General features: G+C 40.7%; 3 protein-coding genes across 7 annotated transcripts; all 3 read left to right on the top strand.

Moving 5' to 3' along the window:
• The first annotated feature begins 98 nt into the window (after nucleotides 1-98).
• ercc3 (excision repair cross-complementation group 3) lies at nucleotides 99-9,439 on the top strand. The gene is made up of 15 exons (XM_079667158.1): nucleotides 99-292; nucleotides 602-801; nucleotides 924-1,160; nucleotides 1,276-1,325; nucleotides 1,413-1,548; nucleotides 1,747-1,917; nucleotides 2,053-2,257; nucleotides 2,534-2,848; nucleotides 4,647-4,831; nucleotides 5,343-5,545; nucleotides 5,642-5,738; nucleotides 6,647-6,764; nucleotides 6,882-7,000; nucleotides 8,180-8,329; nucleotides 8,443-9,439. Exons 1-15 carry the CDS (start codon nucleotides 265-267, stop codon nucleotides 8,575-8,577), a joined length of 2,349 nt encoding a protein of 782 aa, XP_079523284.1. The 5' UTR covers nucleotides 99-264; the 3' UTR covers nucleotides 8,578-9,439.
• A 31,329-nt stretch (nucleotides 9,440-40,768) lies between these two features.
• cyp27c1 (cytochrome P450, family 27, subfamily C, polypeptide 1) lies at nucleotides 40,769-51,638 on the top strand. Its single transcript, XM_079667161.1, has 9 exons — nucleotides 40,769-41,362; nucleotides 43,811-44,001; nucleotides 44,531-44,730; nucleotides 44,913-45,122; nucleotides 45,712-45,875; nucleotides 49,730-49,896; nucleotides 50,097-50,175; nucleotides 50,404-50,607; nucleotides 51,016-51,638. The coding sequence occupies exons 1-9, from the start codon at nucleotides 41,072-41,074 to the stop codon at nucleotides 51,133-51,135; spliced, it is 1,626 nt and encodes a 541-aa protein (XP_079523287.1). The 5' UTR covers nucleotides 40,769-41,071; the 3' UTR covers nucleotides 51,136-51,638.
• A 4,302-nt stretch (nucleotides 51,639-55,940) lies between these two features.
• Nucleotides 55,941-68,865, top strand: rbm26 (RNA binding motif protein 26). Of its 5 annotated transcripts, none has more exons than XM_079667148.1 (22): nucleotides 55,942-56,410; nucleotides 56,552-56,670; nucleotides 56,804-56,922; nucleotides 57,079-57,170; nucleotides 57,259-57,494; nucleotides 57,983-58,258; nucleotides 58,369-58,611; nucleotides 59,436-59,576; nucleotides 59,692-59,853; nucleotides 60,338-60,443; nucleotides 60,557-60,713; nucleotides 61,287-61,472; nucleotides 62,068-62,160; nucleotides 62,265-62,333; nucleotides 62,422-62,520; nucleotides 62,635-62,709; nucleotides 64,820-64,987; nucleotides 65,180-65,284; nucleotides 65,375-65,572; nucleotides 66,259-66,345; nucleotides 66,523-66,636; nucleotides 67,776-68,865. In XM_079667148.1, the coding sequence occupies exons 1-22, from the start codon at nucleotides 56,352-56,354 to the stop codon at nucleotides 67,863-67,865; spliced, it is 2,994 nt and encodes a 997-aa protein (XP_079523274.1). In that variant the 5' UTR covers nucleotides 55,942-56,351; the 3' UTR covers nucleotides 67,866-68,865. The 5 variants fall into 5 exon arrangements, with proteins under 5 accessions (XP_079523275.1, XP_079523274.1, XP_079523272.1 ...); XM_079667146.1 differs by having other exon boundaries at nucleotides 62,262-62,333; XM_079667147.1 differs by having other exon boundaries at nucleotides 62,065-62,160.
• The last annotated feature ends 3,224 nt before the right edge of the window (nucleotides 68,866-72,089 follow it).

The following is a 72,089-nucleotide window of genomic DNA, read 5'->3' as shown; positions in this document are numbered from 1 at the left end:
TCCTAAAACTGCTGCTTGTTCATTTTTATGAGTTAATTTCACCAATTAAGTTAATTTAAACAAATCAGGCACATGCTTTTCAAATGAAAGTTTTATTTTGAAGTCTCAAACCGGAAGTTATGTATCTACATTATTGAGTGTACTAACTCAACACCGTCGTATACATCGTGGTCAGACTACAGTCACTGGACTTCGTGTTCAAAAAGATTATGAGGATAAACTTACAATGTTTTGATAGAAACCACCAATTTGAAAATTAAAAAAATGGGAAGAAAGGATAAAGGAGATCGGGGTAAGTTGCTAATGCTGCAGTTTAACCTAGCTAACTATAGCTGTTAGCTCTGTTAGTACTTTTTGTTGTCGACCTGGATGTATATTTTTGTAAATTGTAGTATTCTTACTTCTATTTTTATCTTTAATATTTTATGCATGCCTCTTAATTAATATGTTGCTGTTTTAGCTCTCTAGTTTTGCTGTAACTCTTTACATTTCCTGATTATTTTTAAAACAATACAATTCAATTGACACTGATGTATTATTGATTTCAGTTAATTATCTACCTCTATTCATTTCTATAATGTTTTTTAACTCATACTGACAGACAAGAAGTCCAAAAAGCGTCTCTATGAGGAGGAAGACGATGAAGAAGAGGCAGGAGGCAGTGAGTCTCAGGAGGCCATTCCTGCTGCTGCAGGGAAACAAGTGGATGTGTCCAGTACAAAACTTGATGAATATGGAGCCAAAGATTACCGTGTTCAGATGATGCTGAAGAATGATAACACTTCGCGCCCCCTCTGGGTGGTAAGATGTGTTTCGATTGTTGAGTTTACTTATTAAAGGATTTCAAATTTTACACTGTATTTCAGAAGATATCTCTCTGCATTCCTTTATAATATATTTGTAATCTTCCTCCTCTTCTCCAGGCTCCAGATGGACACATCTTTCTTGAAGCCTTCTCACCAGTGTACAAGTACGCACAGGATTTTATGGTGGCAATTGCAGAGCCAGTCTGCAGGCCTAATCATATCCATGAGTACAAGCTGACGGCCTATTCCCTGTATGCAGCGGTCAGTGTGGGGCTGCAGACCTCTGATATTGTGGAGTACATGCAGAAACTCAGCAAGACCTCTGTACCTGATGGCATCATTCAGTTCATTAAGGTCTGAATTGAGTGTCTGCTGATTTCAAGGAAGATTACACTTTCCAAATGTATCATATTTAATGTCATGTATGCAAACTTTGGGTATTTAATTATTGTTTTTTCTCTCTCTTCAGCTCTGCACTGTGAGCTATGGAAAAGTGAAGCTGGTACTCAAGCACAACAGGTAAAGTCATTTCAACAACCATTCCTTCTTTCTTTACATTAATCCTCCCCTTTGGGCTTTCTTAAAAATGTGCGGCTTTTTATTCAGGTATTTTGTTGAGAGTGCCTTCCCTGATGTGATCCAGCGCCTTCTGCAGGACACTGTGATCCGTGAATGTCGTCTCCGCACTGCAGACGGAGCGGACACCGAGCTTATAACTGAAGTTATTCGCAGCAAGTCAGCAGTATGCAATGCAACTTTTTTTTACTTGCACACAAAAGTAGAAAGTTCTATTTCTTTATTTCAAGTAAACTTTGAATCTAATTGAAAAGCTGTAGCAAGTCATGTTTTAAAGATGTAAGAATATATATGTAACAGGAATTTGAGTTGTTGTCCTGTTCATTCACTTACCAATGCCCCTCTATGTCTTTATTTCTGACAGATTTCCAAGTCTATTGAGGAAAAGGGGGATCCGTCGACCTCACAGCAACCCAGCGACGGACAAACTTCAACCCAGCAGGTACCTGAAGACATCTTTAGCTACTATGAGCAAATGGATAAAGAAGAAGAAGAGGAGGAAGAGACTCAGACTGTGTCTTTTGAGCTTCGCCAGGTACAAATCAGATTTTTCCTTTTTTACAAACGTACATTGCTGCTGACATTTATTGGTTGCCTTGTTTCCAAAAAATGGATGCGTAATCCTATTTTAATGCATTTCTCTGAACTGTTCTACTGTGATCCTGTGTAGGAGATGATTGAAGAGCTGCAGAAGCGTTGCATTCAGCTAGAGTACCCCCTCCTAGCAGAGTACGACTTTCGCAATGATACATTCAACCCCGACATCAATATAGACCTGAAGCCCACCGCTGTGTTGAGGCCCTACCAGGAGAAGAGTCTGCGCAAGATGTTTGGGAATGGACGGGCTCGCTCTGGGGTCATCGTGCTGCCCTGCGGTGAGACGGCTGGTTCACAGGAGGAGAAGGGAACATTGAGTTACAAAACAGAAAGGAGACCCCCAAAGCATTTCCTGGTGGTAGAGCTTGTGTATGAAATTATATTGTACAAGATCTTTCTAAATATTTGCTTGAAAAAAGGGATATACTTTTGTACTTAGTAGATTTTTCAATTCCCTAAATGTTAGAGTACTTCCTCAAGCACAGCTTACTATTATATTTTTTTGTTACATCAAACCTGTGTGTAAAATGTAGGCCTCAATGTTTTATTCCCAGGTGCGGGTAAATCTCTGGTGGGCGTGACCGCAGCGTGCACGGTGCGTAAACGCTGCCTGGTGTTGGGGAACTCCTCCGTGTCAGTGGAACAGTGGAAAGCTCAGTTCAAGATGTGGTCCACCATCGATGACTCTCAGATCTGCCGCTTCACTTCCGACGCCAAGGACAAACCCATTGGCTGCTCAGTGGCCATCAGCACCTACTCCATGCTGGGTCACACCACCAAGCGCTCCTGGGAGGCGGAGAGGGTCATGGAGTGGATGCGGAGCCAGGAGTGGGGACTCATTATTCTCGATGAGGTGCACACCATCCCTGGTAAGCTGTAACTTTGTTAAAGTTCTCCAGACAACTTGATATTTGCTTTTATTGTAAGAATATATTGAAGTTATGTTTTCAGAATCAGGATACCTTTATTAGTCCCACAGAGGGGACATTTACATTGTTAAAGCAGAAGAGAGCCAAAGACAGCTTAATGTTACCTAAGCATGCATACAAAAAAGTACTAAAGAAAAAAAAAGAAATTATAATAAAGAAGTTACACATTTTACAAAAATACCTACCCTGTAACACTTCTGAGGATTTAGCAGCCAGGTATATACTGCAGTTTTTAACGGCATATATATATATATATGCACATAGTTGGTATTTAACAACAAGAGGTGTTATAGTCTGTGTTGTTGTGTGTATGGGGGTCTACTAGGGACCGTGCTGGTTATATAGTTTTGGGATGCAATGAGATATAGACCAGTGTTTCCCCTAGGTTTACTGCTTTGGTGGGGTGCTGCTTGAGCGGGGAGGGGGGGGTTTAAATCCTCTGGAGCAGAGAGAGGAGCTGTGGATTATTGTTATTGATTAATGCATCAGTGTTTCTTAGGATCAAAAACACTAAACTCACAACTTAAAATGAAAGTGTTTAGTTTATTTAATCAAAGAGCACATGTTCAATGTGAAAAGTGACAGTAGATATAGATTAGTTGCAATTTGGTGCTATATACAGTGGGGCAAAAAACTATTTATTCAGCCACCAATTGTGCAAGTTCTCCCAATTAAAAAGATGAGAGAGGCCTGTAATTTTCATCCTAGCTACACTTCAACTATGAGAGACAAAATGGGGGGAAAGAAGTCTGGAAATCACATTGTAGGATTTTTAATGAATTAATTGGTAAATTCCTCGGTAAAATAAGTATTTGGTCACCTACAAACAAACAAGATTTCTGGCTCTCACAGACCTGTAACTTCTTCTTTAAGAGCCTCCTCTGTCCTCCACTTGTTAACTGTATTAATGGCACCTGTTTGAAATCGTTATCAGTATAAAAGACACCTGTCCACAACCTCAAACAGTCACACTCCAAACTCCACTATGGCCAAGACCAAAGAGCTGTCAAAGGACACCAGAAACAAAATTGTAGACCTGCACCAGGCTGGGAAGACTGAATCTGCAATAGGTAAGCAGCTTGGTGTGAAGAAATCAACTGTGGGAGCAATTATTAGAAAATGGAAGACATACAAGACCACTGATAATCTGGGGGGATATATCCAGTCTCTGATTGTGTTAACGTTATTATGAGAGTGCTCTCATACTTGTTTGATTCTGAAATTGTATATATTTATATAAATATATGTGTGTGTGTATATGTCCGCATCTGTAGCCTGTTATTGTATCATTATACCGCACTGTCAATGAATTAAAAGTAAATATATATATATAAGTTGTCATGAACACATCTGTCCATTAGAGTGCTGCTGTGCCTCCTGTCATCATTAATGGACGTCTCTTTAAAATGACCGCTCAGATGAGAGGAGTTTTCATTTCTCTAACCGCCTGCTGCTTCCACTCCTCTCTCCTCGGTTCCCCTCCTCAGTCCTCCGCTCGCATCTCCTGTGGGCGGCACCAAGTCTCGAGGAGAGGAGTCAAGGATAGGAGCCGAGGAGGGGAAATTTGAGTATTGAGTAACCTCTCTTGAATATCATGAGGGGCGCGGGGCTCCGTTGGCGGGGCGCAGCGTCCGTCTAAGACAATAGTAGGGGAAACACTGTAGACACATGAAGAACACGTATAACTCTGTGAGATTTATTGACATGTAAACATGGTTATTCTGTGTTTCCTCTGTAGCCAGGATGTTCCGTCGTGTTCTGACCATCGTCCAGGCACATTGCAAAATGGGGCTCACTGCCACACTGGTCAGGGAAGACGACAAGATTGTGGATCTGAACTTCCTTATTGGGCCTAAACTGTTCGAGGCCAACTGGATGGAGTTACAGAACAATGGCTACATTGCCAAAGTCCAGTGTGCAGAGGTGAGTCTTGCATTCTTTTGACAAGGTTTTATACCATGACAAGAAATTAAGAATATGTCGTTCACTAAAAACTGGATAAAATATGGAACATCTGTTTCTGGTTTGTTTTGATAATGTGAATCCTAAACCTAGTGGTCAAGGGCTGTTGATTGGAAAACATATATGTAACAAGATCATTAAATATAACTCAATTGATGTGGTGTGTTGTAATGACTAGCCTGTCCAGGATAAAACCAAGTGACAGCCGTTTAGCTATGTCCAGTTTTAAACTTGCTGTATTCTGAAGTTAGGGTAAAGCTGCTTTTGTGTTTTTCTACCAACACACCATTACTATTGTGTTTTTTTTTGTTTTTATCCTAAGATAACTGTCTGCCTCGAGTAAAGTTATAGACATTTTCTTATAGAATTCAGAATATTAAGCTCAAAGATGTAGCTTTAATGTAACAAATACAAAGAGCATGTTCCACATTAGTGACACTATCTGAACAATGTACCCATGGTTGTGCTTTAGGTGTGGTGCCCAATGTCTCCAGAGTTCTACAGAGAGTATGTGGCCATCAAGACAAAGAAGCGCATCCTGTTTTATACGATGAACCCCAATAAGTTCCGCGCTTGCCAGTTTCTCATTCAATTCCATGAGCGGCGAAACGATAAGATCATGGTCTTTGCTGACAACGTGTTTGCCTTGAAGGAGTACGCTATCCGCCTCAACAAGTAGGTTATTCACAAACTGAGAAGCATTTTGAGAAAATAGCCTGTTTGGGTAACCTTTCTTCATGTTTGAACTCCACTTTTTCATTTTCTCTCAAGGCCCTACATCTACGGTCCAACCTCTCAGGGGGAACGAATGCAGATTTTACAGAACTTCAAACACAACCCCAAGATAAACACCATATTCATCTCGAAGGTACCAATCCATGTGCACCCTTGTGACCAGCAGGGGGCAGACTAGCACTTCTAGAGAATGTACAGTACTACTGCTGCCCTGTTTTAATTAACCCAAAAAATGTAATCGGATAAAAACATTACTCCAGTAATGACACCTCACACCTTTTTTAATCCTGCCGATATCACACATTATTCTTAAGAAATTCCCTCTTTTGAAAACCAATGATATAAATCAGAAACATGTTTCCCTTTTTAAAAGAACCACAGTTGCATGTTTGCATATTGATCAGAGATGGCAAAAGTAAACACACCCTTTACTCAAGTAGAAGTACAGATACTCATGTTTAAAAATACTCTGGTAAAAGTAGAAGTATTGACTAAACTTCTTTACTCAAGTAAAAGTAAAGAAGTATGGGCTTCGAAATGTACTTAAGTAAAAAGTACCCATAACTACCAACTGTTTGAAAGAGTAACTGACCTCCCTTTATATTAATAGAACATTAATGTAATTGTTGCTAATGAATGTTTCGAAGCTGAGCAACGGCAAAATTACAAAGTTTTCATTGGTCCCTCTTCTTTAGAGAAGACCAAGAAATGATGGATACACGGATCGTGTTCAAATCAATAGGCACGCAATGACTCTAAATAATAATGATCACGCCACTAAACACACATTAAAACTAAAGTAACGAGCCTGTTTTGAAAATGTAGAAAGTAGAAAGTACAGGTATTTGTGTTAAAAATGTAAGAAGTAAAAGTAAAAAGTTGTCAGAAAAATAAGTAGTGGAGTAAAGTACTGATCCCAGAAAAATGTACTTAAGTACAGTAACAGATTATTTGTACTGTACTACTACACCTCTGATATTGATACAATGGTAAAATCAAATGACATGACTTGAAATATACTGCATACCTTCTACCACTCAGGTTGGAGACACTTCCTTTGACTTGCCCGAAGCCAATGTTCTGATCCAGATCTCCTCCCATGGTGGATCCCGCAGACAGGAGGCCCAGAGGCTGGGCAGAGTCTTACGAGCTAAGAAAGGTCAGTCTGTCTGCATCACTTGGATTGGTTGCCTTTGCATGACACACTCTGATGTAACATATAGTCTTCCTCCATTCATCACCTAAAGATTCTCTCTCCCCCTGTCTGCTGGTGTAGGAATGGTAGCAGAGGAGTACAATGCATACTTCTACTCACTAGTGTCCCAGGACACCCAGGAGATGGCTTACTCCACCAAGAGGCAGAGGTTCCTGGTGGACCAAGGGTACAGCTTTAAGGTGTGTTTACATGTTTGTGTTTCCCCTTTTGAACAACACATTTTAACCTGTAAAACACACAATTGTACATTTCTCTAATGGGCCAAGTTTGCTCTCTCAGTGGAACAAGGTTAACACAAATGTGTTGGGTATCTGGTAGTTAATATAAGAGTTTTATTTAGAGGGTTAAAACAAAGAATGAACCAGAAAATAAACTAGTTTGAGGAAAAGCTTCCGCTCACAGAGATAGTTAACATAGATTTAAGATTCAAGGCTTTATTGTCATGTGCACATTAGCAGTGTAGATATGGCAATGAAAAACATAGGGCACAGGCTCCTCCAACAGCGCAACATGAATATATATATATATATATATATATATATATATATATATATATATAAATAAAACAGATAAAATAGTGCAAGAGAATGTTTTGAGATGTGCAAGTTAATACAAATAAAATAGAAATAGTGCAAGAAGAGTCTATGTACAAGTAAATGGAATATGATATGTAGATACATATTTGCATATGAAGCTATGACACTTTATTTGGATGAAAAGAGTTCAAATGACAAAATGCCTGAAATAGCTTCAATGCATTTGGGACAAATTATTCAGGACAAATTTAAACAAGTTTATTAATAAGACATATATAGTTTTATCCTTAGTATTATTTATTCTTTTACATCAGGGGTATCCAAACTACGGCCCGGGGGCCAAATGCGACCCGTGGCCCATTTTGAAACGTGTGCTTGTTGTAATTCTTAAATATATTTGTACAACTATATTACACAGTATTAATGCGTTAAAAGGCCCACTTTTCAAATAAATTCAGTCAATTAAAGTTGGAAACATTTTCAAACAAATCTTAGTTGATTAAAAAAAAGACCAATAAGTTAATTACATAAATAGCTTCATATTTCCTCTTTTTATGAGCAATCTGAGGCTTCTGTTTTAAGGAATGAGCTGCAAACAAAATAAATGAAACCCTATGGAGAGCTGTGGTGTAAGAATTTTCAAGTACATAATTTGCCTACATTTGATTGATTTAGCTAACTTATAACTTAACTGATACGGCAATAAACCTCACCTCTAGTGAGCGGCCCGGACCTTCGTATATTTTTCTGTATGTGGCCCTCAGTGAAAAAAGTTTTTTACATATACCGTTGGTGTGTTCTCATGTGTCTCTTCTTTCATAGGTGATCACAAAGCTAGCAGGTATGGAGGAGGAGGACCTGATGTTCTCCTCCAAAGAGGAGCAGCAGCAACTTCTCCAGAAGGTCCTGGCTGCTTCAGACCTGGATGCTGAGGAGGAGTTGGTGGCAGGGGAGCTGGGCGGACGACCACAGGTGAACACTTTGGATAACTGACTCAGAAAGCAGATAAACGTAATTGTATTTGCAGGCTTACCATTGCATTGTAGAATATTAACACTATTTATTTCTTCCTGCTTCTTTATCAGTTCTCAAGACGAACCGGCACCATGAGCTCCATGTCGGGTGCAGATGACACCGTCTACATGGAATATCAGGGTCGAGGCAGCAAATCCTTTTTAGGAAAGAACATTCATCCACTGTTCAAGCGCTTCAGAAAGTAGATGCACTGACTTTAACCCTGATGCCCAAAGACTGACTCAGTGTCAACAAAGCAATAGGATAAAGTTGGGTTGTAATCATGTTAACTGAGTCTCAGCACCAGGCTGTAAGCAGCAGGTTCAGATAATTGTTGCATAGTCCAGCCTTTTTGGAGAACAGAATAAGTACTGTGTATTACTTTTTTCTGGCAGATGGTGATGGTGGTTGAAGTGACTCATACGTCTGGTTTAAAACACAGCAAATGCAGCCTGCATGGCTCTATTTTTCTATGTGATACATTTAAAAGTCTCAAATACCTACATGGGAATTGCAGGTGAAATGCATTGCTAACTATGTCCCAAAGTGTCATTTATTTTTCATTTTTTTGTTGCGTTTCACTGATTTGGCCTTTAAGCCACATTTCACAGCACTTGAAGGCTTTGACTTGCTGTTAACAGTAGATTTCAGCTGAAAATGTCTGTGGATATAGGATTAGTGGGCTGGGGAATGACAGATGTGAAGTCAGCGCTAAGTGAGATGACCTGTGTCTTATCCACTGTTTGTGTGCTTCACTGACAACAGACACTGAGGAGGAAAACTATGGATGTATATCGGACTTGTGTTTATACATTTTTTGTAAATATGGCTTTACCTTACTTGAAAAATAAGTAAATCTTAATGTGTCAGGCTATAGGTTGTGAATGTTAGCACCTTCGATCCGTGAGGAAATTCTTTTGGATTATGTCGGAAGACTTTAATGTCTAAACTACGAATTAAGGTTTTAGATTAGAAAATGACCCCAACATGATATATTTAGTATAATTGTAATGTTGGAACGAGAGGAAATGTGGACCATTTTTCTTCAAATAAACGGATCCCACTGTTGACAGTTCTGCTGTTTAAGTGGCCGTGTCATACCTGACCTTTACCTCACCTAACTCTATCAAGCTTACCATTGATGCAAATATGCTAAATTGGCTGTGAATGGAAAGGACAGTGGTGAGCCGTCAGGGCCTAAGATATTCAAAAGAAAAACAAAATATTTGTTTAGTTATATATTTCATTAGTTTTACCAAAATAACTTGATTTAATTGTTTAAAATAACATTTCCAAAGGAATAAATCCTTCGAATCTGCCTGTTCAGTTTCTGTTGGAATGTGAAGGGTTAAATGCCGTCTCTGCGAGTACTGTGAAGACGGGAGAGCTTTTTGGTCCCTCTGTAGATTCACCCGGTGCTTTTCAAGCTCCAGCTTCGAACCGGCACTGAAACACCGTTGGTGTGAATGAGGTAAGAGGGCCCAGCTATAGTAACGCAATGAGAGAGTAATGTCCAATGACAGTACAATTGACCAATCATCTTCCCTCTAAATGGGTGGGCTTTATTTTCGCGGACTTTATGACAAGATCCGCCCGCTGTGAGGTGGTACAGTGACGCGTCCTAAAACCCGGAAGTAAGCTGCGCTCAGGTTCCATCGACACAAAAGCTATAGATTTCTCTATAGGATTTTGGAAAATAGCTGGAAATAAGGTCTGTGGAACGAACCTGTTAGATAAATGCACGTTTTGTTCAGCCGTATAATATCCACATGTCTACCCTACTTTTATCATTTTCGAATCATAAATCTAATCGATAGATTTATGATCGGTAGATGTATGATTAGCATAAGTTCGTTAATTGATGGCTCACTTCAGTGATAGTGATTACCAGGGCCGTGATTACCAGGGCATAGGGCAAAGTTTAATTCATACAAACAAAGATGAACAAAATTAGTAGAAGCGGGAGGGCTGAAGCATAGCTTGTGGAAAGTAGCCCTCCCGTGCATCATCCTAATACAGCGGCATTATTGCGTCAAAAACGTATAGAAATGAAGGAGTACAAAGAAATAAAGAAAACAGGAGAAAAATTAAATAAAGGTTAGGGCAGGAAAACAACAAATGCATATATATATATATATATATATATATATATATATATATATATACGAAAACTAGATATAGGGTCATTTTCTGCATATGTCAATAGCAGTTTCACCTATCTTTTTTTGGAAATTAAAATACTATATACATAGGTACACATGTACTTGGCAAATGAATAATAATAATATATGCATAATTGCATATAAACATTGTGAACACTTATTTTCAAGTGACTTTTTTCACATTCATATGTTCACGCTGTGGTTTGGAACTGCTTTTGAATGTTATTAGGCATTTTCTTATGGAAAATGTTGTGCATAATCAGTACTGTTTTAAGCTGTACTATCTCAACACATTTTAATAGATCGAGTTTTTTTAAATATGGGAGTTGTGTATTCATATTTACCAACACCACAGACTATTCGTAATACTTTTTTTTGGGATGTTATTATTTTTTGTAGATTTGTTGAGTACGTGTTTCCCCATATTTCGGAGCAGTAGCAAAGGTAAGGGAGAAATAGACTGTTATAAAGAGTATATTTTCTTCAAGAATGTTCTTAGTATGATACAGAAAATACCTATTGTTTTTGACAGTTTAGTCTGTACATAATTTGTATGGTGCTTCCAATTGAGTTTTTCGTCAACAAGCAGTCCTAAAAATGTACATGCACCAACTTTTTATATCTCTGTATTGCAAATCCGTATAATGCAGTCATTTCTACTCTCAGACCTTGTATTGAAGAACATGTAATTTGTTTTGGCCACATTAAGGGATAATTTATTAACTGCAAACCAGTTACATAGTATTTGTAATTCTGCATTCACAATTTTAACAAGATCGCCAAGATTATGATGGGGGCAGAGAATTCAAAGTTCAGGTTCAGCCTCAATATATTTGGGGAGAATTAAAATGAGCTGTCTTTATTTGTAGACAGCCAAGCCTCCTCCTGTGTTCGCAGTGGCGTTTTTATATGTACAAAAGTGGTGGGGCACAAAAAAAATAAAGATGTCTATATATAAGCTTCTGCAGTGAGGTTCATGGCTGGTGAGGCACTGGCACTGACTCTTCAGGTTTACAAATATTATATTTTGACCTAAATCAAAATATATTATTTTCAAAAGCTTTTTTTGTCTAATGCTTCGATTAATTTTAAACAGACAGTTCAACAAAAGGATACCCAAAAAATGTAATTTTATCATTTAAATATTGAATTGTTCTCTCTTAGTAAGATCCCATTTTCAACAAAATTGCGGTCTTACCTTGACTTGAAGATGAAGTCCATTTGCCTATCATTCTGGACAAAAATCTCTTATTACTTTTTTGTAAAAGTCCTCCTTATCTTCTTGTAGTTTCAAAAGTCTATCATAAATCTAATCGATGGATTTATGATGCAGCTTACTTCCTGGTTTTAGGACGCGTCTCTCTCCTCCTCCTCACACACCACACTTTTCGCGGCACACGTACTTACAGCCAATCAGCTCTGAATTATGTGAGATGATGTATGGTGGGGATGGCAGCTCTATGCCCCTATGGTCATTATTTTTTTGCAACACACATTAAATAGGACAATACTCTGAGCATGCGCAGTGTAGTTTTTATAGTCACCGTTCACTTAGACAGGGAGAGGGAGGGGCATGATCGGGTTTTGTCCCACATGGCTCTAAACAGCTCAATAGGCACACACTGTAGACACTAATTAGAAGAACACAGACTAAAACAGCAATGTACAGACAAATCAGATGATTAACCATGATCTTAAAATATATTTTATATATTTTGTTTTTTGCATTTTTTTGTAATCATTATTTGTAATACTTTCTGCTGACACTAGGTGGGGCTGTGCCCCCAATGACCAGTCGTCACTGTGTATTCGGTGAAGCATTATATGCTTACAAATCCAATGTAGGATATAAACACGACTAAACTGCAATGATAGCAAAGCTGTGGCTTGGGTTTTTGGGGTAATAAAGTCCAAATCATCGTTGGGCTGACAGCCAATGAGTGACGTCTGAAGAAGATGAAAAATGTAAATTAAACATTGTTGAGAAAATGCTGCATCTCTTGCATTTATTGACATAGAGGATCCTTATTGTTTACCTTTTTAATATCATTTTTTGTAATTTTCAATTGCTTGGTTTTCGTGAAATTAGCCTGTTTTCCTATTAAAGTGTAACAGATTGATGCATCTCCACAGATCATCTTAAAGGCTTCGGAATTCCCCCCATTGTTGTTAAAAAACTGTCAAAACTAGGGCCCCCAAACAGCATCTTGCATAGGACCCCCAAAAAGCTAGAAACGGCCCTGGTGATTACATCGTTGCGAAATTATCAACCGAGTCATTTTCAAGATTTAGTTACAATGATAAACTGGAGTGGCAAAGGATCAGCTACATGACCCCGCCATCAAGTGCTTCATCCAAAAGGACAGGAGGATGATCAAAGATAGGCCTAAGTCATTTTCAATGTGGGCCGCCGTGCCGACTTAATTCATTTTTAATTGTTAATTGGCTGTGGGTGCCCTGTCATGATAGGTGTTTATATAAATTGTGTTGTTTTGTGTGGTAGAGGGTCGCTGTCGTTGATGCGTTTTGCACCCCGCCCGGACCGCTGTTTTGATATTCCGCTGAAGTATACACTGTGACGTAATAGGCTTTTTTGAGACGAGCTGCGGCTCGCCTCGAAAGTAGACGAGAATAGCCGATCGCAGCCAGGGGAGGTCTCAAAAAGCTCGCCTGAAGTCGGACAGTTCGGGCCGTTTCTCAATCGCGAGGAAACTGGCTTCCAAGCCAATATTTCAAGGATACTACGTCATCGAGTGCCACCGAAGGACTGTTCCAATCTCCAGCATACTTGGAATTCCACTGGGGCCGCGTCCTTGGTTTGGGGGTAATTTCGAGGCTGCACATGGGTAGACTTCGCGTCCTTCAAATCCCCACAATGCTTTGCGCACGGACCAATTTCCCCAAATCTGTGGCGGAAAATGTAAGGCGGGGCCTCTCATATGACGCACGCCTGCACACTTGCTAGCCTGTTCCACTCTTCGTTTTCCGAATACCAGGAAGGATTCTTGCCTAGCTTCTGAAGGAAGTGACTCGGAAGACATGTGCTACCAAGCAAGCATCCTCCCGAATGAGAAACGGCCTCAGAGTTGGCTGCTTCTTCTTCTTCTTCTTCTTCTTCTTCTTCTTCTTCTTCTTCTTCTTCTTCTTCTTCTTCTTCTTCTTCTTCTTCTTCTTCTCTCGGTTTTTTGGCGGATTGCAAACAACTTTAAGGTGCATACCGCCACCTCCGGAGTCGGCTTGACTCGGTTTGCATTTATAAAGAGTGCACAAATGTGTTTAATCGTTAATGTCAGATATGTACTAAGTAAATACATTTGTTTGTTTGCACATATTACAGGTACTGAGACAACGAAATGCAGTTTAGCTTCCAACCAGGAGTGCAACAAGCAGTAAAGTGAAAAGTAATGTACACAATCTACAGAATAAAAGATAGAATGAATTGAATGATGAATAAACAGTGAGGGGTATGAATAGATATACACAGCAGCCTGTGAGCAGTATGAACAGAGTGTATGAATATGCTAAGATATATAAAGTATGAAAACGGTAAGCAGTGCAAGTATAGTATAACATATATAGATATTAATTTCATGATGATAAACATTGTGGAACAATTATGAAAAATGTTAATGGGGGGGGGCGACGTAAAACTGACACAAAACAACAACAAACTTTTGCCGAGACAACTGGAGAGTTTCATCACCAGCACGTGGTAAAAACCACCAATGAGCGCTCAGCTCGAGATACCAGCGAGTCGTTTCCCATAAAGCATTTCGCTTCCGCAGCCCGTGGAGAGGAACTGCGCCGCCTCGCCTCGCTCTCAAGGCTGCGGGCGTCTTTGTCCCGCGAGATTTCAGCGTCTCATGTGAGCGAGCCTCCAGAGCAAGTCGGACAAAATGACTAACCATCATGCAACGCACTAGCAAGACGTTGATCGAAATTGCGCAGGTCTGCGCAGGTCCCGCTTGTCTCAAACAAGCCTAGTATAGTGGCGTAGAACATGTGTTGGTAAATATCTTACTTTGTTGCATTTGTTATCACCAAAAATGTATTCCGTGAAAGTAAAGCAAGTTCATAATTAGATAGACATCGTGAGGTATTTATTTTCGGTACAGTTTATGTTGAAACTAGGGCCGGGACTTTAACGCGTTAATTAAGATTAATTAATTACACAAAAATTAACGCGTTAAAGAAATTAACGCATTTTAATCGCACCGCGGAACGTTTCTCACTGGATGAGTTTCAGGGGTACCGAATATACTGGAGCACCAACTAACGTTCATGACTTCAGACAACAACAAACCACAGTGAACAATTGTCAAACATGAACGAAGAAGCTGATGAGACCGCTTTGGTTGGCACCGTGAATGGGACATTTTGTTTTAAAAAACGGACGGATGGAAGCGTCAATAAGAGCACGGTTGTTTGCAAATTATGCAAAAAGGAATTCGCATATCACCGCAGCACATCAAGCCTCAAGTATCACCTCAATGCAAAACATATAGCAGCTAGCGTGGAAGCTAGCGTGGACGTTAGCCCGACTCGGAGTACAAGGACCCACACCCAATTCGCGTTGATCAAACAGTGGCCTATGCAACAGAGAGATTTTATTTTTCATCAGGATATTGGAAGAATAGGAGGGATTGAGGTCAATCACTGGCAGTTTTTATTTTATTTTAAATGGTACACTTTATGTTGAACTATTTATTATGTTGTTGGTGCAACTGGCACTTTATGTTGAACTGTTTATTGTTTTGGCCAAGGTTATTGAGAGAGTTGGACTGAAATTGATTAGATTTTTTAAATCAACTGTTGGTAAATCAACAAAGTCTGTTATGGCCTCTGAAGCAACAGAGAGAAGTTTTCTAATAGTCAGGGTTTCCGATGTTCTGAATGTACTTGAAAGTATTGTGTTTTACTTAAAAAACTAAGTGTTATAGTTTACAGAAGGTCTACCTACCTATAGGCTACCTGAATCTCTGAAATGTACTATATTCCTAAATATTCTATTGCTACACTTTATGGCAAAAATTGCACTTTTCTGTTGGTCTTGGTTAAGTACCACCTTAAAAAAAATAAACAATGCTTTCTTGCTTAAGCTTATGTATTCAGTCATTATTCAATGGTATACTAAAATCCATGTGAAAAAAATTGCTTCTCACTGTTCTCAGGTCAAATATTTATATGTGATTAAAAATGCGATTAATTTCGATTAATTAATTACAAAGCCTCTAATTAATTAGATCAATCAATCAATCAATTAATCAATGTTTATTTATATAGCCCAATATCACAAATGTTACATTTGTCTCAGTGGACTTCACAGTTTGTACAGAATATCAGCATGACAATACGACACCCTCTGTCCTTAGACCCTCACATCGTACAAGGAAAAACTTCCAGAGAAAACCCCACAGTTTAAAGGGAAAAATGGGAGAAACCTCAGGGAGAGCAACAGAGGAGGGATCCCTCTCCCAGGACGGACAGACGTGCAATAGATGCCGTGTATAAATTGAAAAGATAATACATTTGCAACATAGGTAGTCCAAATGTTTGGAAATGCATGTGTGTATAATAAGAAGATGAATCCACGAGGATATCCATCCAGGACTTATGATCCAGGACCACAGCCACGACTCAAGATCCAGGACTCGCAATCCATGACACAGGACCGCAGGATCATCCATGACTCCGGATCCCGGCGTATATAGACACCAAAAAGAAAGACATTTGGGGAAGCTGGGTTAATCGGAACATGAGAGTACACAGGTATAGACAGAGAGAAGGAAGAAGTAAGATGTCCCCCGACAAACTAAGCCTATATCAGCAAAACTAGGGGCTGAATCTAATCAGCCCTAACTATAAGCTTTATCAAAAAGGAAGGTCTTAAGCGCACTCTTAAAAACGGATAGGGTGTCTGCCGTCCGAACACAAACTGGAAGCTGATTCCACAAAAGTGGAGCTTGATAAGAAAAGGCTCTGGCTCCCATTGTACTTTTAGAGACTCTAGGAACAACCAACAACCCTGCATTCTTGGAACGCAATGCCCTAGTAGGACAATAGGGTATAATGAGTTCTTTAAGGTAAGATGGCGCCTGCCCATTAAGGGCTTTGTAGGCGAGAAGAAGAATTTTAAATTCTATCCTGTGTTCTATAGGGAGCCAGTGTAAGGCAGCCAGAACAGGAGTAATGTGGTCCCTTTTCCTAACTCTGGTTAGTACACGAGCTGCAGCATTTTGAATCAGCTGAAGCGACTTGACTGACTTCTTGGTACACCCTGATAATAAGGAGTTACAATAATCCAGCCTTGAAGTAACAAATGCATGGACTAGTTTCTCTGCATCGTTTTGAGGCAGGATATGCCTGATTTTTGCAATGTTACGTAGATGTTGACGTAGATTAATTTTTTTAATCGAGTCCCGGCCCTAGTTGAAACTGTTAGAGAGAATGGCACACTTGTTAGCCTTTCTTCTTTGTTTTCCGAAGCCGTGGCTTGGAAGTATACTTGCTTCGTTTCTGAAGGAAGTGACTTGGAAGTATGCGACTACCAAGCCAGCATCCTCGCGATTGAGAAACGGCCAGTGTTTTGACAAATGTAATGTTAAGGTTTTAAATTTCGTATAAATAAAACAATCTTGCAAGTTTTTTATCAGGATGTGTTTATGATATGTTTGTTCATCAGAACATATTATAATATGGTGTAAATATACTATATATTTTTTATTTCAATCAAATGTTCCATTGTCCCACTTTAGGAAACATGTTTCGCAAAGTGGGACAGTATGATTTGCCTAATGTGGGACAGGTCTAAAAGGGGCATGGATTGTGCAAGAGCAATGGTTATTTACAGGGTTTTAGTCTTCTAATGCATTATTTTAGATATTTATGGTGAATGGCAAATTATATTAAATAATTGGGGGTGGCTGCATCTCTGTTAAAATGGTATGACAAAGTCAGGGATAATGTTAGGGATTAATGTCTGAGTTTAAAAGAGGGCAATTAATTTAAGCCCAAATATTCATAGTCATTTAATAAATCCTTCCAACACACATTGTAAAAAATAGCCTAAGTTAAGAAATCATTCCAATATGTACTATAGGTCAGTAAAAAAAAAAAAACACACAGTTTAAAAGGGGAGTGATTAGTTGAATATGCATAAATAAAAAAAGAAAGAATGCAGACTAAGATAAAGATAGGAGAGAGGAGTTTATCAAATATGTGTTATTGCTTGTGAGAATATTCTAATGGTTTTTGGATTATTGAAATATATACAGTTCTGTTTCATATGAGTGTTGAGAGCTGTATGTATAAATCTCTTAATTTTGTCCTCAAGGTGCACCAGATTGATGCATTTAACTTCAATTTAAAGAAAAACATCTTCTGTTGTAACAACAATAACATTATAAATAGTAACATAGCTGAACATGGTATTGCACATTTAGCTTTGAGTGTTACTGACCTGGGATGTTTTTATTACATGAATTAAGGTGACTGAGGCTTTTTAACATAGACTTTTCAGTGTCCCACATTTTGCACAGAACTGTCCCACATTAGGAAATGCAGATTGTCTGAGACAACTTGGCACTAAGAGTACTGATATGTCTACCATTTATTTTATGAGTGTAATATCTGCATTTTCTCTTTTGGTTTGATTCGGACACTTCCTGGGGTTTTCAGAATGGTACTAGATTTTGATTTATTGTATCGGCTTCATATCGCAATATATTCCAGAAGTCTGAAATGCAAAAAATGTCCAGCATTAAGGCAATTCACCCTAGTTTGAGAGGTAATTAAAATAGCTACGTGTGATATTCTAACCTGAAGTGTGTGTTTTGTTCCGCTCACCGCTGCAGGTGATCATGCAGAGCTGCGTGTTTACTCGTCAGCAGTAGCTGATCTCTCTCTCCCGTCAGATTAGACTTTACTCGCGTTTATGTCCATATCGATCAGATCTAGCTAGTCTAGCTAATGATATGACTACCTGCTTATTAAAAGACACCTAAACAATAAGCGTCGCTATGCAACCGGGTGAGGCCGCAAAGTATAGCGCAGCATTATGCATTTGTTTACATGCCCACCGGAACCCCGAGGCAATACCAACAGATCAACAAACAATCAACCCATACAGGACATCTCTTTCTCCATATTAAATGTTAGACATTAGAATTGACTATTCTTGTCTGTCACATAATCTTTTGTCTGTCACATAGCCTAAGTGGCGCAAGTTGCGCAACTGATGCGGTATTGCGCTAAGGGGAAATGATTTTGACCGGACACTTTGACCGGAGAGAATTAGATTTGCCGGTCTTCAGCATATTTTACCGGTCATAGTCCGGTAATTAACGGCTAACGGGAACTCTGACTAGTAGATCAATATCTAAAACATGTGTTGGAGGTCGTCCCGTAGATTATCTGAGCATTATGGGGAATAATTGCAGAGGCAAGGCGAACATTACAAGTAAAGTGGGTAAAAGTTGAGAGCCATACGGAGTGCAATGACTACTTATCTTGAGGAAACAGGGAGGTTGATAAGTTAGCTAGGGAGTGGCCAGCTAGCCTGGGGCCTTTCCTCTTATTATACCTGAGGAATGGAGAGAAGGAGAGAGAGTGGGGGTTCCACGGCCCGACCACATACCCGTATTAAGACAAATACATGAAGGTTTAGGTCATGTTGGGGCATGGTATGAAAAGCCAAAGGATTGATATACCTGAGGTGAGGGAGACAGTGATAAACTTTAGGAAAAGTTGTCTCGAGTGTGCGCGTTCAGGAGGGTTACGAAAGACGGAAACTCACCGCGTCACATTATATCACACACACCCAATAGACACTTCCGTGCTGATGTGGCAGTGCCCCTGTCACCTATATCTACTTTGGGTAATAAGTACTTCCTAATCTGTACAGACAATGGCTCAAGTGCTAAGAGAGTGTATCCCCTGAGAGTTGCAACGGGGAGGACTATTTTTACAAGATTAGCAGAATTATTGATTCAATTTCCAGATATTGAATCTTTGAGAATGGATAATGGAAAACATTTTAAGAACTATATGTTTCGAGAATTGTTAGAATCGAGCGGTGTCATACAAATCTGGTCTGTCGCTTATAAATCTGAAACTAATGGTGTTGCTGAGAGGGCTGTCAGAACAGCCAAGGATTGGATCATTAAAAATGCTCCAACAGACGGGGACACACCAGCTAATCTAGTCCTTATGCATGACCATATCCAAGCCCAAGTTCAGACGCTCTTGTCTCTGCCTTTCAGGTTGCCGACATAGTCTGGGTGTACAGGAGAAAAGTAAATCCTAACAAAGAGGGGAAAAAATCCAAAACTGAGGGAGAAGACACCGTAGTGCAGGTAAATAACAATAATACTGTTGAGCTTCCTTGAACATTTTGGCTTAGCACATTGCACACAGATGAGAAGGAAAATATAATGGCCCTGCCACGGACTGCACTAGTTAATACATTCGGGGGGCTGGTAATCCTGGTCCAAGGAAGGGATTTGGGGTCTAATCTAGTGGGGAAAGCCCTACTGGGTGACAATATGGCCAAGCATGGATACCTTTGTGAAGAGAGACTGGAGCCTTTGGAGTGGGGACCTTATGTACCCGGTGAATGTGTAATTTGTAAAGTAGTTACTGCCGTGGTAAGATGACACGGCCCAAACCATGAGAAGCCGGCACGGCTCCCTAATGGGCCATCTTTGAATCCTCCACAGGATTGCCTCGTCTTGGGAAGAGAGGGAGGCAGAGTATTACTGGGCAGAGACTGCTCTTTGGAGCATCAGCCAAGGCTGATAGTTGGCACTTCGCCACCTCAGGATAAGACAGCGATTTCTAACTGTTATTGCAAATGGGATGGGGAGAAATTGAGGACCTGTGAATCGCATCTGGGACTTTTTCTGTTCAGGGGGATGCTGCTTTGTAGAGGCCCTGGTCTTTTGGCTAAATAACATAGGGTAAGAGAGGGTGCGCTCCAGGAGGGGGGCAGAGTCCACAGGAAGAGCAGTTCTCTCAGTTTGGACTCGGCCCGCTTCTCTGACCTCTCTGAGTCAATGGAAAAGACAGTCCCTCTGTTCAGTTCATCTAGGCCGCAGAGGATTAGAGCAGATAGAGTTCCTGAGATGCTGCTGATTTCCCCATCTGAAGGGAGGAAATCTATTTTTCCTCTTGTACAGGATGAAACGCTAGGCTTATTGGTCACTGTACAGACAATTGTGAGGGCTGTGTACAATGCCCCTGGCATGGCGACTGTCACACGCATACCTAAGAAACCTGCACACTTAAAGTTGCACCATTTCGATTGGATGACTGAGTTTACCAATGTGGGGTATGACGATATGGTGACACACAGAAAGGAGGTCCTTTTGGAAGTATCCTAAATAGGACAGTTAAGACAGGGAAATACTTTGTCAGCCGGCTGTCTGACCCCAGCGACTGGACTGGGCCCTAAAATGTTTGTAATAGTGTCACTGACACTATTGTTGAAACCTGGAAGAGGGGTTTTAACCTGGACGTATGACATAAAAGGGACTGAGGTGCCCAAAAGTCAGGGAAAGAAGGAAAGGTGGTGGAGGAAGAGACAGTCAACTCAACTCCCTCTTCCAAGAAATCTGGGACGAAAACTGGCTGCAGCTGGTTCCTCAGCTCAAAAAATTATGATGAAGTAGTCACAGCAACACGTTCTCACTCCCAACCTGTCACATATTGACGGACGGTCAGGGCCCCTCCCCGTCACTCTATTACGTACAGGGTACCCCTTGGAAGTTAGTTTTAACGGGCAGGGCGTCCCATAGACCTTCATAGACCTCCCATAGCGTTGATAATAGACGCCATGAGAACGCTCCCCGGCAAATGCTACCCCGACGGTCGTTTGTTATTGTCAATATTAATATAGTAATTTTTTTTTTTTAATAGTCACACTCGATTTCGCTGATTTTCTTGTTGCCCCAGCTGTTCGACACCTCTTTTAGCAGAAACAAAGGCTACATTAATGTATTAAATCGATGTTAATCCATGTGTGTGGTTGTGGAATTAATGGACGTGCCGTTGTGCGATTGTGCAACGCAATAATTTACAAACTCTTCAACTACAACCCTAACTATATTTAAAAACATTTTAGAAGGCCTCACGAAATACTTTAAAGTAAATTTAAATTTAAGTGTGAAGGGATGTGTGTAATGTGATTATTATTCACCCGCGGATCTATGGGTTGGGGTATTGTTGCGCACGGACATTATAGTTAACCGGACTTCCTGTTGATGTGAAATCCGAAAACATTTTTTAAAAATAAAATAATACTTTATTCCGAGTGTGTTTGCTTTTCTCTTTGAAGGTCATCACATAACGGCATTGTAATACACGGTTCGGCTGCATTAAATATTACATATCTGCCGTAGTTCGCTATTTATAGAGCCCTGGTGAGAAGACTTCTAGACAAACAGGAATAACTGCCGCCAAAACTGAATATGTGACGTGGATCATAAATATATCAGCAATCAAACAAAATCTTCAATCTCTTCACACGTCTCCTTGCAGTATCAATCAATTTGGCTGACTTTTATATTTGATCCAATTGGTATATTGGTATATGTACACCATAACGGTGCACAGCTGATAGAAAGGGACACTTGGTGGTTAAAGCACGTTATTGAAATGTATTATTTGTATTATTAGATACTAATAGGAGACACAGACATAAAAACTAATAAGGCTTTATTTAAAAATTAAAGAATACTTTAGGTTAAGGTCTTATTTTGAATAAGAAAAAAGCTTTGGGGGTATAGGCTATATATTAAGCCTGACAAAGTACTAATACAGTATATTGCTTTCCTGCAATGTTAACTATGTTTAAGCACTTATTTTAACTGATATTATACATATGTATTATACTCTTATAAGATGTATGTAGATAGTATAACAAATGTGCAGAATATGACAGTTTAATGGTGGAGGTATACACACATATTGATAGATGTCTTGTAATGCACTGTTGAGGAACCTGCGAACCAGGTTTTTCATCTCCGACCTTGTCAGGTATTGAACAATCAATAAATAAAGAAGACAGAATTATTAAATATAAAACACAGAATTTGTGTGATTATACTAAATGATTTACAAATAAACACCACTGCATATTTACAACTGTTACACATGATGATGTAACGCAAATGTTTCCAACTTAGGATCAATAAAATATATCTTATCTCTTTCGACTCCACTTCGAGCGATATAATTACTAACAAAGCACTTATATACTAATAAAGGACTGGCTTATCTAAAGCCAGTTGCGTAGCACTTGAAATGTTTTAGCTCTATGAAACCTGATGTACTTATATGATTCTGTTGTCTTCAAGTTTGTATCTTGTTGGCCAAACGCACTTATTGTAAGAAACCTCCAGGGATGTACACAGTTTAATACTGGCAACTTCTTATTATGGGAAATACGAAAACGTCTTTTAAAACTACAATTCCCAGTAGAGACGTGCCATAGAGCATGTTGCAAAACACACAATAGCCAGCGTGTCTAGTTCTGGGGGCGGGGTGGGGGAGGGGGGGACCCGTTCAAATCCAGTTTTGGACAGTCTGCCGTGGTTCCATTCCATTTCAAAGTGTTGTTCGACGCTCGGCGTAACCCTCGGCGCACACTCAACCATCCAATCACAGAGCTTGAGGACTATCACGGGGTTTGTCAAGCGAAGCGGAGAGAATACTTACTTCCGGGTGTAAAATTCTCTAAGCAACTACTATGAGCTTCTTCGACCCTCGGTCCTGAAGGGCTCCAACTTGTGTTTATTAATCAAACAAATAAATAAACACAAGGATAATTATGTGTTATTGTTGAGTAAATAACAGTGTGTGGTTTAGAAAAGAATACAAAATTAGAAGGAAAAAATGATGAAACAACTGACGGGAACAAAAGTCCTACATTATTCAATTAAAATAAAGAAGTAAAAACAATAAGTGTGGCTTGATATTGAGTAAGAAAAAGGTTGATAAACGCTGTGAGAATGGATCTGCGGAGAGCATTTCGCCGCGATCCCAACTCCTCTATTACCAACGTTCAGGGAGCTCTATGCAAGTCAATGGAGAAGCCCTGCCCGGTGAAAACAGACTTCCAAGGGTGTAATAGAATAGTCCTTTATGCTATATAGTTGACCGCAGGATATGGAGAGTAATAAGGTATCTTTAGACCTTTTTATGAGGTATCTTTATTACTTAACAGGTCTACAGCCATGATACATAGATGCGTCCTAGATGCGGGCTTGCATACACACAGTATCACTCCGCAGCCGCACCCCATCGGTAACGTCCTGATGGTGTGTGCGTGGCACTAGATACTACATTCTCCTTTCTTACAATGAAAGTTGCATATAACATTTGCTGTAGTAAACATTCTATAACGGTCTCAATATTATTTTGTATGAACATTAACATGTCAACTTAGAATCAGTGTATATCACTCCAACATCCTCATATAAACATGAATCCTGTATATAAACAACACACCTTACTCTTCTTTTTTCTTTTCTTTTCTTTTTAGCAAATAGAGTAAGGATTTTAATGTATAAACTCTATCTTAGCACAACCTTTAGCCTGAGCTAATTAGGAAATCTTGGTATCTCTCAGGTGGTCGAATAAGTCGGCCACATCTGGTTCTTCTTGTGCTCTGTGGTGATGACATTTCACATTCAACAGTCTCTGATGTGTCTGCATCTGGCGTGCATAGTTGATTGTCTTCAGGTAAGTCAGGTTCTGGGTCCATTTGGGCGTTGTGTGGTGTTTTCCTCAGGTTTCTCCTGTTGCGCCTGTAGTGCTGACCTGAAGATGTGACAACATCATAGGAACGTGGCTCACCTCTCTGTGCAGTGACCAAAGCTGGACGCCAACCCTGTTCAGTTTCCATGTGAACAGTAATTCGTGGTTACAGCTCAGGAAGCGGCCTCGTTCCTCTGTCATAATACTGCTGCTGCCTCCTCTAGATTCTCGAGAGTCGAGTGAACATCCTTAAGGCCCTGACACAGCAGGCCGAAATCGGCCGTTTTCGTTAGTCGGACGACGAAGCGTGCCCTGTCGCCCAAACTCAATTTGGTGTGTCCCGCACCGTCGGCCGTGACACGCCTTATTTGGCCTTTCATGGCCGACGCACGCCATGCGTCGGCCACAGGCAGTCGGACCAAGAAATCACTCTGATTGGCTGTTCAGCTAGCGAATCAGTGCATGAGAAGCAAAATGGTTGCTTCAGAGCCCGAGAGAGATAAGAGTTACATTTTACAAATATTTACAAACAACCATTTACAAAAAAGCAACTATTTATAAAAAAACAATACTATTTACAAAAAAGGGTTAGGGTAAGCAACTATTTACAAAAAAGCAATACTATTTACAAAAAAGCAATGCAGAGCCTAACCATTTTGAAAAAAACGAAAAGGTTCCTTTGTGAAAGGGACATCCTCTTCATCTGTTTCCTGGGCCCTAAAAAGCAGAGCAAGAATAGGAACAGTGGTGAATAAGGGGATAGAATACAGTTGGGAGCAGACTGAACAGAGAACATAGCAATATTCATGTTAAAATGTTTGCACAACAAATATTATGGCACTTTCGTTTATATTGCAAACATTTTAATAGATCAGTTGTCATACCATGGTTGGATGTGCAACATTTGGATGCTCTAATCGATCCGAGAAGGGGTTCCGGATGTATGGCTTCCCTAAGGACGTAGAGCGAAGGAAGAGATGGATGGCAATGGTCAACAGACAAAACCTGTGTCTGACAGAGGACAACAACAGCAGAAAACTCTGTCATGTAAGTAATGTTCAAAGAGGTGACATGACTTGTTAACATTTTAAAGGGCATCATATTTCCAAGTGTAGAGAATTATGACTCTTCAATGACATTTGAAGTGTGCAGTGGAAACTGATCAAACCTACCTACCTACCTACCTACAGGTACACTTTGAAGACGACCAATATATTGGCAACAAATCAGGAGGAAATTTGAGGTTGAGGCCAGATGCTGAATCGGCCTAAGCCGAAAAGGAGGAAATCCACGTCAAGGAGTATGCCTCCAGCTGTTAATGTCAGGAATGATGACCATACCTATTATGGCACATCAAACATTGGTATGATATATGAAGCTAACAATGTTTCCCATGTTATATAATTCAAGGATAGACTACACTCCTAATGCAACCTTCAGATTATACAGCTTCAAAACTACTAGGGTTCAGGGATTCTCTGAAGATTCATATACCACATGTAGATAATCTACAGATTTCTTCATACTTTAACATTGCCATTAGACAAACTTAGATGAATGTCACTATAGGAGTGTAGTGTACCCTTAAATGACAATAAGTGCACATGTAAAGGCAGCATACACTTATAACAGCAAGATTGCCTTGTTATTGGTACAGAGATTCAGGGAGATATTGAGGTGGATTTCCAAGGGAATGAAAGGGACATAACAGACAGAGAGAGTGAGACAGATGTCAGCAGACTGCCAGGGGCCAGTATGTCAGGGGCCGACAATCAAGAGGCCACCTTACCAGAGATCAGTGTGCCAGGAGCCAGTCAGTCAGGGGTCAGCGATGAAGAGGCCAGTTTGCCAGGGTCAGGTGCTCCAGGGACCAGACTGCCAAGGGCCAGTTGTGACCGGACTCACGTGGAGGATCTAATGAGGCAACTGAGAAGGGAGAGATTACTAATAAAGAGAGCAGAGAGGGCCCTGGTAAACCAGAAAATGATTAATTCGGCATTACAAAAAAAAATACAATTTGATTAATCTAAAGTTAAAAAAAATCTTCAACACAGACCAAATTAAAGCACTTGGGCAATAAAAAAAAGGTGGGATACGGTGGGGGAAAGAAACCGTTAAAAAAGCAATACAACTAAGGTTCTGTTGTGGCACTACAGGATATAAAACCTTCCAAGCCATGAATATGCCTCTGCCTGACATCAGGACCATTCAGAGGAGGATGCAGCACGTCAAACTGGAGCCAGGAGTGTTGGGGGAGGTGTTTGATATGCTGAGGCTGAAGGCAGAAGGCATGAGTGAGATGGAGAAGAAATGTGTGCTCACCTTGGATGAGATGTCCATCACCCCTAGCGTGGAGCTGCATCTGGGAACAGGGAGGCAGTGTGGGAACACAACACTACCTGGCCACAAAGGCCAGGCCACTCATGCCTTAGTGTTCATGCTGGCTGGTGCTACTACGCGGTGTAAACAGGTTGTGGCTTACCACTACAGTGGTAATTCTACTGACGGTGCAGTGTACTGGCCCATAATACTCACCATCGTTGAAGCAGCGGCATCTATAGGGCTTCATGTGGTTAACATCACCACTGATATGGGGAGCCCCAATAGGGCTATGTGGAAGTCCTTTGGGGTGACCTATGCGAAGCCGTGGACAGCACATCCTGTGAAGCCACACCAGCACCTGTACTTCATGCCTGACGTTCCACACGTGGTGAAGAATTTAAAGAGTGCCTTGGTGAATGGTCACGTCATCACCATACCACAGGATGTGGTGGACAAAGAGAAGCTGCCGTCCAGTGTGGTGTCTGTTGGCCCCCTGAAGGATCTGGTGTCATAACAAGAGGGAATGGCCCTAAAACTGGTACCTAAGCTGTCTAGAGGCGTCCTGGAGCCTAGTCATTTTGAGAAAATGAAGGTCAGTTCAGCAATTCACGTCTTCTCCAAGTCATCGAGTGCTGCCCTGAGGTACATGGTGGCGGAGGAGCACAGACCAGAGTCCTACCTTACCACTGCATGGTTTTTGGAGACGGTGGACCACTGGTTTGACCTCATGTCGTCGCGCAACACTGTTACTGCCCTAAGTCATTTCAAGATTGAGGAGTATGATAAGGCCATCAGCTTCCTCCGGGACTCCATCCATCTGTTTCGGGGCCTGAAGCTGGAAACCAGTCCAGACAGGACTGGTGATGGCCACAACAACAATCCTGGAGGTCCAGCATGACCTGTTGAGACAAGGGCACAAATTTGTTCTCACAAGCCGCTTCACTCAAGACTGCCTGGAAAACACATTTTCGTCCATTCGTCTGAGGAACTCTGTCTCAACACCTGTAGAGTTCCAATATGCACTGTGCGCTGTCACCGTGGGCCAGTTCCTATCGCCAGTGCATACTGGCAGTTACGTGGAGGATGGATCAGACCACTTGGCAGACTTCCTGGACACGCAGAACAGAAGCTGCAGTCCTCCTGACGTTCTGAGAGTGGAGCAGCTGGTAGACCTGACAACACCACCTGACATCACTAAAACCGAGTCCTGTGTGCTATACCACCTTGCAGGATACATCGTGAAAAGGGTCATCAGCTTCTCACTTTGTGACAAATGCCAGTGTGCCCTAGTGAAAAATGTCAGTGATGGTGAAAATGAGAGAGCTGGTCTGCTGGTATTAAAATAATTTAAAAGGGGTGCACTTTACCGTCCATCTGATGAGGTTTTCACCCTTGTTCAGAACGTGGAGCAGCTATTCCGTGTGAGGACGAGCGATTCCCTCATGGAGTCCTCAAATGCAGTGTCACAGCTGGAACAAGAAGCCATGTTGCTGGACAGCAACCTTCCCTCATGCCATGACCTGAAGAAAAAAATCCTCTCAACATACATCAGGTTAAGGATTGCATCAAAGTACATCAGGCTGAGAGGAAGGATAAACATAAAGGATATATTGGCAGCAAGAGTCAGAGTAAGAAGGCAAAGAAGACCCAACAGACCTCTGCACCGAAGGTCATAACATCCAGGCCACTGCCAAACACCTTACTCGTTGCCATCGATGTACTTGGCATCTCCATTCCCGGTCCACCGTCAGCAGCCTCCTCTTCTTTCAGCAGTCATCACCTGCAGCCGTTGCCAGCACCAGCCTCCTTCAGCAGCAGAACCCTCCTCCAGCAGCACCCTCCTCCAGCAGCAGCACCCTCCAGCAGCAGCACCCTCCTCCAGCAGCAGCACCCTCCTTCAGCAGCAGCAGCCTCCGCCAGCAGCAGCAGCAACAGCCATGGCTGACATAAGTGTATATTATTTTTTTGTGTTTATTTTGTTAAAAATAAACATTTTGGATGCATGACCATGTTTTAGGCTCATCCTTCATTCACTGCTGTAGAGTAGCCTGTTCAGTAGGCTAATATTTTTTTAAGACTGAATAATACCTTTGAAGAACAATCATTAGTGTGTATTTTACAATACAAAGGAATCTATCCTAGCATGCCATCAAGCATTAAAAAGTAGTGCTAGGCTAGTTGTACAGTACAGATGAGTTTAAGCTCCCATGTCATGCTTTTCCGTTTATTACCCGTCCCCTTGTGTGTTATGAAGGTTTTTATGCATGTGAACGGTCTGCAAAGTAAAAACCCTCAAAGTACACCCTGTAACGAGTAAAACTCTAACACAGAAAATACCTCCCCAAAACGCCTCGTTGGAGATACGTCACTATCCATTGATTCTTCCGGGTAACTCATGATGTCATGCGTTATCCACGGACTTCCTCACACACACACTCAGTGCATGCCAGTGTTGCCAACTTCGCGACTTTGTCGTTAAATTCGGCGGCTTTCCAAACTCTCCGGCTACTTATTTTTGTCAAAAGCGACTAACGACTAATCTAACGACTTGTAATGGTGTTATTAGGGACTTTTCTGGTGTTTGGAGACTCACGTATTCAGGGCCGTGGGAAGTAGGGGTGCTGAGGGTGCTGCAGCACCCCCTGGTGGAGGACAGGGGATCTGCACTTCCACAAGATATAATACCAAAAAAAAAGAATTTTCAGCCTTGATGTAACAACATTCATAATTAAGTAAAGATAACACCCTTTTTTCAACCCGGTTACATTTTCCATTTGCCCTGTACGATGGGCGCTGTAGTGATGAAAGTGAGGGATGTTGGCTTAGCAGGCGCCCGCAACTCACAGCCAAAGTGAGAGAGATAGAGAGAGGGGATACCGCGGGGATACGTTATCTCAGTGAGTCTCAAACGTTTTGATCACAATTTATGTAAACAAATATTTCCAAGGCACACCTTTATAATTATTAGGATAAATCAAAACAGGTTTGAAGTCATTCCAATGTATACTATAGGACAGTAAACCAAAAATATTGTTTAAAACTGGAGAGATTTAAAAATATGCATAAATAAATAAATGTTGTAAAATAAGATATGAATGAACAATACAAATAAAATAAGTTACATTTATTTGTTATTGGCTATGGTAGGTTATTGGAAATGTTCACATACTTATTTGATTAATAAAATGCAAACCGATCTGTTGTACCCTCTAGATCAGTCTAGTAATTGGGCGCTCAAAGTGCACCAGATTGAAGCATTTGACTTTAAAATGTTAAAAAAATCTTCCCGGGGGGGCACCCCCGGACCCCCCTAGAGGATGTGAAGTCCACCCCTCCAATTAAAACATGTTATAATACTAAATAAATTTGAAGCCTTGTTATATAAGCTGTCCACCATGTCAATATGTTTCTCTTTTTGTAGCGTATTGGTCTTTTGTAGAGGTTTTTCATTGCCAGCTAAAATCTTGCCTATAGGGCAGCACATTGGTCAGAACCAGCCCTGGTGTCATCCCCACAGCACCCCCCATTTGAAACAGGTTCCCACGGCTATGCACGTATTGTTCAGCAGTTAACGAGCCGCAGGTGCTGCCGTGAGCCCCTCTGCCCCTGCTCTGTCCTCCCATAGTACTCAAAGGCGCTAGTTGCCTCCCGCAGCAGCTCAGCTGCAGTCAGAGCAGAGAGGAGACAGCCATACCCTCCCGCGTCGAGACTGTAAATGAATTGCGCATGCGCCAAGTCGTCCTGGTTTTGAGCTGGATTTAAATGTAAATGTGTGTGTGCCTCTCTGTGACAAGCTAAACATTCAAGTAGGTCATCATGTCACAGTCTAAACTGTAATCACAAAAGTACAGAAAGGAGTGGGAATCAAACCCTGAGTTTAAAGGATGGTTGAAGCCATTTATTGGAGATGACACACGGGCATACTGACTTTATTGTAAGGGAGATTTCTACTAAAAAACTATTAAAACAATTTCTACTTTCTCTAATAGAGGCATTTCTGATCTATTGTCGTCTGGATTTACTCTGGTTTCAAGTTTTGATCCTCCTTGAAGGGGGTGGAACGTTTTTTTACCGCCATTACATGATATGCAAATTAGGTGACGTCATTTAGGGACTTCTGGCGACTTTTCGGACAGCCAATAGCTACTTTCCTTACTATGGAGTTGGCAACACTGGTGCATGCAGCTCTGATGATCTCTCCTCCCTGGCTGCAGGCTGATAACAGACAGTTGGGATCGCGGCGAAATTCTCTCTGCAGACCCATTCTCACAGCGTTTATCAACCTTTTTCTTACTCAATATCAAGCCACACTTATTGTTTTTACTTCGGCTGTGACTTTGTGTGTGCTCAGGGTGAGTTTGGCTGTGTTTCGCTGTGTATCGCTAAACAAGGAAACCACACCTCGACGGAGCTCAGCGCGATTCACAACGTTCCGACCAATCAGAGCACACTGTGCTCACAGGGAGGGTGGGGGCTGGAGCTATTGGAGCTACAACGAGCCGTTAAAGGCAGAGTGAAAGTCAGTGAATACACGTAGTTTACAGAGATGCTGTATGAGAAACCAAAGTGATTTTGGAAAATTGCACAAAAAAATCTATTCTAGTAGACCTCAACAATGGAATTATGATCAGTGGAAATGGCCATGAAATGGGACCTTTAACACAGAACAGTACAAAAAAAAACTAAGTACAGTCAACATGTCACATAATGAAATGTTAGTATATCCCAAAATTCAATGAAATGTTAAATGAAATATTTATCACAAACGCCACCTCATTTCTACTAGTGCTAGCAGTTAAGTCATATCATACAGAAAAAGCCGACTAAGGATGGCTGACACGGTCAGGTTCAGCAGATAAAAAACAAAAAAAACACATAATCAATCTAAATCTTGCTTGTTAGTTCCCCAGCATCATTGATATATAAGCTGCTAGCGATTCATTACTGAAATCTTACCTTCAAAGCTGACGAAGTCGCGCTAGCTAACTAGCAGGTAATGCTAGCAAAATTGGTTGTAACAACCAAGATAAAATATAGATAATTACGCTGTGCATATCCAAATGAAGACCAGTATGAGCATCATAAAGGGCCTCTGATACAATATAGACAGTTGACAATTCAAAAGAGTTCGATATTTCAGCAACTTACCTCCGGAACTAATCGACGCACCGTAATGTAAGTTAATGAGGTCCAACGCCCAAATGACGATATTTGGAACTATTTCGATGTCCATACCCCGGAAGTAGGCGCCGCCGTTTTTTACAAGGAGGTCTATAGGAGTGTCATAACTCTTATTTCTCTAGGGCTCTGGGTTGCTTGAGAATGTCTTCCACAAGCAACACTCCAATGGCTGATAGCTCCAGTACAGCACGAAAAATATGTTTTCGATGGACGAGAGTGAAAATGGAACGCACACTCTATTTGTTGTTTGTTTATATCACGTAGTCTGTTCTTCTTCTCTGTCTTCGGTTGTTGCCTGTTTTTAATGACGAATACACACTACTGCCGCCTGCTGGTAAGGAGAGTTATTGCCACTCACGCATGCGCAGTTCGTACGTACTCGGCTGAAGTCTTTGCGGTGTGTTCCAGTGTGACACATGGCCAAGACGCAGGAGAACACGCTGACGGAACAGTCGGTCTCGGCATCGGCGAGTTCTATGGTGACTGCTTGGTGTGTCAGGGCCTTTAGGCACAGCAGGCTGAAGCACCACGGTGGAGCTCGGTAAGGTGCTCCTTAGCATTCTCCCTATGAGCATTTGTGCGGGTGAGTATTGCATGCCTGTTACAGGTGTGTTTCTCAGGATGAGCAGGGCAAGATGAGGGTCTGTGTTCGTTAGTTGTGCTTTTTTAAGAACATGTTTAACAGTTTGTACGGTCCTTTCAGCCAGACCATTGGACTGTGCATAGCCTGGGCTGGAATGAATGAGTTTTATGCCCCATGATTCTGCAAAGTTCCTAATTTCTTGACTCGCGAATGGGACATGGTCACACACTATCTCTTTTGGTATTCCTATCCTGGAGAAGACTGATTTCATTTTCTTAATGACAGTATGTCATGTCTTGTCATTAATGTTAAGCACCTCAGGATATCTTGACAGGTAGTCCACCATCAATAGGAATGATTGTCCTTTTATTTAAAAGATGTCAGCCCCTATTTTGAGCCAAGGAAGCTCAGAAATGTCGTGTGAGATCAGAGGCTCCCTCTGGTTTCTGGGCTGGAACTGCTGACACGTCCCACAATTCTCGACCATTTGTTCTATCTCTCTTGACATACCTGGCCAGTACCAGTGCCTTCTGGCAAGTGCTTTTGTCCGCTGCATTCCTTGATGAGCCACATGTAATGTTTGCAGCATGTCACTTCTCATCGAGCTCGGGAGGATTATCCTGTCACCTGCAAACATTATCTCATCTATTACTGATATGCCAGTATTGGACCAGTTTAGTGTGTACTTGTTTTCTGAGTCGTGGCCAGCCTTGTCTGTGTGTTTCCTGCAGCAGCTGTAGTATTTAATCATTAGCTGTTTGAGGTTTTGCAGCATCTCAGTGCTCAAAGCATCTGTTGGCTCCAGAGCATAGACAACTTTCTCATCTGTGATGTCATCAACTGTTGAATGTTCATCATGTGTGACAGCTTGTGAGAGTGTGTCTGCAATCATTAGGTCTTTACCTGGTGTGATAGATGACATTCAAGTCATATCGCTGCAGCTGGAGGAGCATCCGTTGGAGTCTGAAAGGAGCTGCTCCAAGCGGCTTTCTCAGAATGCTTTCCAGAGGTTTGTGGTCTGACTGCACATCCACTTTCATTCTGTACACCAGGGGTCGGCAACCTTTTTGATATGAAGTGCCATTTAAAAAAAAAAATGCTATCAGCGTGCCAACCATAGGTGTCAACGATCGAGAATTATCAACGGGAGGGGGGGGGGTTGAGGTGTTGGAGGCTCGTGAACTATCAGCAGGAGGGCGGGGAAGCAGTGTGTGGACCTGTCAGCGCAACTTACATGATGCCGAATTTAACAAACACCTTTAAATAATTGGTTTAAACGGCATAATAATAAGGACGATCGTCCGTTCTGTGATTCTCCAGAGCACACATGTTAGGATATTAGGCTCATGGAAGTGAAACGAGGAAGCGGAAAAACAGAGGTCTGTGATGTATTTTGTGAAACAGAAGAACAGCTAAATAAATGCAACGGCCTCCCAAGAAGAGCTCGCCTCTCTCCAGTCATTTAAGTTAAAGTTGGTTATTGAACCTGAAGCTTGTTGATTCTGCCCTCCTCGACTACGGTCTGGGAGCCGACAAGAAAGTTCAACACACAGATGGCCAGTCCGCCCCTTTGTAGCATATTATTTCGATAACAGATGAGCAGATCGCCACTGGGCTTTCAACTAAATACACAGCCACGCAAAAACTGCGGCATTTGTACAGCTCCTTATGGGTACTGCAATTAGTGAAGTTCTTTATTCCTCTGTGGTGAAACGATCAGCACTGCACCACGGAGGAAAGCGGCAGAAAGTCACCTGGAGATAAAGAGAGCGGGGCTGCGTTGCATGCATGGCTTCCTTCTGCAGGTAACGGGGAGACGCGCTCTGGCGGCGGTATCGTTCAGGATCGGAAAATACAATTTCAATATTTTGCACACTTATTCCACTTATTCCTAGTGTGCCACTGGTTACGGTGCCGCGTGCCAGGGTTGCCGACCCCTGCTGTACACGTACTGATGTAACCTCTTAACAGAGAAGACAATCGCTAACAGTTCCTTTTCTATTTGAGCATAGTTATTTTCTGTTTGTGTTAATGCTCTTGATGCATAGGCAATTGGGTGGCCCTCGTGCATTAGACATGCTCCCAAACCATCTTTGGATGCATCTGCCTGTATGATGAGCTGTTTCTTTGGGTCAAAATAACTGAGTACAGGAGCTGTAATGAGAGCATCTTTCAGTTTGTTGACTGCTTCATAATGTTCATGCCACCACAGCCACATGCTGTCTTTTCTCAACAACTATCTCAGTGGTGCTGATATGGTGGCCTCACCTGGGATGTACTGAGCTAGGTATTTTACCGTGCCCAGCAATCGCTGTAGTCCTGTTTTGTCAGTTGGTGTTGGCATGCCTGTGATAGCCTTGATCTTAGCGTTGTCTGCTTTAACACCCTCTGAAGTGACAGTATTGCCCATGTAGTTGACACTGCTCACCTTGTACTGTATCTTGTCTTTGTTGAACTTCACATTAGCCTCCTTTGCTCTGGCTATCACTTTCTGTAATATCTCATCGTGTTCTTTCTCTGACGATGCAGCAATTATCATGTCATCTGCAATGATGTGGATCCCTTGGATATCCCCAAATGTCTCACAGTTGCGTCGTTGGAAAACCTCACTTGCTGACTTGATCCCAAATGGAAGACGTTTAAAGAAGTATCTCCCACATGGTGTGTTAAATTTGCACAGTAGGGATGACTCTTTATCTAGCTTTATTTACCAATATCCATCTTTTTCATCCAGCACTGTGAACATTTTCTTACCAGCTAGTTTGCACAGAACTTCATCGGTTGTTGGAATGGAGTAGTGCTGCTGAGTATAGTTTTTTTTAAGTCACTGGGATCCAAGCAAACCCATAACTTTTTTCTGTCGTTCTTTTCTGTGATCACCAGGCTATCAACCCATGGTGTAGGCTCAGTTACCTGTACAATAACATCAGCTTGTAACATGTCATCGAGAGTGTCTCTCAGTCTGTCCATTACTGCCAGTGATATTTTCCTACAGCCATGTATGACAGGTGTGGCCTTGGGGTCAGTGTGGATGTGATATTCTCCAGCAAACTCACCTAAACCCTGAAAGACAGTTGGGTGCTGAGCTATGAGCTCCTCTTTTGTTGTGGGATTCTTCACTTCTATTGAGTCAATGTCCACTCTTTTCACCAGGCGCAGTTCTTCACATGCCTCGTTTCCTAATATGGAAATGGATGAGTGCCTGGAAACATAAAATGTCAGACTTGCCTGTGTTTTGGGAGTGGAGCATTTGAGTGTTACCACCCCTTCCGGCTTTAATCTCATCCCTCCATATGTCCCAATATATAGGGTGTCTATTTCCAGAGAAACATCATGTACTGTCTTGTGATGTTGGGCTTTAGCTGACCTACACATTTTTGCATAGTGATTCTGTTTTCCACAATTATGGCAGGATACTCCGTATGCATGGACAGTGTCTTGGCTGGTGTGATTTACCACATTGTTTGCATGTTTCATGTCTTTGTCCCATGTCTTGTTTACGTTGTATAGGCGGTGTGCGTGTCTTTTGTCCTTGTCGTCTTGTGCACCGCAAGTACAGACATCTCCTGGGCTGCTGTATTCATAGCTAGCATTTGAACTTTGGCCGTCTCAGCAGCTCTGCAGGTGTCTATGGCCCTTTCTAATGTGAGATTAGGTTATCTTAAAAGTCTCTCTTTCAGTCTCTGGTCATTCATACTAAACACAATCATTTCTCTGATCATGTCATTTTGTGCGGTATAAAATTAATAATCCTTGCTCTTTTGCTTGAGCTCTGTCACATATTTCTCAATCGTGGTGTTACCTGACATAGGATGTGCCCAAAACTAAGTTTCTTCCCGTTACATGGATACAAAACATTCATAGTTTATTAAATATTAAGAAACCCTCAGACGCTGTTTCCTGCAGATTATGCGTTTTTCCGCCCGGGGGCGGGTCGATGGGGTTCAACAGGTTAAAAAGTAAGATTGCACACTGCCACACTCACACTTAGGTAGGGCCACATCTCATTACTGATATCAAAATCCTTCGGGATCACTTAAACAGATTTAGCGGGTCGTCTGAATTGAAACAGCAGTTAATTGAACCTGGTTCTCCACGAGTTAATAGAGGTGAGATCTTGCTGACGTTGGTCGATCTGAGCCAAGCATTAAACTTACATAGACTCAATAACTTCTGTTAGGTTAATTAATATAGGTCTGAGTAATTTGCCGGAATAAATTATCAGCCCTCCCGACTCAGTTGGTAAAAATTGTTTTTTATTTCTGGAAATGTGCTATTCAAATTGTACTAAATGGGCTTTGTACAAATAATTTCCTTGGATTTCCCTTTATCTGATTCTTAAAAAGACTGGCTACACATCACTCTACAACAATTTGTATTTATTTTTGCTTGAATAAAGAAGAGGGTCGTTTCAAGACTTTGAAGACTTTGGGATGAGGCAAAACTTTAAGCCTTGTTTGTACTTGGCAAGATTAAAAGCCTGCATAGACAGGGATAGAGGGTTGGGGGTCTTCATCCTCGTAATTTTTGATTACTTGAAGACATCCGAAAAAAAATGAAGACTGATGCAAGATGCCAAAGTGGCAAGTGTTATCAAGATAAACCCCTTTCCCCATCACAGGTTGGGTAGAGTGGTTCTTTGATTGATCCTATCAGGACATGAACTTGTTATTGTTCCTTCTAGGAACTACATCCCAGATTATATATTGTAGAGCAGTGCTCAAAGAATTAGTAGGTTCAAATCTCCAGGGAAAAGCCTAGAAAACCTTTTATGAAACATAAATAATGTGCCAATAGTTTTGTGTGTGTGTGTGTGGGGTGGGTTAGGTTTCAAAGATTAGGTTTATTGCACCACATCTTTCTCATTATACTTAAGATAAGAACAACACACACTGTGTGTGTGTGTGTGTGTGTGTGTGTGTGTGTGTGTGTGTGTGTGTGTGTGTGTGTGTGTGTGTGTGTGTGTGTGTGTGTGTGTGTGTGTGTGTGTGTGTGTGTGTGTGTGTGTGTGTGTGTGTGTGTGTGTGTGTGTGTGTGTGTGTGTGTGTGTGTAATGGAAATGGATAATGTGCAGTTTTTTACATTTACTGAATGTGCAATGTGAGTCCATACTGTGCAGCTAGTAGCACAGCGAAGTTATTGCGGAAGATAAAACATAATAAATTAGAAACATAAATACATAAATAAATATTATTCTGCTTTAGTAGCCCGCACATTTTCATACCCACTCTAAGCAGCAGGGTACTGTTGATCAGCACGAGGAGGCCTTATTACTTAAAGGCTAATCACTGATAAGAGTCTGGCACCCTCCTAACACTGATTCTTTGTCGTCATTGTTTTTCAACTAAACTTTTATAACCATTAAAGCCCTTCGGTTTTCGATAGATTTTTGTAATTGTATTTAATCTTTTATTCTGTTTCATTTGTTGTTGGCCAAACTGTAAAATCACTTTGACCTGCATCCTGAATTAAAAGTGCCACAAACAAATCTTTATTATTATGATTTTGATTATTATTATTGTTATATTTATCTTGTTTTGAAACTTGACAGAAACACATGTCCTTACGCTTTTAAAACTGAAACCCCTTATCTGCTTAATTGCGTCCCATTGCCCAACCCCATTGATGAAGCCTAGATTTCTTATATTGGCAAAACCGCACACAGTCTGTAAATCCCATATAAAAAACGAATTATAACCCAAAGTATTATAATATATTCAGTGCCTATAGCTCAGTAGCGTAGGCAAAAATATACTTTAGGGTGGGCCAGCTTTTTCCAGGGGGAAAAATTACTTTATGGTAGGCCTATAATAATAATAATATATAATAATGCCCATTGCCAAGCATCATTGTAGCATTTCCCTCCGAATTATGGTCGAAGACTTGACTGATGATATGAATTTATTGAAATCTCCAATATCAATGTAAGAGCTATAAAGACACAAAAATAACAAATACATATAAGCTCCATTCGTATTAGAATCACTTTAGCATACTACCAAAAGTTAACTGTAAACAGCCAGCAAAGCTACAAATCCCACCTAGAACACCACCACTAGTGTGCCCTTGAGTAAGGCACTTAGCCCTTAGTTACTCCAGGGAGAATGTCCCTGTAATTAGAACGTTAGTTTTTACTGAAATTATCAAATAAAGTCAACATTTCACAGTCTTCACTGAGCTGTGTGGTTGTTCAACTTTTAAAAGATGTTTGAATGGTGATATCCACTGTGATAGATGTTAAGGACTAACGTTTATAATAAATACATTTGTATTTATTTTAAGATCTTTTCATAGTTCATACAATCATCCGTATTGGGATCATTTGTATTAATGTGGACCGAAGGAAGTGGGTGACGAGCATACGTTTCACTTTCCTTTTTTATTTCAATTCAAACTTTGGTCATGAAGAATATGTTTCTCTGTTGTCCACGTTCATAAAGCATAAAGCAACACCATCAGAGCACGGTGCAGAGTCTCTAGATGAGTTTACAGTAGTCCGTCGTTCTTATTATACATCCATGTTGTAGTCCGCTATATAGAAAACTGTAGTTTCCATAGTTTCCCCACAGCAGCAGATGCACATTTATGACGTCCGCTGGCGCATCATAAACACACCGGATAGTGAAAGTGCAGTCGGATTCTCTAAGTCTCTTCTCCTAAGTCCTTTTGAATTCTCCTATCCACTATCCCTTAACCCCATGATGTTTCACTCAGAGGTCAAGGAATAGACGATAGGGTTAGAATTTAGGAGCTGATTTTTGGATTATCCGACTGCAGCCCTAGGTTGCGTTCCAATAGTCCATTTAGCTTAGGAACCTTCCTAACCAAGTGAAATTACCCGGAAGTACGTCAGTGGCAGCCATGTTAAGTGCTGTTCCAATTCTCTAGAATGATAGGAAAGGAGGTTTCAAACTTCCTTTATAACCTCCTTTAGTTTAGGAACCACTGGACCTCCCTTACCGACAGGAGAGGAGAAAATGCTGCCCCACAATGCCTTGCAGCCGCAGCATTTGCGTCACACAACAGTCGGCCGTTCACGGAAACAAACGATTATGACGGAGAAATTATATCATGAAAGTTACGGTGCTTATTAAGCATTTTAAAACGTATGTGGTAAGTTGCCAAAGTGCTTTGTTTTGAACGTTCATCAGTATTATAATAAAAAAAAGAGATATGAACGTTAGGTGTTACTGAAATGATCAAATAAAGTCAACATTTTACTGAGCTGTGTGGGGTTTGTTCAACTTTTTAAAAGATGTTTGAATGGTGATGTACACAGTGATAGGTGTTAAAGACTAACGTTTATAATAAATACATTTGTATTGATTTTAAGATCTTTTCATAGTTCATACAATCATACGTATTGGGATCATTTGTAGTAATGTGGACCGGAGGGAAAGGGTGACGAGCATAAATTTCACTTTCATTTTTTATTTAAATTCCAACTTTGGTCATGAAGAATATGTTTCTCTGTTGTCCACGTTTATAAAGCATAAAGCAACAGCATCAGAGCACGGTGCAGAGTCTCTAGATGAGTTTACAGTAGTCCCTTGTTCTTATTATACATACATGTTGTAGTCCGCTGTATAGAAAACTGTAGTTTCCATAGTTTCCCCACAGCAGCAGACGCACAAAATGACGTCCGCTGGCGCATCATAAACACGTCGGATAGTGAAAGTGCATTCGGATTCTCTAAAGTTCCGCAGTCTCTTCTCCTAATACCTTTTGAATTCTCCTATCCACTATCCCTTAACCCCGTGACATTTCACTCAGAGGTCAAGGAATAGGAGATAGGGATAGAATTTAGGAGCTGATTTTTGGATTATCGAAACGCAACCCTGGACTAGAGAATTCGAACGGCACTTATCATGGCTGCCACTGAGGGACTTCCGGGTCATTTCACTCCGTTAGGAAGGTTCCTAAGCTAAATGGACTATTCGGCTTCAGCCGAATGGGGAAATGTCTGCACATTTTACAGAAAAGCACGTCCCTACTTACGCTGTATTCCACCCAGGGAAAATCTTCATACAGCCTCAACCAGCTTTTACCGGAAATTAGTTCAGTTCAGTGGATAAAACCATAGAGTCTAGACTGTATATAAAGAGATTTAAAAAATACAACATTAATTCCACTCAATATTTGTTCACTTGAATTTCACTTTGAATGCTTGGATATTCTCAATGGGTGAATACAAAAATGTATAATAATAATAGGCTTTAAAACACCGATCTTTCTCAGGGCAGGCCAATGAGTAAACTGGCCCTATGGTGGCTACGCCACTGCTATAGCTCCTCCACTGATTACCTGATGTGTATTGGCTCGTGCACACAGGCTGGTTGATTGACGTTATATAAGCTTCTTTTGGCACGTGCTCGAATTTACCAATGAAAAAGTGAAACTCAACAGCAGTTGGTGGAAACGCCCACAACCGAAAACAGACTTATCCCTCCCTTCTTTTGAAAAGAACGTCCAATCCTCTTTTCCGGATCTGCTCCTGAGTGTACGTTATACAAGCAACTCTTTAAAAGCGTCTCCGAATACATCCCATGTTATATCACATTTCCTCACTGTGGGGACGGTGTCTTATTTGCCAGGAGCATCTGCAGATATCAATTCGGCAGTTTGAATACTTTGCAAAAAGAATCAATCATACATCTTTTTTTTGTGCTCACGGAAAAGTCCAAAAGTATCCAAATAATGGCAATGCTGAATCATTTAACGACAGCATGCTGGAAGAAAGTTCAGAACGACCGGCTAAAGAAGCAGCTGTTCTTCATTTGCCGCGCCTTGCATAAGTCTGCAGCCAGCGATGCTTTTGGGATCTCCGAGGCTGGGGAAGGAGCCATGCCGGAAAGTGTTATCTCATCGGCGGCTGTCAGCGAGAAGCCCAGAATCCTGAGCCTGGAGGAGATGCCTGGACCCAGCACCCTCTCCAACCTGGTAGAGTTCTTCTGGAGAGACGGGTTCAGCAGAATTCACGAAATACAGGTAATGGTGTCCACAACCCATTCCTCTCTTTGTGCATTTTGTTTTGATTTTTTTTTTTTTTACATATAAAATAATTTCTTTGTGTTTCATTGAAAAATAAAAAACACGTTATCCCAATTACAATATGAAAAAAAAGATTGAAAAAAGAAAACCGTTACACACAAAACTACAATTTAAGTATTACAATTACTTTTGGAGCATTTTTCAAGAAGTTCATTTGTTGATTGCCATCCATCCCCTGAAAGCCCTCAACCATTTATTTGTGGTTGTAAAGTTTCACAAGGCTGTGGTCATCCTAGAGCTCACACTCATTTTATACAGCGAGGTTCATTTTTTTAGAAAAAAATGATATGATTTTATGAATTTCATAAACCCATTGAACCCATTTTGATTCAGATATGTTGATGAGAAGTCAAGTTACCTCTGCCAATATTCCCATGTAAGCTTTATATAACTTTGGAGTGCTGTTTAGCCTCCTTTGGGACAAGCTAGTATGACAAATGGACAATGGATCTCCACTGTAGCTTTTAAACTGAGAACCCACTACAGCCTTTAAAAGACCATAGGCCTACAGGATTGCTGGAGACCCCCCAGGTCTAAGAGAGATAATGGTCCTATTCTCATGGTGGTACAGTATCAAAATGTGCCATTAATACATGAATTTAGCAACATTTTCAAAATCATACATGAGACAATCTTTTAAAAAAATGAAAGAAAAGAAAAACAGTTGCATCATCAAGTAATGTAAGGGTTTTTTTCAATCCAATTTTTAAGGTTTTAAACCTGTTTTATTTATTACTCTTTGAAGAATTTCTATACAATAAGAAATACACCTTTTTATATGAAACGGCCCATAATACTATTTGAGAAAAGGCAGGCATGTCTACAGTCAATATCTCTAACATCAATAACCTCCCACCTTTAGATAGATAATTGGATAGATAGGTACTGTATTGATCCCAATGTGGGAATTGTTTGCGTTGCAGCAGCATTATAAAACAAGGCAATGTACATAAGAGACATTTAAGACACAAGAAATAAACAGTCCAAAGTATTTCTGAAATAGAAATAAAATAGCATTAAAATCCATAATCTTAATCTAGATTGATTATTAGCATTACTGTTAAGAGAAAACATTTGTATTGTTTTAAATTTTGGGTTTATATGTCTCATTAAACTGTCTGAGCAGTAATACTTCGAATGTGCTTTGTCAGGCATACAGTCTATAATCCGTCATTACTTATAATCCCTAAATCTATCACGTTTTGAAACTTGATTGGCACGGCATTGAACACAAATCTGCCTAATGCATTCCATTACTTTATCCACATTTTAATAGGATAACACTGTATTATTCAGTGAGCCTGACAAAGCCTTGAACTGTTTATAATCCAGCATACTCATTAGTCTCAATACTAATCAGAAGTATTTTTATCCTTATCTTTATTCCTCAAGCTTATTATTATAATTCAATTTGTTTGCACTCTAGCTACATCTGCATACTCCCCCTGTAAACCATTCAGCTATTTAAATGTTCATCTCTTAAAGGATATTTATGCTATGTTGGGAAAGGTTCTGGCAGAAGATGAAGACTAAATAGTAAAAATAAGTATTTTGAGTTATAAACTTTGCCAGGCACACAGAAAGAGTATTTGTTACCCTGTGTGTCACACACTTGGTGCAGTGTACTCTTTATCAGGACAAGTAATTACTATCACTAAGTACTGTTCATCTTGTGTTAAAACTTGACTCAACCTGATGATATGACCCACACTGCATCTTATTTGCCATATCCCTTTCTATTTTATCCAGTTTGGATTAATACCACTGTTATCCAAATATTTGTAATTCTATGTGCCTGGTGGAGCCACACACAGTCTATTTTCTGGCAAATGTAAGCGTCTTATACTCCTTTGACCACACATTTGGCCATGATACTAACTAGGCAGTGCTGACACAAAGTGTGCAAAAATTAGTTGTTTGCCAAATAGTTTTGACAAAAATCTAAAATAACTGCTATGATTTTCATGTTTACGTTTTGCCAATTGAGTGACTCTTTTTGGCAAAACTTGCTTACAATTTCCCCCCTTCATTCATCATTTTAGGTAATAAACATAGGGGAATTTGTGCTAGTTGTAGGCTTGTAACTGAGAAATCAGAACGATTTACACATTTGGGGAGCCTAGTCTATTGTTGTGTTTGCTAAAAGAGAACGTCCAGGGACAATCTGGATAAATAAAGGTTTGAAATGAAATGAAATGTTAACATTGCTATAAATATTTACTTAGCACTGGTAATCTTAACATTGGCATGCTCAACACACTACATGCACAGACAACAGTTAACCTCATAGCCAATATCTGCAAATTACATTACATTTTAATTTCATAAAGAATATGTCAGTCTGAATGTGAATATGTATTGTTATGTGTGACTCTTGCTTTATAGATGGAGCACAGTAAGAAGTTTGGAAAAATATTTAAGTCCCGTTTTGGGCCGCAACTGGTGGTCTCGGTGGCGCACCGTGACCTGGTGGCTGAAGTGCTGAGGGCCGAGGGTGTTGCCCCTCAGAGAGCGAACATGGAGTCCTGGAAGGAGTACAGAGACATGAGAGGCCGTTCCACTGGCCTCATTTCAGCGTGAGTGCCACTTCAAACTTAGATGAATGATTGAATCTGCACAAAGACCTACTGAAGTTAATTACTTTGAGGTCAGCAGGATAATCCCTTTTAGTTTCCATTATGTGTAGATGACTACAGCACAACATTGCACACTTTGGCATACATACTTTTAGTTTTTCAACAGCTTCACCAGCATCACACTAAAATGCATTTATTTCGCTAACACTTTTGTCCAAAGCGATTTACAGAAAATGCAATTTCACAACCGCGCAAATTCTAAAAGATTTTATTTGTTTCTTTTTATGGATAAGATATAAGAAGTACTTTATTGATCCCAATTTGGGAAAATTTTGCGTTGCAGCAGCATAAAAAGACAAGGCATAGAACAAAAGAGAAACATTTAAAAGACTAGAAATAAACAGTACAAAATGTAAATTGTCATTAATAACACAACAAGGTTGTTCCCACTATATGTCCAGAAATGTCTTGCATTACATTAAACAATGCCAACATGTCCTGCTTGTGTCACTTGTGTGGTGTTCTCCAGGGAGGGAGAAGACTGGCTGAAGATGCGGAGCGTGCTCAGGCAGCTCGTCATGCGGCCCCGTGACGTAGCATTGTTCTCTGACGATGTGAACGAAGTGGTCGATGACCTTATCAATAGAGTTCGTATTTTGCGCACCCAGGAGTCTGACGGAGCAACTGTCCTTAATGTCAATGACCTGTTCTTCAAATATGCCATGGAAGGTTGGTAGAAATGCAACAGAGGTTGTGTGAATGAATTGAATGGATTTAAAAATGATGAAATTATGATGCACCTGCGTTACATTCAAGTTACACTTTAACATAGAAACAAGTGAGGAGTAAGGAATTCTTGTTGCAGCTGCACCAAAAAGATTAATCCTCCTATCCCTTTTTTATCTTTAAAGGTGTCGCAGTCATATTGTACGAGTCCCGACTGGGTTGTTTGGAAAATGACATTCCCCAGGAAACCCAAGACTACATCGGAGCGCTGCACCTCATGTTCAGCTCCTTCAAGACGACCATGTATGCAGGGGCGATCCCCAAGTGGCTGCGACCTGTATTCCCCAAACCCTGGGACGAGTTCTGTTGCTCCTGGGATGGCCTCTTCAAATTCAGTGAGCATTTTACATGACAGCTACTTTAACACTGTTTGGTATACATGTTAGTTTTGGCAAACCATCTGCCTGCAGTAGCAACAGTACTTTCTCATTCAACAGGTTTTACTGCAATTCTGTTCTCCACATCCAATAAGAATTTGTTGCAAAGATAACCCTTGAAAACATCATCATTGTTTACCAAGCTTCTCCAGAACAACAGGATACATTTACAACTGTTTTCACATCCTCCACTTGGAAAAATGTTTGTAATGATGACTACTACTACTACTACTACTACTACTACTACTACTACTACTACTACTACTACTACTACTACTTTTTTGGTAAACATGTTGGATAATGCTTTGCCAGCTGTAATCCTTAAACCGAAAACCCTACTTTTTTGTATAAGAGCCTTGCATCAATAGAAAGGAATGTTGATTTGCATATAAATCTCACTGCTCTGCCATGGGGTAGTGGGAGTATGGGGTCCCACAGTTGCATAACCTGTTCAGTTTTTTTTCAATTCCCTCGCTACCCTCCTTCAACTCCCCCTACTTCCTCCCTTTCCATTCATCCTACCTTCTTTGTTGCTTTCTAATTCAAGGTCAGATTCACGTCGATAAGAGACTTTCGGAAATTAAGGCCAAAGTGGAGCGAGGAGAGGAGGTGAAGGGGGGGATGCTCACACACATGCTCGTTACCAGGGAAATGAACTTGGAGGAGATCTACGCCAATTTAACGGAGATGCTGCTGGCTGGAGTTGACACGGTGTGTGTTTTGTGTAATCCTTGTGTGTGCGTGCGTGCGTGTCAGTCTTGGGTTTCAAGGGTTAGGTTTCTGGCGCCACATCCATTCCTGTGTAGCTGTGCCAGCGTCAGGTCAGAACAGTGAATCGGAGGTTACATAGTATCCCTCTGACAAACTTGTTCTCACTCGGCTTTAGTTTCTTTTCATATGTCATTGTCTGTTATATCTACACAGGGGGGCTTTTGTCTCTTTTATTCTCCTCCACCAGACAGCTGTGCTGAGCGTTCATGTGCTTGTAAATTAAAACTAAATTATATAGATATTGTACTGTAAGTTGTTAGGACTGTAGGTCTATTTACAATGAAGTGCATTTCTTTTTAGGTGTCTGTGTATACTGTGTGCACATTTGCACTGTTCCTACCTAATTTGTTGGGGGTACTGTCAGGTTAATGATAATTATGAGAGCAGACTCTTTTGTTCTGAGCTGGGGGCCACATGATAAATGGTTGTGTGTTTTTGTTTAACTTGTTGCAACGGCCACGTCCCAGTAGGCGGTGGGCTTAACCAAGCCATTACCTGACCCCATGGTGTATTACCCTTACTCGGCACACAAGAGAGCTGTCAAGACATGTTAGCCACAGACAGAATTATAGCACAGACTGACCAGAGGTGCGATGAGGGGGACAATAAAGAGCTTGAGGAAAAGGGAATCTTTCAAGAAACAGGAAAAAAGTTTGGGAACTAGCATCATCAGGGGGCTTAAGACGAGTCATTGGTGTTTTAAATTGAAAAAAAGATGTGAGAGATTTAAGGGGAGAGGTCCAGGCCTTTCTGAGCTGTTGCATGATGAGCTTTTGTCATATGATTCCTGTCCAGCTTTGTCTGAGGTGACGTGTCAACAGCATCTGTCCCTGTCTGATTAGATTAGAGTAGGGGGGAGAGGGAGGTGGGAGACACAACAGTGATAAGGATGATAAGACCTGTGATACAGTGAAAGAGACTATTTTGATCATTAGTCTACTCGTCTTCTACCAATCCATGTCATAAAATGCATGGTTGGAAAAGTAAAGAGGCCAGATGAAAAGATGACATCAAGGTTTTCAATGATCATTTTAGATCCAACCAAACTTTCCCTCCACGACGGCCAGAATTAATACTATCTGGGGTGAAGTAGAGTCTATATAATTAAAATGATAGTCGGCATTAGCTAGTGAAACTAGCCACTTCAGTGGACTTAGCTCAACAGCCGCGTTCAGGTTGGCTAGCTTAGCTGATGATCAAGAAAAGAAGTCAATATTAGGCTAGGGCAACAAGCTAACAGCACAGTCAGTAAAGATAAGATTTCATAAAAGAAAATATAACGCACTATCTGCCTACGTTATTGAAATGAAGATGTCTGAGATTTGAAAAAATAATAGTTTGGCAGAGTTGAGAACAAAAGATATATATAATAGAAGTTGACAGGGCACTACCAATCTGTGAGATTGGGCAATAGCGTGTCAGAGTTTGAGAATTAAAGTTAAATGTACGGTAATTGGATTAATACCTTTTGTTTTCTCTAATTAATCAGGATTATTTTAAATCTGCAGTATCCTTATATTATTTGAGGTAATCTACTCACTGTAATGCTATTAAGTGTATATGATTTGGCTAAGCGTCTGGGTGTGAAAGCTGGCTTAAGAAGCTGGTTTAAGAAGATTTATTGAAATTCAGTTTTTCCACTCAGTTTTTTGTATACATGAACATGCTTCTAATATAGGGACATACAAATACACACAGTTATGTTTTTTTTTTAGTGCGCACATACAGATACAACATCCTAACTCTTTATCAGCGTATATTGCAAAAGTATCAAGAAAAACATAGGCATACATTTTCCAAAGAGATTTCAATTAAGAACAAATGAACAATATCTCAATCTCAATCTTTATTTATTTATTTATATAGTACATTTAAAACAACCTTCAGTTGACCAAAGTGCTGTACAGGCAATAACTAAAATATTAAATAACACAATGTGATACAATAATTAAAAACATGATAAAAAACACAATAACTAGAAACATATAAATAAAAAAAAACATACAAATGTAAAAATGTAATCTTCAACTAGTATTAAAAGCCAGTGCAAAGAGGTGAGTTTTTAGCTGAGATTTAAAAGGTTCAATAGACTCAGCAGTCCGGATATGTCCTGGGAGGCTGTGCCACAGTCTTGGAGCTGCAACACTGAAAGCCCTGTCACTCAGGTTTTTTTCCTGCACTGAGGAACCACCAACATATTTTGCTGAGCTGATCGCAATGCTCTAGCTGGAGCATGGCGGTGCAACAACTCAGACAGGTAATGTGGTGCCAGTCCATACAATGATTTAAAAGCAACAAGTAAGTACTTGAATGCGATCCTGTAGCTGAAAAGAAGCCAATGAAGGTCTGCCAAAACGGGTGTGATGTGGTCATGACGTCTCTTCCCAGTAAGAGCGCGTGCAGCCGTATTTTGGACCAGCTGCAGGCGACGGATCAAACACTTATCAACCCCAATATACAGTGAGTTACAATAGTCTAAACAAGACGTTATAAATAGGTCGGTTAGTTGTTCAAATTCCTTACTAGGAAGATAGGCTTTTACCTTCCCCATAAGCCGCAGCTGGAAGAAGCTTGTCTTGACAGAGGGACGGCTGTAGGAGGCTAAGGGGCCGAGTACACTATTAAAGCCATCCAGGAGTTCAGACTGTCCAAATATTATAATCTGTCTTGTTTTCGTTGAGAGTCAAGAAGTTGATTTCCATCCATGATTTTATGTCTTTCAGACAGCTAAGCAAGGCAATTCTAGACTCCTTATTTGCTTTTATAGGCAGGTATACCTGCAAATTGTCTGCAAAGCAATGGTAAGAAATGTTATGCTTTTTAAAAATTGACCCCAGAGGTAGTAAATACAGACTGAACCAAATGGGGCCTAGGATAGAACCTTGAGGGACCCCATATGCTAGTGGGGCTGCAGCTGAAGAATACTGGCCAAGATGCACAGACAAGTTCCTTTCTGACAGATAGGATTGACACCATTTTAGGACATTACCTTTTAATTCCAACACACAGTTCAAGGCGTGATAAAATAATTTGGTGGTCAATGGTGTCAAAAGCAGCAGACAAATCTAAAACCACAAGCACAGCATAATTCCCAGAATCAACAGTTAAAAGATCATTCAAAACTCTTAGGAGAGCAGTTTCTGTGCTGTGGCGTGATTTAAAACCAGACTGAAACTTCTCTGATATGCAGTTTAAAACAAGGTGTGACTGCAGTTGCGCTAACACCACTTTCTCTAGGACTTTAGACAGGAAGGGAAGCTTAGAAATAGGTCTAAAGTTGGAGAGAACAGAATTATCAAGGTTCTGTTTTTTGATAAGAGGCTGCACTACAGCGTGTTTAAAAAAGGTTGGAACGCAGCCTGAGGTGAGAGAGATATTTATCGAAGTTAAAATATATGACCCAATAGTAGTAAAAACGTCTTTCAGTAGTCTCGGAGGAATACTGTCTAAGGGGTATTGTGAAGGTTTCAATTTTTTAACCACATCAGATAACTCGGGCAGTGAAACCAGGTCAAACTGCTCGAAGACAGCTGAGCACACAGGAGACACAGCTGGTTCTAAGGTGAGAGGAGGAGGGGAAGATCTGATGGCCAAGACTTTATCATTAAAAAATGAAATGAACTTTTCACATAGAGTAGGTGATGGCACAACACAGGGGGGGTTACAGGGATTTAAAAGACAATTTAAGAGTGGTAAAAAGGAACTGGGGCCTATTTTCTGTTACAATACTAATATACTACAAATTAAAAGATATGTTGAGAGAAATATTCAAAATACACTTTTTTTTTTCACAGACATCCTTCACCCTTTCATGGGCCAGCTACCTTTTAGCACGGCACCCACATATACAGCAGCAAATCTACAACGAAGTGACCAAAACTCTTGGACCGGGAGCAGTGGCCACAGCAGATGATGTCTCTCGCCTGCCTCTTATCAGAGGGCTGGTCAAAGAGACACTCAGGTACACACTGTGTTGGTTTTTAATTATTAAGCTTTTTTCTTATTGTCAAAGTCTTAGGTTTTGGTTTGCTATAACTTGCAGTGAGTGAAAACAACAGAGCAATGGTTTAATAGACTTTATACATTTGGGCTTGACTTTGTTAAATACTTTCACGAGTAGATTTAATTTCCCCCCTGTGTTGCACCCCTCCCTGGGAGCAGGCTTTTTCCAGTTCTCCCTGGCAACGGACGGATTACCCAGGATGACTTGGTGGTGGGCGGATACTTCATCCCCAAAGGGGTAAGACTGAAATAAATATAATAGATGTGATTCCTCATGTGTGTATGTGCTGAAGAAAAAGCGTCACCATGAAAGTTAGCCAACAAAAACATGTCAGGGGAACCAGATGTAACACGATCCAGCATTGCTCATACACCTTTCTGTTCCTCAGTCTCATACACATGCATGTATAATAGCCCAGCTGTTTCCTTACATAACTGACATTTTGTTGTCTGCTCATTTCACTAGACTCAGCTGGCCCTTTGTCACTACTCCACGTCTTTCGATGAAGAGAACTTCCACGATTCTCTAAACTTCCAGCCATCTCGCTGGATACGGAAAGATTCCACAGATCGAGTAGACAACTTTGGCTCAATTCCCTTTGGCTATGGCATCAGGAGCTGCATCGGCAAGAGAATAGCTGAGTTAGAGATGCATCTGGCTCTCACAAGGGTAGGAGAAATAAATAATTGAATATATTAACAAATTAATAAATAAATACATCTAGTTATATAAACAAATGAAGTGTAGCTTGATGAGCTTCTGAGGCAAGGCAATTTTATTCATCAAACACACAAGTAAGCTGCAGTAATATTATAACAATAACAACAACAAAATCACAATATTGTTGTTATCCCTGATTTAAATGAGCTGATTCAACAGACCTCGGGTATTCAGGTGTTTCACCGTAGGGATCATACACACACAAATCTGCAATATTTAAAAATAATGCAAACAATTAATTTATGAGGAAGCTTGACTGCTCCCAGCTGTGCTACTAACAATTTTTAAAAACACAATTGCAAATGTTCTGATTAATATCTTCTGATTGACATGTCTGTGTCTTTGCTCCTTGTACAGCTCATTCAAAAGTTCCACATCTCCGTTTCTCCTCTGACTTCTGAAGTCAAGTCCAAAACCCATGGCCTGCTCTGCCCTGCCGACCCCATCAACCTGCAGTTCATTGACAGAGAAAACTAGTCTCACACTCTACAGGGTATACTGTACTGTGTTTGAAATGATACCATTCATTTAACTTTTATATCTTTCTCTCGTCACAGATTTTAGGTACCGAGCGAAGACTGTTTTACTTACTTCAAAATAGTGTGCCAGAGGGGAGGAAATGATTACAATCTATATACTCACACTTCCTTTCCTGCCTAAGTTAAATCACTATATCAAACACATTAGGTACACAAAAACAGTTTTTATATTTTCAAATTTAAAAATTGTAATCATAGGAATGTTTTTATTTTGAAATGAAAAGGAACTTTTCCTCTGATTCAGAATATATATAAAAGTTAGTGCAAGAGGAGACCATTTGTAAGACTGTGCAGTTTTAAGGATCACTGTGGTTTGTATAGAGGAAAAATAATATTTTAATAACTTTTTATTTATCTGCTCTTTTTTCTATCTCATCCATTTGTTACTTTAGCCCCAATTATATGTTGGAAAACAATAAAGATCTAAATATGATTTATAAACGGTGTGTCTGTTGTGTTTGTCCAATTTCAATGTATAAGTCGGAGTCCACAATACTCATAAAGTGACAGTGTGGGCAATGTAAGGAGATGGCATACAGGAAGCCAGTGTAAAGACTTCAGAACTGGAGTGATGTGATCCACTTAGTGTTAGTGAGGACTCGAGCAGCAGCGTTCTGAATTAGGCGGTGAAGTCCATAGGGGCTTTGCTTGGCAACTGGAAGGTTACCAGTTCAAGTCCCGGCAAGATTAAGCGCTACCGAGGTGCGCAAGGCACCGTTCCCTACATTGCTCCCCGGGCGCCGTTCATAATGGCAGCCCACTGCTCCTAACATTAGGATGGGTCAAATGCAGAGAAACTGTTTTGTTACGTAGTACCTTTACTGTGTAATGACAATAAAAGTGCAACAAGAAGGTGAGCGGATGGTATCTGCATGTGTGGTTCCCACCGTGAAGCATGGAGGAGGAAGTGTGATGGTGTGGGGGGGATTTTCTGTTGTCACTGTTGGTGATGTATTCAGAATTCAAGGCACACTTAGCAGCATGAATACCTCAGCATTCTGCCAGCAAAATATAAATCATATTCTGGATTCTTTAACAATTGTTTTGTTTACTAAATAATTCCATATGTGTTCTTTTATAGTTTTGATGTATAATCAATATCTTCAGTATAAATCTACAATGTAGAACACATTAAAATGAATACAAAACTTTGAGTGTGTGTCCAAACTTTTTAATGGTATACGTATCCAGAACACACATTGACGTAGGCCTATAGGCGAACTGGTACTCAAGACCACACTGGATCATTTCAGGACTTGAGCAGGCAGCTTTCCAGAATTCTCCCTCGAGGGAATTCTCCTTGCGCTTTGGACTTATTGATCCTGCCGACAACTTCGGACACAATGCAAATCAATGTGCTCTACAGTGGCATATAAATATGTTATTTACATAGAATACATTGAAAATAAATGATCTAATTTATTGGAAAGCTGTAGTAAGCAATTGTATTCACATTGTTCATCCTAACACTGTCAGTCCTGCACAACCCTCCAAATTCTGCACATTGTTACTGCACATATTTCATTTTATATATATATATATATATCTTTTTTATCATTCTTTTATTTGTATGTATATTTGTTTATTTATGCACCAGAAACACCAAGATAAATTCCTCTTTCAATTCTACTCGCACAATTTTTTTTATTGTTTTATGTGGTATATAACATGTTGCATTGTTGGAGGACCTCGGGACTCAAGAATTCCTTTGCCATTTCTACACTGTAGTTAGTGTGCATATGACATTAAAGCCTTTGAATCTTGAATCTTTGATTTTAATCTCTTATGTGTTAAAACCATAGATTGAAACCTACTTGGCAATAAACATGTTTCTGATTTCTGATTCTGATTATTTGTATCTCTGATATAAACGAGTTGACAGATTCAACAGACATCAGGTAAGGTTTTCTACAGTTGGGGACCAAACAAAGGAAAACATACTTTGCTTGGTTTTGACCTTTGTATATACCTAGGGGTTCGAGTACCCCCATTTGAGAACCACTGACCTAAACCATACATAAATGAATATATTTAAGCCAGATGCAAAACCAGCTGGAACAACATTTTCTACAACAGGAATCAGTGAAAAATACATTTAATATGTAATACTATAGAGCTTAAAAAGTAAACAAATCAAATAGTAAATGTTGCCTGATTCCCCAGGTTTTCACCATCAAGTTTGCAAGTTTAAACATTAAATTGAGTTATTTAATGAAAAATGTATCTCAATTAACTTATTAATTCCTCTTTAACGTACACACATGCTTTCATGGAGGGCTGGAGAAAGCATGCTAGCTTCCAGCTGTGTCACCAAGCACTATCAGCAGAAACATATTTGTACTTGTTTAAGTATACACACACAGGCCAATTGTAAGAAAATGGTAAGCTATAGCTAGTTAAAATAAATCTTTTTCCTGCAGTTCCTGTGCATGAGTGGGTCTGTGGGTGAACAATTATTCTCTGAGAAAACAATTCCTGTGACACACAATACTGTGCACCCAAGCAATGTAATGCATTGCCATTTATATACAGTAATACAGTTATATCATAAAGGACATTAGGAATACCATAAGATGATATAAACTTGATTCATCCTCTTAAGGAAAATGCAGGTGTTAGGGCTTTAACAGCAATAAGAATAAAATTAAAGATAATCTAGATAAGAGGTTCACACAAGGAGATTTGAGAATAAAAACAGTTTAGATACAAAATAAGAAATGCTCCAAACAGGTCTGTGAATAAATTGATAACTTTTAGCTACTTAAGAAAAAGGTTAATTAGGGTTGCCAATTAATTACTACTCCTGCTTGTTCCAAGAAACACTTTCTATGGCTTATACAGGGCTCAACACTAACTTTTAAAAGTGGTTGCCAGGCTGGCAACCAGGCATCAGCTTTTGGTTGCCAAAACTGAAAATACGGTTGCCATTTTTAGTCACCTTATATTTTAAACAATTAAGATACTATACAGTTATACATCAACTTAATAATGAACATGTGACACAAAAGAATGTTCAAATGCTTTACAATAATTAATTAACACAATTATTTGAAACTTAAGTGGTAGAACTAGGAAACTTGTCCACCCTCAATTGCTGGTATACAAAACACCAGTAGTGCAGCTGTTGTCATGTTCCTCACAGATCACTAGTTTCTTGGTCATCCGTTGTCTCCCTTTCAAATGTGGGTTTTCTTGACCTTTGTGCTGACCCCCACCATAGATCCACTGGCCCTTCAGCATTGAAGTCTTGGATTGGCCAGACTAATACATTTCTAATGTTAAATAAATGAAAACCATTCACAGTTAAGAATTAGATAAGAATTATTAATGCTGTGAATTACCTTTAATAAGTCTAACTATATATTAAAACGTGTTACCTTTTTATAGAAGTGATTATGATTGTATGCCAATATGTTCCTATGGTAAAGTTTCGTTTTGCACTTTTATTTTGGTAGTAATAAGATCGGGACTCTTATTTTAAGAAACTTTTACCGGAAGTGAATGCACAACGTAGCAGAATACATATATATTTCGCCTTCCAAGCTATGCTCCCAAGACTTTACACATTTCCTCTTTGCTTTCCGTTCGGGTTCACCTTGCGCTTTATCAGAGCAATCACTTTGAACATTCGTTTGAGATGTTGTTGGGTTTGCCGAACTTTTTACTCCACAGTCAAACAACTTACTTTGCTTCGCCATTTGTTGTAAAACAAACACACCGCGCACGCGAGTAAACGTGCATCGATTTCTGGCTCCGTAATCACACCAATGCACGTGCAACTTAAGTATCAGGTTCCGACTGGTCACATCAATAATTAAATATCACTCCTAATACAACAAATAATTAACATTTATCTATTTTGACGGGTGCACATTTAGCTGTTTGCTGTCCTTATTTCTTCATGTTAAAAACTGGTTGCCACTGATGGCAACCAAAGGCCAAGAAGTGGTTGACATTTTTCCTGAATGGTTGCCAATGGCAAACTGGCAACCGTTACTGTCGAGCCCTGGGTTTATAGTTGGTTCATGGAAATTAAGGATTTTAAATCCTCTTAACAAATGTCAAGTTTATAGCACAAACAGTGTTTTATGGGCTACCTGGCAATTCTCCAGGTACCATTCCACACTTGGTAATTCAAGAACTTGAACGGCGCTAGTTCGCCAGTCTCTGCGGACTAGGTTTATAAAATCCTGCTGTAAATGGATAAAAGCACACAGATCCTCAATCTTATGAGTAGTCAAATGCTTTCGTACAATTATTAATAAGTTAATATCCTGTTAATTCAATACACTAGTAGACATGTTTTCCTTTTTATATTATTATTGGTGCATGTATGTCTTTGCATTTTCATGTGGCCCTTGCTCTGTTAATAATAAATGAAAAGGGTTAAGACTCGAGAGTTATTTTAAGAAGGTTTTCCGTTACAATTACTCATTTCCTGAAAACATTTTTAATAAAATAACTAGTAGCCTAATCCCCATTTAAAAAAAGTAACCATAATCTGATCGATTCTTTTTTATATAACTGTAAGGGAATACAGTAACAGTTACATTTGTTGGTATCCTTATTAAATAACCTACTCTACGCACTTCATGTATTCCATTACTTCCAAAGTCTGTAAATGAATAAAGAAAACTCCCAGTTTTCAATTGGCCATGTATATTCCTGTTATTCATAATTTACAAAATCATAATGTGTACTGTTTCCTAATGTCTTGAGTGTTAACTCTCTCTCGCGATATTTTACCAACGGGAACACAAGCGGAAGTAAATAGTCGTCATGGCATGTTAGCTGGAGAGGGGATAAAGTAGCAAGTTTAGCTTGTGTACGTCAATAAGTTCAACTTACATAAATACTTTACAATCTTACCGGTTAGCTGATCCGACGTAAATAAGTAATATACTACCCCCTTCTGCATTTCCATTGTAAATACATTACGAGAGTCGAGGAATCGTGCAGCACGTTTGTGGCCTGGAAAGACGCATGCTAGCGTAGCTAAGCTAGCCAACCCAAACGCGGCTGTTGAGCTAAGTCCACTGAAGTGGCTAGTTTCACTAGCTAATGCCGACTATCATTTTAATCATATAGACTCTACTTCGCCCCAGATAGTATTAATTCTGGCCGTCGTGGAGGGAAAGTTTGGTTGGATCTAAAATGATAATTGAAAACCTTGATGCCTTGAAAACATGGCTGTCTGAAACCCTCGAGCCCATGTAAGTACTGTTAGCGACACAGGTGTTTCCTTCACTCAGCTTTAACCATTATAGAGTTATAAGGTGATGCTTTTAGAAACAGACAATGTGAAATTTACATGTTATTTATTTGTGTTCGTTTGTGTCTTTTCTCTATTCCAGCTGTGATGCAGACCCTTCTGCCCTCGCCAAGTATGTTGTTGCTTTGGTGAAGAAAGACAAAAGTGAAAAGGAACTTAAAGCCCTTTGTATAGACCAGTTGGATGTATTTCTCCAGAAAGGTATTTCATCTCCCTGCTTCATGCAGGCTGTATTTTGGAAGCCTTGTTAAATGTATTACCTGATCCAATGTGTGTTATTGTTCCTGTCTAATCTAATATATTCTCATGCATGTGCACTATCATTATCTTTCAGAGACACAGCCTTTTGTGGATAAGCTGTTTGAAGCCATTGACAACAAAAACTACCTCCCGCAGCCAGAGCCACCATCCACTCTGATCAAAGTTGAGAAAGACGAGCAGAAAAAAGATGAGGTATTACTGAGCGGAAAACTATTTAAAAAATACTGTTGTTGCATCACACATGAATATAATAGTACAACACGATATAAAGTACCACACCTCTCATATAAGTGGCCATCAAAAATATTTATACAAAAGTTATAACAAACTTACTTTTACTTTATTTAGACAAACCGAGAAGACGATCGGGAGAAGAAGGTTCCTCGCCGGGTGAATCACAGCCCACCGCAATCAAGCTCTCGTTACAGCAGGGATATCAGGTATGTGCAACTGCATGTTTCAACTTTCTCGATCTACTTGTCTTTTAACTCACTAATTCACCGCTTGTCGTGCCTTGTTTCCCTGAAGTTCAAGGAGAGGAGATGATCGCAAGAGAGACGACCGTTCCAGGAAGAGGGAATATGACCGCGTCCCACCAAGGAGGGACTCGTACAGAGATCGCTACAATCGCAGAAGAGGCCGCAGTCGCAGTTACAGTCGGAGCCGAAGCCGGAGCTGGAGCAAGGATCGAACCCGAGACAGAGAGAGAGATAGAATTCGTAGCAGGAGCCGGTCACAGAGCAGAACTCGGTCTAAAAGTAGAGGTAAGAACCTGGTTGATGGAGCTGAACTGGTCTACAGTGTTCTACACAGCACCAGCAAGGTCAATTTGTGTCTTTCATTTGAGAACATTGTTCTTCCACGAAAGAGCAATGACACCAAATCCTGGATTTTGAAATGCCTTTCTTTTACAATCTGCACTCTACTCAAAACTCACTCCATTCGAACTATGATCTGGTTTTCTGCTGACCTTCCAAAATGAATCTACTTAGATAAGAGATGACAAACAAGACAATAATTATCTCCTGGATTCTATGTCTATATTATTTTCAGCTTTTTTGATCTGTAACAGTTATTATTGACTTACTGTATATGATGACGTATCAGCGTTGACCTGAGCATTTGGAACTGATAGAATTGAGTAGTGATGGCATCATGAGTGCATATTAGGAAAAGGAACAACAACCATATAAACAAGGTGGATACGTTTATAATATTTTCTCACTTGTATGCAACTTTTGTCTTTTTGCAGAACGGGATTCGGGAAAGTTGAAGTTAGATCTGGCCCCGGTCCGGCCCGAGGGGGGGGATGGCTACACCCCAGCAGCCCTGGTTCCCACTGCAACCACCTCACACTTCCCCGTGCCAACACTGAGTAGCACCATTACAGTCATTGCCCCCACACATCACCATAGCAACAACACCACTGAAAGCTGGTCGGACTTCCGTCCTGGGCCTCCTGTGGATCGTGTCCTTTTCAACAGGGGCCCGCCCCCCCAACAGAGGAAACGCTGCCGGGACTATGATGGTAAGGAACGCTTATCAAATATTATCCATTAAAATCGATAAATTGTCTTTTTTTGTTGTTGTTGTAGTTTGTGTGTTTGATGTTCTTCCCTTGTTCGTCATGTTTTCCAGAAAAGGGCTTCTGCATGAGAGGAGACATGTGTCCTTTTGACCATGGAAGTGACCCAGTGGTAGTGGAGGATGTCAATTTGCCCAATATGCTGCCCTTCCAACCTCCACCACTCCCAGGTGTGGACACCCCACCGCCTCCAGGCCTCCCCCCACCACCCCCTCTCATGAACCCCCCCCCTGTGAACCTGCGGCCCCCCGTGCCCCCACCAGGGTCTCTCCCTCCCAGCCTTCCACCTGTTGCAGGTAGGGATTCACACATTTCTATGAATTGTGTAGGGCCCAAATATTTTGATCATCGAATGTCAGAACCTAATTTCAGGTACAAAAACTGTGACTACGATGTCCACGACTACAATGTTCATCTCCAAAGTTGTGTTTGTTAAAGGTGGGGTAGGTAGGTTTGAGAAACCGGCTCGAGATACACTTTTTGTTATATTCCATGGAATGCTCTTAACATCCCGATAGCAATGAATATCTTAAGTGCTTTGACAACAAATCCAAAATAAAATGTCATCTGTGGAAGCCGTAGTACTGTAAAAAACACGACCAATCATCTGAGCCGGCCTGGCTAAAATAACTGGATGGCCTACCTGCCTGTCAGCCTTCCATCTGTGCACAAACTTATCTCGTGCCCTCATTGGTCATGTGCGCGTTCGTGTGTGTTGGAGGAGGGGCTCTGTAAGGAAATGGCAGATTTCTTCCGGCTGTATATTTTCAAATTCTAGCGCACTCGAGGTGGTTTGTTCAAAATTACCTACCCCACCTTTAATTGACTAAGATTATAATAAAAGGCCCAAACTTTTACTCAATTTACACAAGGTTCAATAATTGTTATCTTTATATTATGAGAATATATTAATTCATATGATTAATATTAAATGTTGATTAATTGGCTATTGTTGTAGCTAGGAGTGAACAGGAGAAAAAAGAACAGAAGTTACCTACCGGGTCAACAGTTAGTTATGACATGTTAAGAACAGGTTAGATTCACGAATATAGTTTCACCAGTTTGGGTTCTGCTTTAATTTGTCATTCTATAACATTTAGTTTAAATCTGTCTGATACAGGTCCACCTCCTCCTCTTCCTCCTCTGCAACCGTCAGGCATGGATGCTCCTCCCAACTCAATGACCAGCTCTGTGCCCACCATCGTCACTTCTGGGATGCGCTCCTCACTCCCCCAGGCCGCCCTGCCACTCTTCCTTCCTGGTAATAGTTGTGTTTCTTTTTCAAGTAAAACATGTGATTTTGTTTTTACAAATTCCCGTTGCTATACCTTTCTTTTCTCTAAAGTGAGTTAATGTATATTATGTCTGCTGAACAGACAACTATGAAACGGATGTGTACAACCCTGAAACGGATGTGTACAACCCTGAGGCTCCCAGCATCACCAATACCTCCAGGCCGATGTACCGCCATCGGGTCAACGCACAGAGACCCAACCTGATTGGCCTCACAATGGGGGAGGTGGACAATCCACCCAGAGGTATTGTTCAACATGAACTGGACCATTTGAGCTTTGCATAGATTGTCTTTAAACATCAATGTACTGTCTGTCATACCATTGTCAGGCTTTCCGATGTGATGATCTGTTGCTGTGTTTTGACTCTTTTTTAAAAGGCTTGCTTTTCAGTGTAGATCTCTTTTTGAATAATGTGCTTGGGGTTGCAAAGGTCTCTAAATAAAAATAATTATTGGTAATACATAGTTAAGCCAGCATACAGTTGGTTTACATACTCTCAAAGCTGAAGACCCCATGTTTTCCAATCAGGATAACATGCATGTTTTCATAGACTATCCTCCATCACAGTTTTGTCTCCATATACAGCCTCAGCCTATTAGGTCTACTTTTCTATTTTATTCCCATCATTCCCTGTCATTTCCTATGAAAAGACTCCACTTTGAATATTACCAGTGTTTTGCATTATGTGGACTGAAATCTGACCTGTTGTTGTTTTGTCTCTCCCCAGACAAGATCCCGAACAACATGAGGGTCGTTATGGAGTCTAATGCGAGGAAGAGACCGCCTCTATCCCACGATGGAGGCCTCCCCCCCAAGAAACCTTGGTTTGACAAGTAAGAGACCCATTTCCGGTCGTATAAAAAACGAATGCTGTATGCTGCCTTTTAAACCCAGCAGTAATGCACCTTTCACTTTGAATTGTTTAACTCCTCTCTTCTCGCTTCAGACCCAACTTTAACCAACCCAACCACCAGGGCTATCACAACAGAGTCCCATTCTCTGCCAACGCCAAGCTGCTGGTTCGACAAATTCCTTCGGAGCTCAACAACATCAGCAAACTCAATGAACATTTCAGCAAGTTCGGCACCATTGTCAACCTACAGGTCAGTCCCTGTGTTGTTCTGTCTTTATGAGAATGCAGCTATGATTGTTACTCGTCAATCAACTATAGGTCAGTATATTGGAAAAATATGTAGTTACTGTGTAGTGCAACCTGTGATGCAGTACATTAGGTCACTAATATACGAACAGTGTGTGTATGTGAATCTGGTATCAGAAAATTCAAGTGTTTTTAAAACGATATCTGTAGAAAGTTTGACACAGAGGAAGGATATTTATGATTTTTACGTTTGAGTAATGGTTTTTGTTTAATATTAAGTTTGTTATATTCAACATGTGTTAAAAAATAAGGCTGTTTAAGCAATTGATTAATCTTAACTAAGTAATACAATTAGCAACATTTGGTCTGAAGCCAGCTAAAATTACAGAAGAAACTTAAGGTCAAATACGTTTTGGAAAGTCTTGAAACTGAAGGATATTCCAGGGTTTAGTGCACACATTTACATTTGGGTTAATAAGGTGATCTGATTACCCATTGAGCATTAACAGGATTGACAGTATGTTTGACCCACCCAGCGTTACTAGAAATGTCTCACAGTACCATGCTTGTTTGACAGGTGGCCTTCCAGAATGACCCGGAGGGCGCTCTGATCCAGTTTGCCTCTCCAGACGAGGCTAAGCGCGCTATGCAAAGCCCAGAGGCGGTCCTCAACAACCGCTTCATCAGGGTGCACTGGTATCGAGAGGAGGGGGGTGATGGCCTGTCTCACCCCCATCAGCAGCCTCAATCACAACCAGCCATGGTAAAGGTTCAACCATGTTACCGTGTGGTTGTTATAAAATGTCCAAGCTTAACACCAACCCAAAACATTTACAGCACATTCCTTCGTTAAGTTCTTAAGTAAGAATAAACACGTTGAAATGGGATGCACTAGTTTCGAAAACATGTGCCGCTACGAAAATAGGGCAGTTATAAAATGTGTTAATCATGTTGTCGATGTTGACGCTTGTTATTGTTACGATCAAAGGACTCCTTGCAGGATTTACGCTGTTAATCTTCTGGTTGTTGTTTATTTGTATATCAATGAAATGCCAGAGCATTATTCTCTCTAGGCTTTCCCATTTGTTCTACTTTGAAAATACTTGTTGCATTAATGTCAGTGCTACCTCCACACCCAATGTGAATACAAAATGATATGTAATAATACAGAGAGCTTCTTTTACTGACCGTTGTGAGGCACTTTAGGATAAGGAGAAAATCAGCATAAAAATTAGATGTTAAAGATGCACCTTAAGACAACTGCAAGATTAAATGTAAGACATTTAATCTGACAAAGACTATGTTGAAATGCATTATGTAGACATGATGTGGTGAACATATCCTTTGTCACCCAGCAGCCCTCGGCCACGTCTCTTAAGCAGTCCGTCAAAGATCGCCTCGGCCCCATGCTCAACTCTGAGCCCTCCCAAGACTCCAGCGTAGCCTCTCAGGTGTGTGTGTGTGTGTGTGTGAGCGATGGTGAGGTTTTTCTCATATGCTTGTCAAAATCTGCAAAGGGTGTGTTAACATTCCATATTTGTTCCCATTGCAGCAGAATTCCTCTAAGATGTCAGTGAAAGACCGCCTGGGTTTCTCTGCCCAACCAGCAGCTCCTGCGGAGAAAGTGAGTCGTATTCTTTTTGAACTTCTCCCATTCTCTTTCAAATTGTGAAAATGATACATGCTGACATTCCCCCACCTCCCTTTTTTAGGTGTTTTCCACATCTTTGGGGCTCACAAAGACGGTATACAATCCTGCTGCCCTGAAGGCGGCACAGAAAAACTCAGAGGAAGCCCTGAAGAAGAAACAGGTGAGCATGGGAATGGTGGGAGAAGGGAGGTTGAAAAGAAAGGCCATTATAGAACACAGTTGGACTCTCAAATAAATGAAAAGGAATGATGTACCTTTTTTATTATCTTCACAGGAAGCTCTAAGACTACAGCAGGATGTACGGAAGAAGAAGCACGAAATACTGGAGAAACACATTGAGACACAGAAGGTAAGATCTTCATCTTTATCTACATACAGGATATCACATCTACAATTTACATTCTGCAATCTCATTGTAAACAAATGAAATGTCACTGAGAGCTGTTCAAGAGAAGTCACTTAAAGCTCCCATGTCATGCCTTTCCGGTGATTACCCGTCCCCTTGTGTGTTATGAAGGTTTTTCTGCATGTAAACGGTCTGCAGAGTCAAAACCCTCAAAGTACACCCTGTAGCGAGTAAAACTCTAACACAGAAAATACCTCCCCAAAACGCCTCGTTGGAGATACGTCACTGTCCATTGATTCTTCCGGGTACCGCATGATGTCATGCGTTACCCGGAACCAAATGGACCAATCCGTGGAGCCGTTACATTACGTCCGCGGAGCCGTTGCGTGAAGCCCCCGCTGATTGGTCCAAATTGACCAATCCACGGACTTTCTCACACACACTAACTCAGTGCAGGCAGCTCTGCTGATCTCTCCTCCCTGGCTGCAGGCTGATAACAGACAGTTGGGATCGCGGTGAAATTCTCTCTGCAGACCCATTCTCACAGCGTTTATCAACCTTTTTCTTACTCAATATCAAGCCACACTTATTGTTTTTACTTCGGCTGTGACTTTGTGTGTGCTCAGGGTGAGTTTGGCTGTGTTTCGCTGTGTATCGCTAAACAAGGAAACCACACCTCGACGGAGCTCAGCGCAATTCACAACGTCCCGACCAATCAGAGCACACTGTGCTCACAGGGAGGGTGGGGGCTGGAGCTATTGGAGTTACAACGAGCCGTTAAAGGCAGAGTGAAATTCAGTGAATTCACATAGTTTACAGAGATGCTGTTTGAGAAACCAATGTGTTTTTGGAAAATTGCACAATATAAATCTATTCTAGTAGACCTCAACAATGGAATTATGATCAGTGGAAATGGCCATGAAATGGGACCTTTTTAAATACATGAGCTCATGCACTTTGGTCTGTTTGTGTAGATGTACCTACAATGTTTGACACCTTTGTAAGGGATCTTGTGAGCTTTGTCAAAGTGGTTAATGAAGAACAAATACAAAGAAAAAAAATCCCGTTTTATTGCATCTTACACTATCTTCCATCCTTTGACTCATGTTGTTTTTAAATAGTCCACGTACTGTGGTGTAAACTAGTGATTTAACGTATTGCGCCGAGGCTTCGGAGCATGTGTCGAGTAATCCCCGAAGCTTTTTGTGAAGCATGTATCGAGGCTTGTATCGTTTTGGGCCAGTGACGTCATCGATGACAAACGAAGCCTCGCTGCCTGTCGATACCACGTGACTGCTTCAGGAAGCGATTCAGATCGGCTGAGCCGTTGAAACACAACGTTCATAATACCCATGGTGACATAATAAGAACCATATTACCCCTCCTGTACCGGGTCCGCTGGTGACACGATGGAATTAAAAGAGCTCAAACCCTTACTTATATAGAGGTGTCATAAGTATAAATAAATACCAGCTTAGATAAATGTAGGAATAAAAACATGAATAAATATCGTTCATTGTTTTCAGGGAGATTTAGTGTGTGTGCTGTGGCTCAGCTGGAAAGCATTTTACTCACGACCGCAGGGTCCCTGGTTCAACGACTGAACCATACGTATTTGATGTTGTTTATAAAAGCTACAGCTAAATGAGATAATGTAGTTAATAAATGTATTCTTTGATATGGTTTAGCCTTTCTCAGGCTACAACATGGTTAAGTTTACGAATATTATTAAGGAATACAAATCCCTCTTTGCAATGTTTAGCAGCCTCCTTAGGCTTTTCAATCACAATCATTCAACTGGAATAAATGAAATATTGTTAAAATGAAAATATGATTTAATGTTCGTTGTTCAGTTATTCTAAGGCTTTACTCATTGGGAACTCGGTATGAGAGAGAGCACACTGTTGAGATGTCCAATCTGCCTGTTTTACACACTTTGACCAACAGGAGCTTTGTGTTCAGATGAAGCCCATGATGAAGCCTCATGAGATGAACCCTTTTGCGAACCAATTGCTTCAAAGCTTCATAAGGCTTCATCTCGCCATCACTCGTGTAAACAGCAAATACAAAAATGAAACTTCTCATTCTGTGTCTCTGCTCCGCTCCTCTGCAGCTCCTGATTTCCAAAGTGGAGAAGAACAAAGCAATAAAGGCAGAGGATAGAGCCAAGATCATGGAAACGTTGGGCATGATAACCAAGAGGATCACCAAACTGCAAGAGGAGATAAAGGGAATCTCGAGCAGCAACAACCCGCTGCGCACAGCCAAGAGCAGAGCCCAGGTGATTTGGTGTTTTTTCTAAATGTTGTTTCAACCAGTTTCTTTCTACTTTGAGATGTAGAAAGGCTCAATGCTATTCTCTGATAGCGCCTAGTCCCAGGACACAGGGTTATCAGTTTATCCAGTTGCCTTTGACTTATTACTTTAGACTTGCAATGCCGTCTTTCCTGATGTGACTTTTTAATTTGTTCAGGCACAGAAGGAGCTGCTGGACACAGAGTTGGACTTGTACAATAAGACCCAGACGGGACAGGACACTGCTCTGCTGAAGATCAAGTACACCCAGCTGCAAATTGAGGTATTGACTCAATTTTAAAAGAGCAAACTGTCCTCTCTGTTGAGTCCCATCACAAGAACTCAAATTCCCTGTTTTGCGTTTCTGACCCAGGCGGCTAGACGGGGCATCCTGTCACCAGGACGAGGCCGGGGGGTCCTCACCCGGGGCCGCGGCGCTCTCAGGGCCCGGGGGAGGGGCTCCAGGGGACGGGGAAGAGGCGTGCACGCAGTCGTGGACTACCGGCCACGGGCGCTTGAGATTTGTGGTTTCACCGAGGCAGACCATGTCGACCTGCTGCCACACTTTGCTGTAAGTCGACTTATAACACCTTTTTGATGGAAGCTGTGGTCGGGGGGGGGGGGGGGTGGGGGGGATAATTAAGCGCCTTACATTGGAATAATGCTGTGTGATGTGAAAAAAACACAAGACTAACTATGTTATTGGAAAGGTCATAGAGTTTTACTATAAATCCATGTGTATTTGTATATAAGTGAAAATAGTCAACAGTGCCCTCTGGTGGTTAGACCTTCAGAGTGCAGCTGACTCCAGCAGTGCATCAACACACACTTACTGTTCATTCTGTCTTTATACAAATGAACTGGTGTGGTGCATATAGTAAGGACTATCTCACTTTCACAAGCTTATTCACTACTTTACCAGTAGAGACAAATACCAAGCGGAAACAGTACAAACAAATAAAGATACATTGATAAGCTACACAGTACCAGCGCCAGAAACACTGTCAGCTATCATGACATGGAAAATATAGACACTGTTTCTCATGCTTATTTTAACAGCTGAGAAACCACCACCAATTATAAATCAACACTAAGATTGAAATACAGGGGCTGCAGTATTTAAAGCAAGTTTTAGCAAAAATATACTTAACTCCTAAGATGTGTTGTGAATTGCAAAGAAGATGCATAAGATGATGTATCAATCATTGTACATGAATGAGTTTGTGACCAAAACCTTGTTTGTTTACACTTTTGAAGCAATTTGGAGAGATCGAAGATTGCCACATAGATGAAAACACGCTGTCTGCAGTCATCTCTTACAGGACAAGAGGCGAGGCAGAACAGGTGAGTCGGAAATGTCCTTTGGTTCCTTCATTTCTTGATATTTTTTATTATATCTATCTCACTATGATCACCAAAATATACTTGGTGCTCAGGTTAAACCCGTTGTTTATATTCAAATCTCTTACACTTTATGATCTTTACTTCCAGTAACCGCCTGTCTTCTTGTGCGCTCTGTAGGCGGCTCTTCATGGAGTGAGGTTCAACAACCAGACTTTACGCCTGGCCTGGCACAAGGCCGTGAAGACTCTCAGTGCTGCTCACGCTGATGAGGCAGAACAAGAGGATGATGAGGTTTGTCTTCTCATTGTGCATATATGTAATTTTCCCTTTATAGCACCTATGGTAGCTGAAGTGGGTGTTGGTTCTGCGTAAGGTTTGCTGTAAAGATGATAAAAATGGAGAGGCACGGACAGGATCTGTCTTATTTCTCTCAGCGCCAAGTACATTTTTGTGGTTGTGTTATATTTTGAGAACACTAGAGGGAGCCATTACAGCAAGGAATTGTCTTTATGTGGCTTTCGCGTGGCCTCTGTCTGCAGCTCTCATTAAGCTGCTGGTCTGACTGCAGCGTGAGAATCCCAGGCTGAGACTTTAGTCCCTCTTCAGGCTTTTTAGGGTGCGTTCACACCTGCCCTGTATAGTCCGGTTGAATCGAACCCTGGTGCGTTTAGCCGCTTGGTGCGGCTCATTTGGGTCGGTGTGAACACAATCCGAGACCTCTTAAGTGAAAAATAGGTGGTCTCGGAGCGCTTGCTTGCAAACTCTGGAGCGGTTCATTGCTGGTGTGAACGCAGTCCGCACCAAAACATAGGAAGCGCAGTATTTACGTGTCACCAGAACGCGGATATCTTCAAAATCTTTAACGAGTCTTTCAAGACATCCGCGGTTGTTTAGTTAAAGAATGAAGCAGAATTAAGTGTTGAACAGTGTCGTGTAAAGTAAAAATTCTCCGTCAGCTACATAAAAGTAAGAACACCTGTCGTCGGTGAAACGCCCCTACTGACAGCAGAACGTCTCTCATTATATGTGTCATAATGTTTTTTAACGGACGTTGTCTGATTTATATAATCATATGCGCGGCCCTCTAGTGTCTGTTGATCTCCAGATTAACAGCAGCATGAGAATAACCTGCCGAAAGTGCCGATGCTCCATGGCGGAGGCTCCGGTAGAAATGGCCGGGATTTGCGTTTTTACGCCCTTAATGTCTGACCAATGGTTGAACAGTATTTCCGAGCACATGACTTGTGTTTAAAGTTTATAGTCCGTTTGAGTAAAAAAACGGACTATTAGGTGTGAATGCACCTTTAAATACATGGTGCGAGTGAAGTGCTGATAAAATAAAAGGTCTTTCCACTTTGAACCTTTCCTTTCCTTCACTTTTTAATCATCTGTAGAGCGCATTCATCTCAGTGTTTATTTTCTCCCAACAGTACCCGGAAGAGTCTCTGAGTGATGATGCACTGCTGCAGGATGATGATGAGGAAGAGGACGACAACGAGCCTCGCTCCTGGCGCAGATGAAGATCAGACCGACGCGCCTGGTGTGAAGGACGAGCGGCAATCCAGCAACTTTATTAAATGCCTGGTCATAAAACGACAAGGCACATTTTTACTTTGGCTAGACTTTGTTTTCCTCCTCACAAATGTGTAACTGGCAGCAGAACCATGTGCAGTCTGATTCATTTTAACGTGTGTACCAGATGCAACAATGTTGATTTTTTTTTTTAATGCTCTTAATATAGAATTTGTTGTTGTTTTTCAGTTAACCGAACAAATACTTTGTCAGGACATGTGATAGCTTATCACCTTGAGACACCTTTGTTGAACTCAGCGTAGGCAAACACCTTGTTGTAATTGATTGACTGTAGCTTTTGCAGAATAGTATTAGGTTGACTGGTTTGAATTCTCATGTGTAAATATTTTATGCCCTGGTTTAAATGATTTGTATGAAAGCTTGGCTTCTCAGTTTTTGGCTTTTCTTTGAATTGTACAAAAAATAAAGAATTGAAATGGTCTGAAAACATCCTGCCAAAAAAAACAAAAAAACAATCTAAATGCTCGGGCAGTGAAAAAAAAACTAAAGAGCTGAAAAAGACCATTTCAAAAAACAAAAAAACTTCCTATTCCCCTAAAGAGCAAACTTCCTAAAAAATTCCTACTTCTACAACTTTTTCCTCTTTCTTTTTTGGATGGGTAAGGTAAGCTTATGTATCGCACTGATTTTCATAAGAAGGTAAAGACATGACATTTTAAGAGTATATTTTTGCAAAATGTTTACATTTCCTCAGTATTTATTGCTAAGCATCACACATTTGCACAGACTTCAATATACAAAAAATAACTAAGAGCGTTTTTGTTTTTGTTGCAGGAGCTGTCTACAGTATCCAGATACAACACTTGTCTCCAAGAGGCTTCACCATTTTACAACATTAATTTGTATTACTGTCAAAGCATTGTCTTACATGCAGCTGTTGTATTAAAATAGGCCTACCTGTTTTCTAATGAAACGTTGATAAATGTTTCTGGCATTTTTCTTTTTTTTTGTGAATATTTTTGCCATTTTACATCTTGTAATATGAAAAGCAACACAAATAATTTTGCCCTTTTTTACATTACACAAAGTAGAACATCTATCATTGAGAACCTGACTGAAATAAAAAGGTACACACGTGATAACATATTGATCCCTGTGGAAAAAGTCAGGGAATTAAATAAACGGTAGGATATTCCGCATTTGACTGATTATCGGTATCGGCCTTATTTGATCAAATTGCCGATAAAACTTTGGCTCTGATGCGGCCGTTTCTCTGGCCACCAATCAGTCAGTGTACACGAGCAATGTCCCGCCCACAGCGCTATCTGATAGGCTATTACTGAAGTGTCAATCAACACTGAAGATTTCCCGGGTGGGAGCCAGCCAGAGAGGCGGGACCTTCTCAGATTACAGGCAGTAATCCGGTGCAGTCCGGTGCAGACACAGACTGCAGCAGCTCTGAGCGGGAGAGCCTGGTGTTAAACCGAAATTCAATAAGCATCCCAATCCCTTATGCTGAAGTTGCAAAAACACCACGATTTTATGAACCAATTCTATAAATTACACAGGGACGCGGGAAGTCAGTCAGAGTTGGGGGTGCATGCAGCGCCTCCAGCGGAGTAACTGGTGTGTGTGTGGGGGGGGGGGGTGTGGCTGTTGGTTTCGAGTGGAGCCTCGCAGTTTTTCAGGTTGATATGTGAAACTCATTAGCAAGCCAACATGTATCTAGCAAATGTTTAGCAAAATATTAGAAGTGAGGCTACTAGACTAACGTTAGGTCTACTGTAATAGCCTCACTTTTAATATTTTGAAAAACATTAGCTTGCACTAGTGTTTTGCAGTTGCTAGCAGTTTATTGGGATTGTATGCTAGATAGACAGACATTGTTTTGATATAATAAATTAAGCATTATTGTTACTTAAGCATGTCAGCCTGCAGCCCCACTTGTAACTCTGTCTCTCTAACTCATTGCAGATGGCTGCATTTAAAGAAAAGGGCACAGAGAGGAAACCAGTTGTAAGATGTTTAAAAGTTAATTAAACATAATATACGCTTAAATGCATTTCAAAGAGGTTGTGTTGGAGTTTGTGTTATTCTACATTTTGACACCAAGATTTTCTGATTTTACTGCAAATGTATATCGGTTACAAATATCGGTTATCGGTCTCCTTGATTACTAATAATCGGTATCGGCCTTGAAAAAGCCATATCGGTCGATCCCTAAGATGTGAGATAAACAACAACTTATAAATACCATTAATGTCAACGTCCAAGCCATTTTTTTAAACCTCTGAAATATATCTGGTTGGCACTAACTGCTTGAAACAAAACAAGCATGGACGTCTGACATTAACCAAAGCTTTCAGTTTAAATAAGCAGCACCATACATCCATGATAAGCACTAGGTAAATAAATCCTGTCAGTGCATCGTATTTGAATCCTCAGAAAGGCTCATTTAAAAATATGAAGTCTCCATACATGGACATCTTTCCCATCTATACCATCCAGCCCAAATCTGTAGCCTGTGAGCGATCATTGAGTGGTCTGATCTGTGTGGGGTTTTAAAGCCTTCTTATACTCACTTAAATTCAGAAACTCTTGTAAGTCATTAGTCTTCTCTCCTCCAGGCACTGTGACTTGTATGAAAAGCACAGGTGTAATTTCAAGTGTCCCAGTAAGCCCTGACAGTGAGTCACTCACTAAAACTGAGCAGACGAATGGAATACATGTTTCAAAATGTCTTCTGTGTAAAATGCCTGTCTCTCATTTAGAGCTGTTGCAGCCTGTCAGACAAACATGGGCTCAAATTACTCAGAAGCTAGGCACCTTTTGCTTTCTTCCAACTTAAAGTGAATTTAAGTTGTGGTGTTTAGGTAAAAAAGGATGTGGCTTCCTGTAAGGAGTTGGTAGCGTGCACCTGCAGAGAGGCTCTCCTCAGAACAGCTCCCACAATCCTTCAGACCTGAATAAGAGGGGACAAATAACCCAATCAGTGTCCACCAGTTCGGTGTTCCCGCCCCCCCCCCTGGTGCCTGTCAGGCTTGCAGAGATAATTGTGAGGAATCAGATTTGCTCTAGAATATTTGCTGTTTATCATTTAAGCCCTTTTCCCCTGCGCCACCACCAGACATACCCCCCCTAACCCCTCCGTCTCTCAGTATGGGAGTGTTAAATGCCCCCTCCTGTCCCCTCATTTACCCACTGCAGTGCCCCCAAACTCACACAAGCAGATCAAACCAGCTGTTTCAGTTTTACCTGCACACTTGTGAAGTTGTATCACGAACCTGTAGCTTTTTATGGGTCATTTTCACCGCTTTGATTGAAAGTAACCATGTTTCCTGCGAATGTTCAGGAGCACTTTGTGGAACAGCTACACAAATAAATGTGTTACAGAAAATGTAGGACCCCATGTCGTCTCAAGGCACTTCAGTGGTGGTGTGATGCTCTGCCGGCCTCCCTTTGTGTCTCAGTGGGCAGAGGATGTTTATCTGCTCGGTGTGAGCTCACAAAATATGGCCTAACAAGTTTACAGAATCCCTGTCATTCATTAAATAAATCTTTACTTTCTGATTTGTGTCAAGGAGACAAATTGCATGATATTTTGGAATGAGATGTAATATTGCTTTTCTTCCCTCCCCCCCTCATAGCTTTGGCAGATGAAATTGAAAGTATGTTTCACTGGGGGAAGAAAAGGATTTGTTTGTTCAAAGTCTCACTTTTGTTTGCGTGGAGATTTGCCGTCTGTCAGTGAAAACGATTGTAGTTTCTTTCAGAAGCCCCGGGGGCTCCAGAAGTCGGTCATATGGATATGCAACAACTAGGAAAATGCATAACATTAAACACCTCCTATGTTTGTTTTTTCAGAGTCATTTGAATATCATCCTTGCTTTTTCACAACACGAAAACATTGCTGAATGCCAATTATTACCAATTACCACTTAACCAATTTTGTAGAATAATATGTACCAAATGAATTCTAATGGATGGACAATAGTCAATGTTTTGGTCAGTTGCTGTACTTCTCGTATCCATTTAATTAAAGACACAATGTGAGGAAGGTGTTTTTGATCTTAAATCAACAGCGACCCCTCCCTCACACTGCGCTCTACGCTTTCACACGCCTTGCCCCCATTGCTACAATGCCAGTTCTCTGTAAAGCCATTAATATTTTATGCGATCATGGCCTCCATAAGCAAATTTCAGTCCCTAGC

The sequence above is a fragment of the Notothenia rossii genome, assembly GCF_949606895.1.
Source record: "Notothenia rossii genome assembly, chromosome: 2".
In the NCBI taxonomy this organism is placed as follows: Eukaryota; Metazoa; Chordata; class Actinopteri; order Perciformes; family Nototheniidae; genus Notothenia; species Notothenia rossii.
This window is presented reverse-complemented; position numbering and strand designations above follow the sequence as displayed.

Coding starts and splice junctions, on each gene's coding strand:
- ercc3 (XM_079667158.1), top strand. CDS start 265: ATGGGAAGAAAGGATAAAGGAGATCGGG. Junction 802..923: donor CTTCGCGCCCCCTCTGGGTG/GTAAGATGTGTT, acceptor CCTCTTCTCCAG/GCTCCAGATGGACACATCTT. Junction 1,326..1,412: donor CTGGTACTCAAGCACAACAG/GTAAAGTCATTT, acceptor CTTTTTATTCAG/GTATTTTGTTGAGAGTGCCT.
- cyp27c1 (XM_079667161.1), top strand. CDS start 41,072: ATGGCAATGCTGAATCATTTAACGACAGCATGCTGGAAGAAAGTTCAG. Junction 44,002..44,530: donor TCCACTGGCCTCATTTCAGC/GTGAGTGCCACT, acceptor GGTGTTCTCCAG/GGAGGGAGAAGACTGGCTGA. Junction 45,123..45,711: donor GGATGGCCTCTTCAAATTCA/GTGAGCATTTTA, acceptor TTCTAATTCAAG/GTCAGATTCACGTCGATAAG.
- rbm26 (XM_079667145.1), top strand. CDS start 56,352: ATGATAATTGAAAACCTTGATGCCTTGAAAACATGGCTGTCTGAAACC. Junction 56,923..57,078: donor ACGAGCAGAAAAAAGATGAG/GTATTACTGAGC, acceptor TACTTTATTTAG/ACAAACCGAGAAGACGATCG. Junction 62,521..62,634: donor AAGCCCTGAAGAAGAAACAG/GTGAGCATGGGA, acceptor TTATCTTCACAG/GAAGCTCTAAGACTACAGCA.